Genomic DNA, 72,089 nt, shown 5'->3' with positions numbered 1-72,089 from the left:
AGGTTGAATAAGTCCTCATGATTTACCTACCCCATTCTACAATGTGTGGAGTCACCCTAGAGAAACCGCTAAAAAAAGTTACCATTGGATAAGAAATTATCTATGCTTCCAAGGCTAGGATTTCATTGGGATAACAAACCCAACAACGCTAGCCGTTTAGATGGGTCACCCTGAGCATTTCTGATTTATCTTGATGACCAGTGGAAAATTTTATACGATCAGATCCTGTCTGAAGATGGAGATGACACGCTGGGTAGGTGGTTGTGACGTTGACTGAATGAAGACCTCTGGATTGGATCGAAGACTCTTGACTGGTGCACTAAGGTCCCTACACCACTCAAACAGGCCAACAGAATGTCAGAACCAAGGAAGGGGTCCCTTGTGAAGGCCCTCCGATGCTCAAATCAATGTGTTGCCCAGACGAGAAGTAGAATAGTAGTAATGAACAACAGGATGTGCGCTTAGTGTAATGAAGTGTGCGTACCTTACCATTGGACAGAACTCTCTATTTATATATCATCTCTATAACCTCCGCAATCATGAGATGACAGAGAATATTAGGTGTCAGAAGTTATTGGGCAATGAAGTATATGCATCCTGGAAGGTGTATAGCCAGTCCGAGGAATCTTCTGCCACTCATGTTCATCCTTTTTATAACTGACACCACTAATGAGGCGGTTGAAGGAATATGCGGTCATAATGTGTCGGCTGAGAGAAGTATAATTGCCTCTGAGAAAGGTTCCCTGAACTTGTATCATTTTAAAAGAATATTTTCTGACAGATTGTTGTTATTCTCTGATAAGTTGTTAGGATTCTCTAACAATGTTGCTCCCTGAGCATATCTCGGGCAGGCGTTGACCTGCCCGAGTGAGTAATGAAGGGAACTTTGAGTTTTATAAGGTTGGTCTGCTCTCTGCACTACTATGATATACATGTATGGTAATGTTGGAGATCTGAGTGAGATACCGCCCTATCCTTAGGGTCGCTCGAATATAGGCTACGAGTTTGGATATCTAAGTGAAATACTATCTAATTCTTAGGGTCGCTTGAATATATATGCTAGGAGTCTAGATATCTGAGTGAAATACTGTCTGATTATTAGGGTCGCTCGAATATATGCTGGGAGTTTGGATGTCTAAGTGAAATACCATCCGATTCTTAGGGTCACTCGAATTTATGCTGAGAGTCAGGAGATCTGAGTTGGGCATGATGCACAAGTTCACATTTTTGGCCCAAGAAAATAAAGATTTGAAGAAGAGCCTATCTGAGGTAGACACACCCGACAGTTCTTCCCGCTTGAGCCAAGCAAGCCAGGATCAACTAGAACGGTTGAGCCAAGTAGAAAAAGAACTCCAAGAGATTCGGGCGAAGAACTAAACTGACGTCGAGTGGCTAGAAAGTCAAACCTACCCTAAAAACCTCAAAAGATAGGCCACGCTAAGAGATTGCTCGCCGAGCCAATATACTGGCTGAGCTTGACGAGAAGACTGTCAAAATCCAGTGTTTGGCCACCCTGGAAGACTTAAAGGCCAGCCACGTTGTGGACCTTGCGGTATAAATTCAATTGGTGGTCGAACAGCAACAGAGGGTGGACGCCTAAGAAACCGAGCTAGAGACGCTCTGAGTGAACTTAGAGGCTGATCGAGCTACTATAAATGCCAGCAAATTGGAAGTAGCATGTCTTTTGATCAAGCTAACAGCCGCTCAGGCATAGCTAACCTCTTATCAGGACAGGGAGAAGGACCGGTTTGAAGCGAGGAAGAAAATCCTCTTGGCGTCAGAAGACTTCAACATGCCAATTGTCAATTCCATCGTCAATGCTCTTAGTTTTGGAGCCAATAATGCAATCAAGCAACTACAAGAAAAAGGCTACTTGACGTCAACTACTCTTGCCAATTTCTTGGACCGTCAGAGGCTTATCAAAGAATGCTCACCCAATTTTTTTTCCTATTTTAAAGTAGTCTCCCTATCACCTCTGGTGAATAATATAACTCCTGTAATTTAGTTTTGGAACTATCACTCTTTCATATTTCAAAATTATATTTGGTTGTTTTGTTTGTTTAGTTGTGACTATTTATCTCCTTGCGCCTTGTTGTTTTAAAAAAAAACCTAAAGTGTCCACCTATCTTTCACTGGGCCAAGCACCTTTTCCCGATCGGGTGTGTGATAACTAGTATTTTTATCTATTATTTTGACTTTTATACTTAGCATTTTTACCTTCTTGCATGCTTAATGTTGTGTTTATATCATGATTTATGAATAGGGACCTATTTTAGACTTAATTATAATTTTTCCTTAGTCATGACATGATTTCTTATATTTTGAATTTGGTTTTGTAGGAAATCTAAAGAGCCATGAATCTGAGTTGAGTTTGATCAAGCTCAGCTTGATTTGAAGGGAAAAGGAAGAGATTACATTTAGAGCATCTAGGTCGTTGATTGAAAACTCAAGACATCCAAGGGTTCATTTAAAGCTTCAATTCAATTTGGATAAGAGAGGAGCCCAATTTTAAAAACCCAATTCAATCATCAAGTTCACTCTTAAAGCCCAATTCTAAAATCCCAATTTCACTTTTCTTATTGGATTTGGATTCCTCTCCTTAACAGACACAGAAACCCATTAAATCCACATTCCTCTTTCTTTTTCTCTCAAGCAGAGACGAATAGATCCTCTTCTTCTACATTTCCTGAAGTGGATAGGTTTTAATGAGGCAGCGTAAATGGGCTTCCTCCTCTTTCTTTCTTTCCCCCATAGTCAATGGCTCTTCCCTTGCTATAGGTGACCGACCATCCTGATCCACCTCATCTTCTTGATTCCAAGTAGCGATGACGGCAACAACACGAAGGCGCAAGTGATTTGACCAACTTCCCTTACAGCAGGAAGGGTTTCTCGATTGTGACCTCCTGCTTCAACTGCAGCCAGCTTCTTCCTACTAGGGTTTGGCGGCAAAAGGCGGTGGCGGCATATAATTTTTGCCTTCCATCAGGGGTTCTTGATTGGAAGATTTGTCTCATCCTCATTGTGAAGCGGTAATGAAAGTCCAGAAGCCAGTGAGCTACTATTCAGGTTCGAGGTTCGTCGTCGGGTCTGACAGGGTTCTCGTTGGAGTGTGAAGTGGATGTGTGGATTGGTTTAGTGAACTTAGTTTAATTTGTTCATTGTTGATGTTTGCTTGTGTTGAAGTTCTTTTTATTGAATGCTTGTATTGAATATGATTTTTCCATGTTTGAATTGTTCGTGCTATGTTTAATTAGTTTCATGCCATAACATATTAGATGAATTGCTTCAACCAATAGTTAGTTTTAATTTGATGTATTTAGTTTGTTTAATTCTTACTTTGTCTTGTTCTTTTCAATTGAATTTATGTTCTAGTTTTGATTGGAATGGAATTAGGATAGATTGGTTAGGTTTAGACACATGCTAGTTTCATTGATGCTTTACTTCATGTTGTCATTTTAATTTCTACAATTGTGGTTAAGTTAGACTTAGCTTTCATTGCCCATTGTATTTATTTTGTTGGAGTACGTTTCATTTGATGCTTTATCATTTCATTCCTTCGTTTAATTGTGTGTTGATGGTTAATCCATGGCGTAAAGTGACAATCGTTATATGGATTAGTTATTTGGTATAGTTGATTTCATTCCATCATTAGATTAATTTTATGCTTGCTTTGCTTCTAATTTGTGGGTTTGATCAAAATCGAAACCCCCGTTTCTATATTGAAAACCTCGAAAATAGAAATATGCAATCTTAAGATTATCATCTATAGTTGCTTTCGTTGGAAAGCGACCTAAGTCCAATTCTATCTTGCGTTGTGTAGTTAGAGGGCTCAAATTTAAAAATTCTTTTGATGTCGTTTTCACGATGATTATCAATGTCGATAAAAATACTTGAATAAGGACAATCTCTCGTATGTGTATAATAGGACCATCTTGTTAGATAGACCAAGACCAACGGTCTCTAAGACTTAGTTTGGACTTTAAATCGGTCGATTCCTTAGCGATAGAAGGGTGGAAGGGTAGAAACTTGCCCTGCACTTAGAGGCGATAATCGTTAAGGGTCTTAAGTTAGCCGCTTAGTGACTGAAACAAATCTGCCTTAATATGGCGCCCACTTTTGTGATGATGATCGATTGTCCCATCCGTGCATGTTGTTCTCTTCTTGTGGTGATGGTGTGCATAGCGTTACTTTTCTAACATGTCGGCTCACCTTTCTAGGATTACGTTATCTGGTCCTCTGATCCGATGGCCATAATAACTAACCCAATTTTATTTTCCGATGGGGACCCATGTTAAAGGGGGGTATTTCACGAAATTTCCTTAGAGAACCTTTAGAAAAATCTAAACCCTTACGTGTTTTATCATCTTCTTCCTCCTGAGAGTTCCTGAACTTACAATTTTCCGTGACCTTGTCTCTCCTCCATTCTCTCCTCCTTACTCTCTCTGGTGAATCCTTTCTTAGCCTCCGGTGGCTACTTCTGGTCCAGCTTATACTCCACTAATTTCCCGTTACTTAGTATAGACTCGATGATATTCGATTACAGTGTGACATTCCTCCTATTTGCATATCATAGTACTAAGCTACGTATTTCTTCTTCCTTCTTCCATTCTGTAGCTTTTCTTTGAGGCCGAATGTAGGTGGCCCCTCACAATTCTCTCTCCTTCTTTTTCTCACCGGGGTGAGCTAGTACTAGCGTTCCTCTTGACAACTTCTTCTCAATTATAATACGTGTAATATCTTGGGATGTCCATTGTTTCCCACCTATTTGAGTTCTCTCTCCCCATTTGTTCCTACTTCTTTCGTCTCCAACTTAGTGAGTGAAGTTGTTTCCTTTGTATAATCAACTCGGGTCTTTTGAGAAATTCTTGAAATGCAAGTGATGATTGGAGAAGCAACTATTTTTCATCACCTTCAACTCGGGTGTCCTGGCCTGCAGCAGCAAATAGAGCCTCCACCTACACCCAACCAGGTGACCTCGTGAGAACCATCCTGAAGCAGACCATGCTCGAAATTAATTGAACAGTTTGATATTCGTTGTGCTTCAAGAGGAGAACATTATATATATTGGATTGAATCGACTAAATTTAAGAAATGGTCCTCTCCTTTAGTAAGACTTGTATTTCTTTCCTTCCTACTTGAGCCTCAAATAATATTTTCCTATAGTTGTATTTATAGAAGTATTATGAATGCAATGGGGAGCGATCTCTAGAGCCTTCCTCTTTGGCGGAGCTCGAGTAAATAAAGACACCCTAAATCGACTAGGCGAGGAGATTTAGGAGAAGTCAACAATTTGGTGAGTTACCTTAATTCCCAACCTTCCTCAAATGGCGAGTAGCTCCATCAGGTCTAGCAAATCTGATGTCTCACTTTCGTAAAAGGCGTCACTCGAGTGCTACGGTCGCTATCGGCGACGCACCCGGATGACCACCCTCACGGGCTTCTGGCATCCAGCCGTTCGAGAAATGAGCGATCGCGGCCCACTCTCAGCATACCTTCTATTCTCGGCCGCGGTGTTTCCCTATGCAGCTATAATTGTGTATTCATCAGGTCGTTGGATCTGCGGAACGGCAGGCTACCACCATGAGTGATTGGTGCTATTTCTTCCAAAAAATGAACCTTTCTAACAACCCTTCTCAATGTTGTTTGTTTTTGGTTCTATGCCTTAGGGATTAAAATACAAACCATCCTGGTGGTTAGCCTGAGAGGGACAATAAAATCCCAGCAAGGAGTAGTCCCAGGAATTGACTTCTACCTCAATCCAGAAGGAGACATTCATTACAGAGGTAGAACTCAGCGAAATTTGTTGTGATGTCGAGCAAAGTTGAGAGAGTCTCAGCTGGGGAGTCTCACTAAGAATGCAAAGAAATTTAGAAACTACATTGGTGGTGAGTCTAAGGTTAGTGCGAATGTGTAAAAACTAAATGACTATTGAACAACTTGAGAGCGGGGCCGTCTTTGGTATAAAGAACCGAGCTTTCCCTTGCTTCAGATCTATCAAAGCGACAGAAATATCTTCGGAGATAGCAAATCTTGCACCCAACAGAAAAACATAACTTGGACACCCAGGCTGGTGAATCCCTACAAAATTTGAACTAGACACTTCAGTCTAAAGTTGTTGTTTTAAAGAGTTGAGGATGACCATTTCAAGGTTAGGCGAAAAGCTATCAAATTCAAGAATTTGGTGAGATCTTTGGGAATTGAATTCACGAACACTTTCGATCCACAGGGGCTGAAGGGTGATTCTTTTCTTGCATGAGGTGGCTATCTCTCTCCGAACCTCCTAGAAGATTTTATGAATGAATAAACACTATTAGAGAACTCCTAAATAGTTTTTCAAGTAAGTTGATTAAATGTAAAGGCATGCTTATATGTTGTGCTGGCCAACTGTGCAAAACTTATATTTTAAATAAGATTGGAATGATAAATTGACTCAAGTCGCTAATTAAATCCTCTTGTCTTCTACGTGTAGTCTTTGTGCATCAATAGCTCCTCGTGTAAGAATGCACATTTCCTGAATGAAAGATGTTTTCCTAAGTGAGGCATTCCCAAGTATAGAACCATCATCTTGTAACCATAATGAGGAAGTCCCGATGAAAATCCCCAATCTAAACCAAACCTTTTAACATTGCCCATGCTTATGATCTTATTAATTGAATTGTGGATATTATGGGAAAATAAAAAATTTATCCTTTATATTACATAATTCATCCAAATGAAATTAACTTTAAGTAGAATAAAATTTTCTTTATCCTATGATATCTGATTTATCGAGAATGAAATTGACCGAGCAAGTATGAATAAGAAATGGGTTGCTTTACTTATAAGCTTGAGTGATCATTACGAGGTTAAGAAGAGTATAAGGGCACAAAAGCATGTCATTGCTTGTAGCCTTGATGCCGCGAGGAGTCTATGACATAGTGTGACAACATGATCGCCCATAACCTATCACGGGTGTGCGAGTCTCAGACTTTATAGTGACGAGGTATCACTCACTTATAATCGGCAGGTGCAGGGAGTCACGAAACTTTTATAAGTCACGAGAGCATACATGTATAACTTCGACCTCGTGCTGAAATCTGAACTTTATAAGTATGAGGCATGCTAAACATAACGACCTAGTCGTAGAGATGCGAAACTTTTATAAACAGCATGCTGTTATAACTTGGGCTTTGGTGCATGGAGTTGATGTGCATAAATTATATATGTTAGTATAATGCATTGATGACCATAAATACAAGTATAAATTAATCGGGTATAATAAAGCGGCGTGTGAAATATACATGACTATGAAACATACTAAATTGAATGGGACCTAATCACTTGATGAAATCTTAGGATGATTGTTGGTCATACTAGCAGCCATCGAGCCGGTCTGTGAGGCGATCGACATGAGGATATTATAATATATTGAGCGAAGTTTTATGGCGGCCGACGAGCTGACTTACTCAACATACTTAAAACGAAAGCGAACAATCACCGCGGGAGGAACATGTTTAACAATAAAGAGAGATTCGACTTCTGCGTTTACTAATTGTCATCACCAGTCGATCCTTACAAGGTTGAATTCAAGTAAAGAAAATCATTCAAAAGTCGGTGAAATAGGTCGGGAGGCTGTTATCGATGGAGTTTGCGGCGATTTGAGGAAGTTAGGCGGGGATCGCGAGATAAGAGATGCACCTCTACGTGATTGTTGCACCAGCCCTTCAGCTCCAGTGAAGGCTGCTAGGATCGACTTCACGATGAAACATTGAACTCAGTAGATTTAATCATGATAGTATTTATCCTTGAGCGAGTGTCTTCGTATGTAGGCGACCAAGTGTTCCCGAGAAGTTTTCGATTCGGCTTCTTTGGTGGAGATCTACAGTTTACCTGGTTGAGTATTCAAAGAAGTTATCTCTCGTCATCCTTCAGCTGCGAGCTTTAAGTTTTTAATAGCGATTCATGTCGACCTTTAACTTCTGACTCAGTGGCCGGTTTCTCCAAATTGGAGTTAATTTTTGTTGAATCGTAGATGATTTGAGCGTAATACAAAAGACTTTCAATTTGGACTTCAAGTTCATTTACTTGGAGCGGAAAATGTGGCGGAAGATAACTGGTAACTTGCTATTTGACTTGTCATTCTCGGATCTCGGCTTCTTGTTCTCGTTGTATAATTATACATTGCTTGAGATAAGCCCGTACCTATCCATCGCTAGAAATATAATAAGGTTATGACATAATTCTTGATGAATAAAAAGTAGGCGTTAATAAAAGCATATTTGATTCTCTTTATGGGGCTTTGATCAATTATTTGGTGGTAAGTTCTTCCAAAAATGGGCAGAACTTTCTCCCGAGCATTGAAAGAACCTCTGTTTAATATGGGGAGGGCCGAGGAATGGAAGAACCGTGGAGAAAGTAGGAATGAAGGAGGGCAAAAACTAAATAAGAAGAGGTGAGGTAGGATCGAGTTCGGGAATAGACAATGGAAAATTGAAAGAAACATCACCGGGGACTTTAGTCTTTGGAAGAGGTGAAGGTGAGAGAAGGATAGAGCTCGGCGGTAGGTTCGTCGGAGGAAGGTCGTGAAGACAAAATATACGAGACAAGTTCATCGGCGGAAGGATCGTCTCTCTCTTTTGGGAGGGGCCTAATAAGTTTCTTGGTGTTTCTTGACAACAACTAGTGATGATTTCGTTGCCGGAGATGTGAGTTCAATGATAGGAAGGGGCAGGCGGTAAGTGCTTGACATCCACCTAGTAAAGCAACAACGAACGAAAACAACGAGAGTTCTGCGGGGAGACCTTGAGAACCTCGGGGAACCACACAGTGAAACTAACCGGAGAGTCGGATCTTCAGCGGGTGGCGAACAGCGACCCAGTAGCTCTTGCTCTTTCTTGCTTGAGTGCATCATACTTCGAGCCTTGATTCTTCATCGATTAAAAAGCGGGTCAAAGTTGTCCACTACAAAGATAGAAAAATGATTTAGTTAATAAAATCAATAAAGGCGAATTTTACCTAAAGAGACTTGTGCTTGAGTTTGATGGGGCTTGGGCGAATAAGTATGGGGTCAGGCCCTCGACCCACTTGGGGATAAGTGAGCATAGCAACTTTACAATAAATAGGAAAAGAATGATGAAGATGAAACTCCTGACGTCGGGCAAGGGAGGAGGATGCAAGCATGAGACCAAGGAATAGTCCTGGAAACTTTATGAAGGAAAAGCAGATTTAAGCTTTAAGAGGCAGTATCTCAAAGGACCATTTTAGTTAGGGTTAAACGAGAAAACACGAGTTAGAACACTTGGGGTGAAAACAGAAGAAATTTTGAGAAATAGGAGAGATATCTAACAACGAAATAACATGTAAGCACCTCACGAGATAACGAAGGCGTTAGGTCTGTTGCTGAGGAATATCAAATCTTGGCTTGCTTGATTGGAAGGAGATAGAAACCTTAAACCTCCTATCGGCCCAGTCATGAAAAGTCACACAATTAGCGGGGGATGATGAGAGGATGATCATCTGGTTTGGATAGATGTTATACTCTTGGGGATTTCATATTGGATGAGCCTCGCATTTTTATCAAAGAAGACATTTGGACATGCCAGGCAATCGTTTCCTCGGCCATAGACAAAAGTAAAGGCTAACAGAACAATAAGTTACTTACTAGAAGCAAGAAAGAGATCGCCGAGCTTATTTAGAGCACGAGGTTTTGATCGAGGCGGCATCCAAAGAAAGGGCCAGGCAAGAAAGGAAGGAATGAAGTTGAAAAGAAAGCGAAGGGTTTAGGGTTTGAAAAACACATGGCGTCGTTAGATCAAAACATTTTTATCTCAATGAGCGTTGAGGATTAAAGGAAAAGGACAAAATACTTACATGGCGTAAGCAGAGAGAGAGAGATTATGTGTCACATAATCCATAAAGAAACATTTATGTTGAATGACGGACGGATCATCGCGGGGTTAGTAATACCTGGGTGCTCACCTTCCTACATTCTCTTACAGGTGAAGACCAATCACAAACAGGTCCAAGAGAAGGCTTGGTTTCTTAGCGTAATAAAGGAAGAGGTTGGGTTGACTAAATCCGAGTTAAGGATGAAAAATAATGAGGTTATTTAGACATAAAGCCTGACCAATTAATGTTATTGCGTAAATAGCATTGAGCGAAATAATTTTACTTACAATATTGAGGCTGTCCGTATTCTTAGGAATTAAAGGGATTGATGAGGTCACTAGATTCAATACAAAAGATTATTTTTGCATTTGGGAATCTAATCGGATACATAACGTTGTTTCCTCAAAACATTTAAGCCTCTCGAAAAGTTAACAAAGTTACAAACTTGGCTCTGGGATGCTTAGAAAATTTGATCCACTAGAGTCAAACTTGTCATGGGCGAAGTGGAAATATTTTGCAAGCACGAGAGAGTTGCTCTGAGCGTAGTGATAATATTTTACTGAGACGAAGAAAACTATGAAGCGAGGGTGGTCTGAGGCAAGGGGAAGGAATTAGGAACCATTAGGACCATGGTGCAAATGTGTTGAAAAGTCTCTCCCACAGCATAAAGACCCTAGGCTTCTGCTTCAGGCGGTAATCCTAGCCCAGGGCAACATGACTCTGGCGTTAATGGCGACATCCATGATTATTTTGTTGATTCCTCAAGCCGTAGAGGAATTCCTCCAAAGCTCGTTGAGTCTCCAGGTAGTTAAGCCGGTTGGAGATCCTAAATCGAAGCGTCATTTTTGGGATAGTTTCTCGAACCTAGAGATTAGCAGAGAGTAAAACTTGGATTAAGCTCATACAGATCCGCCTTGTCTAAAAGAATCACCCCGAAGAGGGGATCAAGGCATACTGTAGCGGAAGAGTTATCAAGGAAGGAAAAGAACTTATGTGGGTGATGATGAAGAGAGGTTGTAGCCCTATTTAAAGGATCAAGGGACGAGTCATTGTACTAATTTGCGGGATCATTGTACTCGAGTTCACAAGATAATTTATCTGTAAAATTTGTAGGTCACTTGATGCACAGCAGGAGTCACGGTGAAAACTCATCAGACTGTGTCTAGTCGTTCTACCTCCTTAGGCTAGACTTAAAGGGAGCTAAATGATATGGGTTGGGTTTCTGGGTCGATAAGGAGGGAAGGAGATAATGATGGAAGATATATCGATGTTGGCCGGGATGTACCTGAAGGGTGGTGATAGATGGGACATGTTCGAAGGATGAGAGACCAATATCGGTGGGATATACCTCGAGGTGGTAATGTCGACCGTTATATACCTTAAGGTGAGTATTATCGGTAGGCGTATACTTGAAGGAGGGTAGGCGATGTCGATGGGATATGCACCAGAAGAAGGTGAGGCGAATATCAACCAAGATATACCTCAAGGAGGGTGGGCCAATGTCCGGGCCGGGGATATGTTTCGGAGGAAGACCGATGCTCGGCGGATATCTTACTCAAGGAGGTAGGCTAATATCAACAGCATATATACTCGAAGGAGGTAGGTCGATATCGATGGGAGGATATACCTCAAGGAGTGACAAATATCAACGAGATATACCTCAAGGTGAAGCCATGTCGGCGGACAACGCCGGAAGGAAGGCCAATATCGATCGGGATATACTCGGTGAGTAGACGATGTCGAGTAGGACATGCTTCCGAGGAAGAAGACTAGCCATTTGGGATATACTTCGAGGGAGCGGACCCGCTCGATCAAGATACTTCCGGGAGTTGGCTAAGATAAATTAAGGATATACTTGAATGAGTAGACGATGTCAGTGGGATATGAGAAGGAAGTAATGTCAGTGGGATATGTTAAATGGCGATGCTCGATGAGATATGCAACCCGAGGAGGAAGGCTAATATCGGCGGGTTGAATAATACGCGAAAGATGTGATGGCAGAAGAAAAGTACATACTTGATGAAATATGGCTGATCTTTGATGGGATAATAAGCATAGAGAACCTTGGCGGTCATTGCCCAAGGAGCCTGGCAGAGGTAATAATAGTGTGAAACCAAAGTTAAAAGCTCCATTGTGTGTGTGGAGTAGGAACATTGTTGTTATATTAGCTATCTATGATATAGAAAAAATAGGAGGCGGTGAGATAGTAGAAACACTTTAGGGACTTGTGAAGCAGGATGAAGTAAATATTTCAAATAAAGTAGTTAATGAGATATTTTATTATATGAATTATGTAGCAATTGTACTGTTTGGAAAATGTTTAGACTATTTTGCAGTGCTAGACGACAAATAATTTATCAAAATTAAAAATTCGCCAAAAGTCATTTACCACAAGTATCATTCGCCATCTCACAACAAACTCTAACAAAGCTGAATTCTACTTGGCGACTCACGGAGGTTATGAAGTGGTATAAAAGGAGTCCTCGTGTAAAAATGAAAGTTCACATCTATTGCGCACACTCATAACCCTAATTTCCAACTCATTCATCTTCTTCTTCTTCCTTCTTCCACAGAGATCGCGGCTTGGCGTTTGGAGGCCTAACCGAGGATTCCACCACGGTCTTAGGTCGTGGTGAGTGTTGGTTGGTCTTTGGTGCCTTGAGGAAACCTTGGAAGCTCGGATCAGGTTTTCTTCTGATAGATTTCTTTCTCGCCATTGAGACGCTTTATGAAGTACAACGTTCTCTCTCCCCAATCCATGGGTTTCTCGGTTAGCATTCGATTCGGTATTATTCTTCGTAATGATGGTTTTCCTTACGCTCTAGATTTTATCAAGCTTCTCAAAGCGGGATCGATCGGGTATTCCATTGCTAGGCTCTTCTTCAAGACTTCAACCTTATAAATACTTACACTTGAACTTATATTATAAGACTACACTTGGACTTATACTTCAAACCTTCTACTACACTTACTTACATTGTCAAGCCTTCACACTTGGACTTTGCCTTGTTGTACACATCCTACATACTCACAAAGCATATCAAATACAATAATAACCCTAACTTAAACTTTTTTTCCAAACATAAAATCTGGGGTTACATGATTGCTTCAACATATTACAATCTAAATCATAAATACAATCTTAGTGAAATGAAAGAGAAGAGGCTTAGGCTTGATTGATTTTCTTCCATGATATCTTGTCCTTCACCTTCACCCCTAAACTGACATAGTTCTCACTTGGATCTCCTCCCAAGCCTCTTGGAACCTCAATTGGTTCTGATTGGATTCCTTCAAATCGATGTAGAGAGCTTAAATGAGCAGGCGGAAGCCCGACATGGAGCCGTCTTTGCTGAGCGCAGTAGCAGTGTCGAGAACATTATTGCTTGAGGCCCGGCGAGAAGCGGACATGCCATTAAGGCATAGGCACACAATGCTCACTTGGTGGTGATTATTTTTACCCCTTCCCGCTACTGGAAGCTTGACCGCTTGCGTGTTTCTCGAAAAAGGAGCATGGTAGTGCCATTGGGCCTGGTGCCCCGTCATTCAACCTCGGGCTTTCTTTAGCGATCTTTACAATCCTTGTTTTCACTTGTTCCACTCCTAACATAGGAAATACACAAACAATACCATAAACTAAAATAAATCAAATGAAACATAAAGATATGAAATCATTAGTTAGTACCTGAAAATTTGTCAAAAATACATAAAATAATTAAAATCTATATAAAATAGAAGAGCGCATCAACTGTGCACTTGATTTAATGTTCATATAAACCCCAACTTTCAATGTTATTTCATCAGTTGACTACAATGTTCCTAGCAATCAATTGTTTCTAAATTGCCGTATGGGGTTTAGTTATGAAGTCCCTAAATGTCCGAATATGCAAACCCTAACGACTTCAATTTACTCACATCAATCAACCCTTGTAAAATACGACGAAATATTAATTCATCATGGGTTAAATAAGAGAGATAACCTTAATGACATTTTCAAAATTTTAGAAAATTTTTGAGAATTTTTTGGAGGTGGGTAGCAGTATGAGTTCTGAGGATCGATATTGGGCGGAAGCTGTTTAGACTACCCATTGAATGAGAGTTTATTTTTATTTCTTCTTTTCTTTTTCCTTTCCTCACATTTCTCACCGGCGCCATCCCTATTTCTTCCTCTTCTTTACCTTCTCTCATGTCTTCTTCTCTTGTCTTCCCAAAATAGTCGTCGTAAGCGCCTCCTCTCCCCACGTTCCTTGACCAAGGCACAGAGCCCTAGCGTCCTTTCCCGCCCTCTACCCCATATTGCCTCAAATTAAGTAGAGATTCCAGTCATTATATCTCCTCATGCTTGATCGGCATCCGATCATTACCCGCTTACTTAGGAGCGGTGACAGCCTGCGTTCTGGCGTACCCTGGCCGCGATGCTTAGGTGCACTAGTTTTCTTTCTACTTGTGAGCCATGAGTGTGAGTGCCACTCGATCTTATCTTCGGTCATGGATAGAAGCGAGCATCCGGTTGATCTCTGGCGGTGCCTGCTTGCGCACTGCTGTCAGAGGCTGGCCGGTCAATACGCCCGTAGCGGCTGGCCTCGTTATCCTCTTCTCTTGATTTTCTCAGGGTATGCCTAATCCTTTGGTTCTGCGACCACTTGTCGCCATGCATAGCACGAAATTTATATCTCGTGCCCTAGCCTTAGTCCTTTAGTTGAACTCTCTGCTTCAGCGCTAACCTAGGGTTTCCGACAATGGGCTGATACAACAGATTTGGTTTTGACCAGCCACTGTTGCTTGCTATCATCACCGGCGATTGAGGAGGAAGAGCTAATGGAAGCTATTTTGCTGTTGGATTGTGATAGTGAATAGATTTCTTGATTGCTTTCTGATCTCCTTTTGATCCGGGCATTGAGGAGGTTTCCAGCCAGAGTAGTGGTGTTTCTAGGTATTCCCAGCAGTTGCGATCTTCGGCCGCGAGTCAACAGTGGTGGCTTGAGTTGAGGTAAGAGGTGGAGGAATTTATCCTTGCTGTAGGTTACACCTAAAATTGAAATTAGGAAGATTAGAAATGATAGACCCAAGTGGTTGTCTTGATAGTTAAGGTTAATGGAGCTGACCCTAATTAACTTGTGAGTTATACTGAACTAGGGATTAAATAATGGATTTCATCTAAGCTTTGAGTTAGACTCGATTATGTAGCTAATTGAGATATAATGGAAGGATTAGGGATCTTGGTAAATAAGAATTTGATTTAGCTATTTGATATTTGCGGCAGTAGCTAAATTAAAGGTGTTATTACATGACTTTGATTTGCGACGAGCTACTTTACGTGGGGTTTCTTTTGACATGCACTATATTGGAGGCGGGTACCTTGACTTATCTCTTTTGACAATATCATGTTGATATGCGTAGTAAGTTATAGCATCTAGTAATAATTATGTTTATCTTTGCTTTGGTATGTCACTACATGATACCTGTTGCATGCTTTTATCTGTTCTGCATTTATGCTTTATACCCTCTTGTTTATTGCCATGATTATTTATGCTCATAGAGGTAGTGGCATACCATGCCTTATGATACACCGGACTAGACATTTACCATATCTGACATGTGTACCTAGATCTGTTTATTTGATCCATTTATTTTTTGTACATGTTTTATGGAGGTAGATATAGTCAGGATTTGCATGCTTAGTCTTATGCGCCATCTTGCATGATTGCATGCTGTGCGATTGGTAGCCCCATTATTGTTGAGCTCATCGCCAATTTTCATGAATCTGCACACACAACCACTCATGGGTTAGTGATTTTTATTCAGGTAGGGTGTGTGGCAGTTTGCTCTGTCAGTGCTTCGCTGGTCCACTCATGGGTAGCGTGACGTAGTGTGGTAGCATGTCAGGGATCCTCCTCTGAACTATCTCAAGGAGATGAGAGTATTGAACTCCCCTACTTATGATTTGGGATAGGAGGATAGGTGTACTCCGACAGCATCCTGTCCACTCGATTACTCATCAGGAGTAGTGATGACAGAGTGCACAGTTGTCATAGCCCTACCCACTCAGTCTCACCATCATATGTGAGATAGCTGACTAGCGTTAGGGGTGACCAGGACATGTCATTGGCATCATATGCATGATTGCATTTATTGCTTGTGTTTGCTGCATTTTATTTGTTGCATATTGGATGGATGCATATGTTTGACATGCATACAGGGACATGTTACTTTTGGTCTGACGACCTTATTATTCTGATAGGAGGTCCTGGTGAGTACAGCTTCTCCTTTTCTTACAGTTTTACATTTTTCATTACTCCAGGAGACTATACACATATTTATTACTATTAGTTATTTCTTATTATGCATGTCAACCCGATACCCACTGAGTTGTTGAACTCACCCCGTTGATTATATCTATTTCTGGTTGAGGCCGTTAGGAGGTTCCAGTTGCCAGTCCTTACTTAATGTCGTGATGATTTTCTGCTTACAGACTTGGTTCCTTGTTTTGTGTTGATTTACTTGTTATGTATTTTTCTATATACTTGTGATGTGTGATTGTACTCGAGAATTTTTATCGAGTTTTGGTCTATTGCACTTATTTTTTCATTGCGTTGGTTTCTCTGTTGTGGTTTTAAGTTTTCCATCGTTGTAGTGGAATAGGTTTTAGTTAATAAAAACTACGTGGTTGTGTCAGCTAGAGGCTTAAATATATAAACTACGTGATTTGCTTGTTTACTTTTATTGTTATTGTTCCAGCAGTGTTGGTCGAGGTATATGTGGCCCTGAGGGCATGTAGTATGGTTTCATATTGTCACCCGTACATGGGAGATGCTGCCGAAATTTCTTTTGGCAAGTACTACCTGGGGCGTGACACCACTAATTCCTATCAATCAACTAATGTGTAAAACCTCAAACATTCATGGTTTGGCTCGAGCAATCGACTACTATATGCCTAATAGTTGATTGCTACCAATACCCCAAACATGGTTAAGGGTCTTGCCTTCTCTTCTCTTGTACAATAGTTGATTCATACATGAATATCAGTCAATTGTTACTATGATTCTTATCCATTCTAATGGATGTGTCACACCTAACTTCTTTTATCTACGTCCCTTATTTACCTCATGATAGAGGAATCTCTTGTTCCCTAGACTTCCATGCCTAGAGTCGTCTCATCTCTAAATCTTCATCTGCCCCACATATGATCTCTTAGTCTATTTGGGCTTTCCTTTTGCCAAGAATCCAGTCTCTAATCTTCTTGGATTTCACTACCTCACATCCAATCATCAGACCTCTAGCCTTCTTGGACTTCACTGCCTTGCATCTAGTCATCAAACCTGCTAGGATTTCCTCTATCAAGTAGGCTTTTGCTGCACATTTGACAATAATATAAGACTCCATGGGTTTGCATTAACTTAAATGTTGTCCAACATGAAAATCATATATATCTACACATATGGGGCATGATTGCACCAACAATTTTATTGTAATAGCTTCTAGCAATTGACTAATGGTGGTTAGATGGCTATAATGGAATGGTTAGTTCATTATGAAAATTATTTAAGATGATGAAAGCCAACTAATAGAGGGATATATTCAACTGAATAACAATTAGAGTTGCCCAATAGCAATCAGTAGTAAGCAAATGATTAGTCATTCAAGAGAAATCAACTTATGAAGAAAAAATGAAATGTTTCTAGAGATTTCTTGAGATCTTAGGCTAAGGAGATAAATATAGATGTTGGAGTTAAGAAGGTGAAAGGTTGTCTCTTCCACTTCATCTTCCTCTTTAATTAGTGATGTTACCATCGCTTGCCTTTTGTATAAGAAGTACAAAAGGCATCCAAGGCAATTGGGGAAAAAGGTTGGGAAGAAGAGAACATCAAGAGCAATGAGAGGGATTTGGTTTGTGAACAGTGAAGATCTTTTTGATTCGTTCATGATCGTTCTTCTGACGATAAGTTCTTCTCTAGTTCCTTCTCTACGATCACAGTAAGTTTTTTCATTTCGTACAAATTATTTGTTACTATCAGCAATGGTATCAAAGCCTGCAAGCATCGACGACCGCATCACGATGGTTTTTCCCCTAAGTCATGATTTCGGCAGTAGCCGGGAAATCGCGATAGTGTCATGATTTTGTTAGTTAGAGCCCTAGAGCCAATCATTTAATGATTGTATGAACTCATGTATATCATATTCATGTATATATATTAAGGCATTTGGTTTTTGGTTATTATGCTTATTTGTATTAGTGCCAGATAAAATAAGTATAGTAACGTCCTAGAGTAGAAAGGTTCTTACCTATATCAATCGATTGGTTGAATCGATAGTGAGATGATATAGGGAACACTACTCTAAATCATTCCTAGTCGAGTATTAACATTCAGGGACAATGTTAATACAATAAGACTAGCATGTAGGTCAGCTCGATGACTTGATCTCACAAGTCATGGATATAGAGATATCAAGCTGACACATGAGTATGCATTAGAGAATGTATACTGAATGACCCGCCATGAGAAAGTATCATGGATCGTTATATGAGTGTCATATACTTTCTCATGTGGCTATTAGTATGACTATTAGTCCTTTGACCTGAAGTCACCATGGATCCCTACATAAGGAGTTATGTACTTTGGTTTCCTCAAACGTCACCCGTAACTGGGTGGACTATAAAGGCGATTACTGGGTATGTAATAAATTATGCAGAGGGATGTGAGTGATGTAGATGGGATCTATCCCTCCCATATGACGGGAGCGACATCAATATTCTTGATAGAGTTAGACCACGAAGTGCATGGCCATGCCCAAATGAGTCAACATGAGATGTTGAGCTCATTTGATCGAGTGTGTCTACTTGGAGTTCAAGATTTAGATTGATTAGAGGATGACACGGTCTATGTCTCACATTGATCAATCTAGATGTCAAGGATAGAAGGACATTTGACATATTTTGTGAGGAGTCACAATTGGTAGTCACAAGGTGATGTCGGATCTCGACATTCTTGTAACTTGGGTAGTAATGATGTGTTGCTAGATACCGCTCATTACTTATGCTCCTAAATGGGTTTAGGGCATTGCCAACGTTACAAGAACCTATAGGGTCACACTAACGACAATTAGATGGAGATTTGGTTCATATGATGAACCAAGAGGATTAGATTCATTTGATGAATCATATTGGATTAAGAGTAATCCAAATTGGGCTAATTGAGTTGGACTCAAGTTGATTCATGTATTCAATGAGTCTAATTTAGATTATGACTCATTAAATCACCTTAATTTAATGAATTAGATTCATTATATTAAGTTGGCTTGAATCATATGGTTGGATTAGATCAACCATGAGAGAGATTTGATCAAGTTTGACTTGATTTGAGAGGAAGAGAAAAAGTCATGTTTGACTTGACTTTTTGCCACATCACTAGTGAGTTGGCAAGATGTGGACCAATAGGATTGCTCCACATCATCAATGTGTGCCACCTCATGGAGGTTACAAGCCTCCATAGCATTTAATGTGGCCGGCCCACATTAAATGAAGAGGTTACACTTGTTGCCATGTCATTTAGTGAGGTGGTAAGATGTGGACCAATAGTGTTGATCCACATCATCCTAGAGTGCCACCTCATGGGGGTTACAACTCTTAATGGTCTCCACATTAATTGGAATTAATGTGGGGGTTACACCTCCTAGAGTGGCCGGCCACTTGATGGCTAAGGGGTTTTTGAATTTCCTCTCATTGATTCATTCACTCTTCTTCTCCCTTGGGTGCTCTCTCTTCTCCTTCTCCCATTCCTTGGCCGAACACTTCATTGGTGCTAGCACACCTTGTGTTTTGGTCATCTCCTTCTACTTGTGTCCGTGTGGATACATATAGAGGTTGTCTACTTTGACAACTAGAGATCCGGCGACATCTTGGACAAGCGGGAACGCAAAGGGCTTCGCTACAAGGGTAATGATCTTAACTTTAGTGTAGATCTAAAGTTTTTACAAACTCGTACAAGAAAAGGTTTTTCGATAATTTTGTTTACGAATCTTTGCACGAGATCCATGGCTTTGGGTGACTCGGGGTTTCCGCGACGCGAAAAAGCGGTTTTCGCGGCCCGAAGAACCCAACAGATTTTTGCCTGGCTGTTGGGAACTTGCATACACTGGAAGATAGGGCGCCATGGTAGAGTTGAGCCATGGTGGTGCCCCTTTGTCTCCATCGTCGGGACTATCGCAGGCTAGTGACCGAGCTAAAGGCTGAAAATTATGTTCGTCGCGATAGAGATGGTTGCAGAAGTATCTCACAATTTTGCCCTCCTCGATGGCCAGCTACCACGTTGGATGGCTAGGGATCGACTTCTATGGCTAGAAATGTCGACACCACGTTGGGAGGCCAACAATCAACTATCATGGTCAATGACCGCATGTTCGTTGCGGTGAAAGAAAAAAAATAAAAAGGAAATCGCGACAAAGACGAAGGGATGAGAAAAAGTTTGATTTTAATAAATCAAACGAAACTTAGATACTTGAGAAAATGTTTGATTTAAATAAATCAAATGAAAAAAAGACAAACCGTAACTTAAGTTTTTTTTCTTCTCTATCTTGAACCGATCTAGTTTAAATCAAATTGGTTTGAACTAGTTTGGTCCAATTAAATCCAAGTCAAGTTCAAATTATTGGTTGGTTTAACCAGACCAAGTTGGTCCTTTAAGAACCTAATCTGCTTCAAATTATTGATTGGTTTACCAGATTAGTTTGATTCAATGAAATCGGATTGAATCTAATTGGTCTAAGTTTAAATTAAATGGGCTTAGGTTAAACAATAACAAAAAGATATCTCAATTAAATCAGTTCTAATGAGGACAAGGAACTAAGCTAATGCTTAGAATCAGGATTCTCAATTGACTAGTCTAGTGTGTCAGCCAACTGGAGCTCCTCAATTAAAGAATTTTTTTTTCTTATTTACTTATGGATTGTCTGTGTTTGTTCTATGCATATGTGTAAATTGAATTGAACCAATTTTATAGTGACATTATTATTTTCAATTACAAATGCAGAGAATGATATACACAATAACTCATCATGATGTGCGATAGAATAAGCTAAGGGAGGCAATTGAGGATATAGAATATGACTCGGAATACGGAGTCAAAGGATATATTAGATGACTCGATCGATTATTCTAGAAACTTAAGCAGGAAGAATTTCTAATCTTAGATAATTACAAGATCTGCGCATTGATTCAATCATTATTTGAGTATCCCATGATAGTAGCACACCATATATGGTGGGTCTCTGAAGGGCGTACCTTATATATGGAGTTGTATGTAGAGCTGCTTCATCATGTGAAAAAATAGAATTTTGAAGAGTTTAAGGAGGATCCTAAAGAGTTTGAGGAGAATTTAGAAGAGGATCCAAATATGGACCAAATAGAGAATCCTGGAATTGGCCTACCTGAGATTGCTCGAACCAACTTCAGGATGAAAGGGATAGTGTTGACCACTGCACTAGTATGTGTCCTAGTGGGAGTGATGTTAGCTTATCTAACTTATTGGAGTTTTGTTATTCTTACTATCATTATATACGAATAGTATTAGCTCATTTATTTTATGAAAATAATATAGTAGAAACTATTGTTATGTATGAACAATGTTATATTTTATGTAAAAAAGGATGTTATGTGTTAACAGTCTTAAAAGAATGATTAATTCATTTAAATGATGAGTCCATTTCATGATTTGTTCACTTAATGATTAGTTCATTTGATAGGATGTATGTAATATAACTAATCAATCTTGATTAGATTGGAATATATGAATGATGAGTGGAAACATAGTTACCATTTAATTTTGTAAACCAATCTAATTTATATTGAGTCAATCATTAGTTACATGCATATGAATTACACTGAATACTAAATAATTAGTTTATTTATAGTAGATTATGGTTACTAAAAATATCATAGTTGAGCTCAATAAGGGAGAGAAGATTAATGGGGATAACTACAAAATCTGACACCTCAAGATATAATATGTTCTTGAGGAACAAGAAGTTATAGAGATTGTTCATCAGTTTATAGAAGAATCTACAGATGGTTCTACATCATAGCATAAATGAGACATAGATGCCTCTAAGGCATGGAAGAAAAATGATTCCACTGCTAAGGGTATATTGATTAGTTTAATGGTGGATGACTTGCTCTTTGAGTATGAGTCATTTCTATCGGCTCATGATGTCTAGGTAGCCCTTAGAGAGAAGTATAGTAGAGTAAGTCTAAGCAAGCTTCATCAACTAATTAACAATTAAGTTTGACAATTTTAAAAAAGCATCCAAATGTATCCATGGTCCAACATCAAAGGGAAATAGCTAATATGATTTGGGATCTAAAGATTGTTAGTCATGAGTTGACTGATGAACAACATATTTAGAAAGTTATTCATTCCCTTCCTGGTTCTTGGAAAATGATGAAATAGAATCTGGCTTACAATGAAAGTATTAAGACTTTCACTGATGTTTCATGTCATGTTGAATTGGAAGCAGAGAGAATAGAATCCCTCAAGGATTTCTAGACAAGATTTTGTAGTTGAAGGTTGTATTGAAGCATCTGGATCCAAGAATAAGAAAAGATGATTCTCAAAAGGAAAGAAAAAGGGAAAAGAAGCTAGTGTTGTTGCTGGACGAGGCCTAATCAAGAAGAAATGAAAAAAAAAAGTATGGAAAGAAACCTAAAAGTAAGCTAACTTGCTATAACTATGGCAAGAAGGCCCACTTGCTCGGGAATATACTGAGCCAAAAAAGGTAAATTCATGTTTATCTTCTTTTCATGAGGATTATGTTGCTAGTTTAGTGTTATTTGCTGATTCTTATCCTTTGTCGATTATAGATTTAAGACCAATGAACCATGTAGCTCAATCACGAGCCACATACGTGGAGTACCGTCAGGTACTAGCTAGAAACAAATAGATATATACGGGAAACAATACAAGGATTGAAGTTAAGGAGTTGGCAAACTCAACCTACGTGGTGGGCATACCTTGTTTCTACATGATGTCATGTATGCTCTTGAGATTCGACGAAATCTGGTTTACATTACCAGTCTTTTTGATTTGGGTTAATGTGTAAACTTTTACCGTTGTTGTGTGGAACTAACTATTAACTATGTATTAATAGGATATGATTATGTATCAAATAGATTCATGGTTCTTGATTTAGAACCAGATATTAATTATAGAAATAATGGTTATTTTTCAAACATTACTCTTACTAGTTGATGTTGATATAAATGATGAAGTTTGACATGTTATATTAGGACATATAGGACAAGAACGAATGAATAAATTAACTAAAGAGGGTCTACTCGACACTCATGCTAAAGTTAACTATTCTATATGTGAGTATTGTTTTGTTAGAAAAGCAACTAGGAAACCATTTGGTAAGGATATTAGAGCTAAATCACCATTGCAATTAATTCATTTGAATATTTATGGTCCAATGAATGTGAAAGCTAGACATGGAAGTTCTATTTCATTACATTTATTGACGACTTCATACATTTTGGTCATTTGTATTTGAATTCTCGTAAATCTGAAGCATTAGATTGCTTCAATAGTTATTTGAATGAAGTTAAGAATCAATTAGAATGTAAGATTAAAACCTTACGCACTAACTGTGGAGGTAAATATTTATCTAATCAATTCAAGACAATATGTAATGAAACTAACTATCCCTGAAACTCCACAATAAAATAGAGTTGCTAAAAGAAGAAATCAAACTCTTCTAGATATGGTTAGGTCTATAATGGCTCAAGCTAATTTGTCGATCTCCAATTGAGGAGATACATTATTAGCAGCAACCTATATATTTAACCGAGTGTCTTCTAAATCTATTCCATCTACTCCATATGAACATTGGACAGGCAAAAAACTAGAATTGAGTAATTTGATACCTTGAGGGGCAGTTGCCTACATTTATGATAAAACTCACAAATATAGAAAATTATGACCTCGAGGTAAGAAGTTTATCTTTATAAGGTATTCTAATATTGTGTGTTAGGTAAGGATATTAGAGCTAAATCACCATTGCAATTAATCCGTTTGGATATTTATGGTCCAATGAATGTGAAAGCTAGACATGGAAGTTCTATTTCATTACATTTATTGACGACTTTATACATTTTGGTCATTTGTATTTGAATTCTCGTAAATCTGAAGCATTAGATTGCTTCAATAGTTATTTGAATGAAGTTAAGAATCAATTAGAATGTAAGATTAAAACCTTACACACTAACTGTGGAGGTAAATATTTATCTAATCAATTTAAGACAATATGTAATGAAACTAACTATCCATGAAACTCCACAATAAAATGGAGTTGCTAAAAGAATAAATCAAACTCTTCTAGATATGGTTAGGTATATGATGGCTCAAGCTAATTTGCCGATATCCAATTGAGGAGATACATTATTAGCTGCAACCTATATACTTAACCGAGTGCCTTCTAAATCTATTCCATCTACTCCATATGAACATTGGACAGGCAAAAAACTAGAATTGAGTAATTTGATACCTTGAGGGGCATTGCCTACGTTCATGATAAAACTCACAAATATAGAAAATTATGACCTAGAGGTAAGAAGTGTATCTTTATAAGGTATTATGATACTTTTAAGGGTGCGTTTGGTTGGGGGTTATCTTTGATGACCTTGGTTATCCATCCAAGGTTATCAACGAAAACCCTGTTTGGTTTAGGTAATCGGAAAACTAAAGTTTTTTTTTATTCCGGGGTTAATGAAATTTTTTTACCCAAAATACCTTCGAATAAGAGAAAAATGTGATAAAAAAAAGGAAAATATAAATAAAAAAATAAAAAATATAAAAAATAAAATAAAAAACTTTTTAAAAAATTTAAAATATAGAAAAAGCATTAAAAATTTAAAAAAAATAAAAAAATGGTAAAAACATAAAAATAGAAAAAAATAAAAAATAAAAAATAAAAAAACGTAAAAATAATAAAAAAATGTAAAAAAACTAAAAAAAATCGAGAAAACATAAAAAAAGAATTAAAAACATAAAAAAATAGGGAAAAAAAATGTAAAAAAATTTTTAAAAAATTTAAAAAATACGTATAAAAATAAAGAAAAACATGAAAAAAATAAAAAAGCGTAGAATTTAAATAATAATAATAATAATAATAGCAATAATAATATATGGTTAGTTTTGTAAATAAGGGTAATATAGTAAAATATTAAACTAGCTTATTCATTAAAACTTTCAAACAAACATGTTTTTGTTGCATTACCTAGGTTGAACCAAACAACATTTAATTATATTTTATTCCCCATAACTTTGGTTATGTGATTACTTGGTAATCACATAACCAAGGTTATACATGATAATTTGAACCAAATGCATCCTAAGGGTTATGTCTTCATTGGTGAGCAACAAGATAGATCTATCTCTGAAATAGAGTCAGGAGATGCTACTTTTCTCAAAACTGGATTCCCAACCAGAGGTGAAGTTGATAAGACCATTCCTTTATTTGCAATAAAGGAGGAGGATAATGTTCTTTTATCAATGAATGTCTCTATCACAAGAGATGCCTGAATCTAGTCAACCTAATGAGAGTGATTTTTTGATGAATGATTTAGTTTCTCAATAGTTTAACATTCGAAGAAGTAGTCATCAGATTATTCCTTAAAGAAAGTTTGATATTGAGAATGAGACATTAATGATTATCCCAATTGATGATGAGGAACCTCTAATGGTTGACGAAGCTTTGAGATGCTCGGTTAGAGAAGAATGGAATTTTGCAATGGATAAGAAAATGGAGTTTATGAGAAAGAATCAAGTTTGAAATTTAGTCGATCTTCCTTTGAGCCGAGGACTATTAGTAATAAGTGGATTCTCAAAATCAAGAGAAAACTAGATGGATCGATTAATCGATACAAAGTTCGACTAGTTGCAAAAGGATATACTCAAATGGAGGATATTAATTTTGAAGAGACATTCTTCTCAGTTGTAAAGTTTATGTCAATACGTGACATCCTATCCATTATAGTACATTTTGGCATGCAATTACATCATATGGATGTAAAAATGACTTTCCTTAATGGTAATCTTGATGAGAAAACCTATATGGTATAGTCAGAAAGTTATATTGCTGAAGGCCAAGAGAATAGAGTATGTAGATTTAAAAAGTCTATATATGGGTTAAAGCTAATGTCAAGACAATAAAACATAAGATTTAATAAAGTCATTTTGTCTTATAATTTTGAAATGATCAATGAGGATCATTGTGTTTACCTAAGAAAGGAAAAAAAAAGTTTGTCATCTTATCATTATATGTTGATGATATGCTAATAGCTGAAAGTGACATAAAATGTGTGATAGAAGTCAAATTATGGCATTCATCACAATTTGACATAATAAATATAAGATAAGCTGAGTACATCTTAGAAGTAAAGATCATTAGAGATCGATCAAAAAGGCTTTTGGGTTTATCTCAAAGGACTCATATCACTAAGATGCTACAACACTTCAACATATTAGATTACAACATTGAACAAATACCTGTAGTGAGAAATACTATTTTGAGTAAAAGTATGTATCCCAAGACTTTTGAAGAAATAGTCAAAATGAAGAAAAAAATCATATGTCAGTGTCATTAGTAGTTTAATGTACACTATGTTGTGTACTCATCCTGATATAAGTTATATTGTTGGCTTAGTTAGTCATTTCCAATCAAACCCAGGATCGAGCCACTGGAAAGCGGTGAAGAGGATATTCAGATATCTCAAAGGGATAGTCGATTATTGTCTTTGTTTTCAAGGATCAAATATGAGCCTGAAGGGGTACACAGATGCAGATTGGATAGGAGACCTTGATGATAGAAAATCCACATCTAGCTATACCTTCTTGCTGAATGGTAGCGTCATCTCATGGAACTACAAAAAACATGCTTGTGTCATTATCGACAATGGAAGCTGAGTATATGGCTTATGCAGTGGCTATGCAAGAAGCTATCTGGTTGAGAAGGTTCCTAAAGCATTTAAAAATTACTGAGAATAGTGGAAGTGTTGTTACAGTGTACTGTGATAGTTAAGCTGCTAATATCACAGTAATGGCAAGCACATAGAAATTAAGTATAATTTTGTAAGGAATATTGTAGACAAGAAAAAGATAATTCTTGAGTATATCCCTTACACGTGTTATGCTTGTAAATCTTTTTACTAAGCCATTAACTTTGATCATTTCAAGGATATGTGAAGTCTTTGGGACTTCAAAGAATGTAACATATTATAAAGACAATTAGTATATCAAAATATCATGATCTATTCAGTGTAAATATAAGTCTTTGTTGCATTTATATAAATTCTCGATAAGCATGTTGGCAGGTTAAGATTAGTCCACTCATATAAACAATCATTTCTATTTGTTTAGTATAAATAGAGGTAAGACTATTACTTATAGGACAGTTTATGTAGTCGTGAATAGAGACATACCCATAAGTTAGAATCACCTTGATAATTATGTCAAGATGAGATCATTTATGTATGATCAGAGTAAATGAACCCACCATTTACTGAATCTTCTTAAAGGCCAAATTGGAATTCATAAGTTGAATTCAGGATTATACATTAGGTATATTTAGATCAAAATCTATACGATGATAAATTCTGAGAAAAAATATGCACCCTTTTTAGTAAAGAGAAAAATATCGTAGCATGTGATTCATACTACATGTGTTATGGCGACAATAAGGGTAATAGGAGAATGGATCCCTACTTCTCTACTATGTGAGACCCTTGAGATTATAAGTTAATCTCAATATTATTCTAAGTGACTATTTAGTTGTATACTTGAAGTTATAATCAGTGACTGCTAGTCTAGCATGTATCCTTTGGCTATGGATGATTCAGTCTATGGAACATAACTAGGAAAAGTACTGATTTAAATAAATAGATTCTAGCTAAAAAAGAAAGATTAAAATTAATTTACATCTTTAGCATTTATTCACTGGTCAACCAGTTATATTTTTGTTGAGTACTTAAAATGTGATTGTGAATATTGTATTGATTGAATATGTTAAATATGCTATCGACATAATCGTCATTATGAAGGATTAGATATATTCATATTGATGTAAATAATTTAATCTAAGGTAAATATTGATATCTCAGATTTGTTCTACAGAGTAGCCAAGTTAAGTGTAATAACTTTCTCGGTAGTAATTGCTCAGTGTGTTTGTTGTCGTACGAACCATTTTCCCTGAAGCATGAATTGAATGTTCTTATATGGTCTTTGTGACTAGAACTTTATGGATTGACTTGGACGAGTGGGAGATGTTGAAGTTAAGAAGGTGAAATGGCATCTCTTCTCCTTCATCTTCCTCTTTAATTAGTGATGTTACCGTCGCTTGCCTTTTGTATAAGAAGGTGTGCAAGGCAATTGGGGCAAGAGGTTGGGAAGAAGAACATCAAGAGCAACGAGAGGGATTTGGTTTGTGAACGGTGAAGATCTTTTCGATTCATTCGTGATCACTCTTCCGACGGCAAGTTCTTCTCTGATTCCTTCTCTATGTTCACTGTAAGTCTTTTCGTTTCGTACAAATTGTTTCTTACTGTCAACAATAGGAACAATGAGCTACGAAGGAGAACTTTTCTACAAGGACTACTTCGGCTAAACTCTTTACTAAATCTCTCTCTATCACTTGTATTTTTTTCCCCACTTTTGTACTTGAATCTTATAAGGGGTTCCTCCACCTTTGGAAGAGTTTTGAGAAGGAGAAAATTAGTAGATTTCGTGGAGTGACCTGTCAAAGATCATATGACATGGAAACAACCTCGAGCTGCTAAACCTAAAAAGCCAAGTTTACATCTCTCTCTTTTCTAAATGGTTGGAGTGGTAGACAGTAGCAGTTAGCGATGAGCAACTAACTGGTGATTCAAGAGGTGTCCAATTTCAGAAAGAGATGGAGGCAAAGGTTGCAGTTATGATGAGTTGGAAGGACCTTCTGGCAGAGCTGTGCTACGAATTCTTTATCTCGTTGACAACACAGCTCCATGCAAATTGAGGTTGTAGCTTCATGCATTGGTATTGGCTGGAGAGAAGCCATCGAATTCTCTAATCTCTCATTATCATGCTGTAGTCATGAGCTTTAGTTTTTTTGCTACGTAGGTTTTTGTTATCTTTGTAACTCTTTTGAAGAGTTCATTGGGTTATTAAATATGACTATGGATAATATTGTATGCCTGAGTCATTTTTGTTGAATTATGAAGTAGGCTTGTTGATTTTTCATTGGTAAAGTTTGGTGATCATGTTATAGGAAGGGTGAACTTTTACCAACAATTATATTTTGGTATTGTTTTATACAAAATATCAACAGAACACAAATATGATTAGAATTACTCCCTGTTGTTTCAAACCAAGGAGTTCACAACTGAAACTTATGCCGCAAAAACTCATTATAATAATGGGCATTCTCTTGTGTAAAACATGTGACGCCACCTGTGTATAGGAACAACTTAGAAAGTCTTGTAGTAGAAAGCAAAACTTGTGTTAAGATGGTTAACTGGGAATAAATGAGTCACAACAAATTTCTTAACTATTTAAAATTATTTTGGATATTATCATAAGTGAGGGATTATCTTGCTTCTGTTTCTGAGGATTTCATCCTCTCTAATAGGATGGATCTTCAAAGTATACAGATGGATGGTTTTGTTTATTAGTTTTACACTAAACCTTCGTATTGTTCATAGTATAGTTTCAGAAGTTTATTGTATTCCTGCGTGTTCATTTAAGAGTGGGTTTTTATACTGCAGGTGTATAAACAACATGAAAATGAATGATCGAAATGAAGCTACAGAGGGAGAGTGAATATCGCTCATTAAAATCTTTTTCTTTTATCGAAACAAATAAATCAAAGTAAAGCAATGTAAAAAAGAAAGAGTAATAAGAATGACTCGATCAGATGGTTAATTAGTTTGGAGTCTATGTCGACTCCTACTCCAAAATTCACGATCCTTGATCGCACCTTTGGATAATTCATTATAATTTTTCTTTATAAAATCTTCATAAAAAAATAATTCATACAATGCAAATAGAAGATAGTAGTAGTACACTACTGTCTTCTTGGAATTTAAGCAACGCAAGCTAATAAAAAATATACTGACAAAGAATAAGATGCGAAGCTCGTCAACACTTCTTGATGGAGCAACTTGCTTATGGAGATGCAGCGCAGAATAGCAGGAGAATGAACAAAGAACTAATTCAGAACAGATGACAGAGTTACTTCGGCTCAAACCTCGAGCACCCCTTTTATAAGTCTCATTCGGTCGACCAAAAAGCCGACGATCGACTAATCCTCCTATGGTCGACTGAACCCTGTACTTTCCTTCTTCGATGAGATATGATTGTTGCACATTTATGAGTATTAATTAATCGGTCGACTGAATAGTGTAGTTTTTTTGTTCGCCAATATTCACCATTAATTCTTCATTAATGCATGTATCATTCGGTCGACCGATCCCTGTGTTTGGTCGACCAATCAGCCTTGCTTCCATATTTTCTTTAGCGCAATCTTATCTTTGTTCTGTATCAACCTGGTTCAGTAAACCAATCCACGGGTTCGGTCGATCAATCAGACCGGTTTCTGCAAAACAGAGTTAAACATATATTTCCTACAAAACAAACATTAGGATAGTAATATATAATACATGAGTAGTATTTGACAGTAAAATTGTTTTGATCTCAACTTGGAAACTTTACCGATTTCTTCAGTTGAATCAACGACCTAAAGTTGTTCCTTTCCGGAACACGACCTCACCATCGCTCCTCTCCAATTGCTTACCTCAACCTACCTGTCAAATATTGGTCCTCCAGACCCTTTTAGACTTTCTCTGCTCAGTGTATGATCGTCTGATCTACTAAGACTTTTCCTGCAATACTACATTAGCCAACAATAATAATAGTAATGCAAAACACTATGGTAAAACTAAACTTAGATTTATCAAGATTCGCTGGTCCGGTCGACCGCGCGATCAACCTTGCTTGAAGTTCACTCCTCCAAGACTTCTCGTTACCTAAGGTTGCCTCCCCTAAGGATTTTATCCATCTGACTTCACTTACCAGAACCTAGAGTTACCTCCCTCTAGGATTTTCTCCACTTGACTTCACTCACCAGGACCTAAGGTTACCTCCGCCTAAGGTTTTCTCCGCCTGGCTTTACTCACTAAGACTCAACATCAGATCAGTCCGCTAGGGATTCGATATCGGGTCCTCCAAACCTATCGAATCTTGTTACATAGTTTCCATGATCTGCCGAGATTTCTCTTACCTAATCGCGACTAGGGCTTCCCTTACCTAATCGTAGTTAGAACTAGTCACTCGGTTGACTTCTCACCCTTGCCTAGTCGGTACTAGAATTTTTCTTGATCAAACTCCATTAAATATATTTGTAGGACATTAAAATCTTGAAGATCAATTGCACCAATAGAATATTATTGTGCAGTCGCTTGTACCCAAGTTGCCACAGGTTCATGTTTCGACTCTTCGACAAAATTATGTTCCACAACTGAAGGACAAAGCAGCTAAAACAGTTGCTAATTACTGCCACGATTTAAGGGAATTAGACCTTAGCAAAAGCCTAAGGTTGATTGACAGGCCTTTGTGTTGGGTTTTTCGGGCCGCAAAAACTACTTTTTGAGTTGCGGAAACCCCGAAATTTCCATGCCACGGATCCGTGCAAAGAAATAAAATTTCGTAAAACCTTTCACGTACGAGTTTTCTAACCTAGATCTACTTTAGATCTACAAGATAAAAATTTACCCTTGATGCGAAGCCCTTCGCTTAATCCCGCTCATCCAAAGTTCGCCGGATCTCGAGAGTATCAAAATAGATACTCCTCTATGTGTATCCACACAAGCAAGAGATGGAGAAACCTAACACAAAGGTGTGCTAGCACCTTTGTAAGGTTCGGCCAAAGAGGAGGAGAGGGAGAGAAGAAACCTAGAGAGGAAGAAGAAGAAATGAATGAGAATGAATTCTCACCTTGTGTAACTCCCAAGTGGCCGGCCACTTTAGGCTTATAAACTCCCATGGAATATCAAGAGTCAAGTCTCTTGATCTCCTCCATCAGGTGGCATTTGGTCAAGTCAAACTTGACCAAATGAAGAAGCCTTGATGATGTGGCATTGGTCAAGTCAAAGTCAAGTCAAAACTTGACTCTTCATCTTCCTACTTAAGTCAAGTCAAACTTGACCACTTCTCTCCCTTGGTTGATCTAATCTAACCATTGGTTCAAGTCAATTTTAATTTAATGAATCTCTATTCATTGAATTAAATTAATTAAATAAGTCTAAGTCCAAATTAGACTCACTTAACACATGAACCAAATTGAGTCCAACTCAATTAGCTCAATTTGGATTACTCTTAATCCAATTTGGTTCATCACATGAATCTAATCCTTTAGGTACATCAAATGAACCTAATCTTCATCTAATTGCCCTTTGTGTGTCTATAGGTTCTTATAACGTTGGCAATACTCCTAAACTCATTTAGAAGCATAAGTAATGAACGGTATCTAGCAACGCATCATTACTACCCAAGTTATAAGAATGTTGAGATCCAACATCACCTTGTGACTACTAATTGTGACTCCTCACAATATATGACAAGTGTCCTTCTATCCTTGACATCTAGATTGATCAATGTGAGGCATAGACCGTGTCATCCTCTAATCAATCTAAATCTTGAATCCCAAGTAGACTCACTCAATCAAATGAGCTCAATATCTCATATTGACTCATTTGGGCATGACCATGCACTTCATGGTCTCACTCTATCAAGAATATTGATGTCACTCCCGTCATATAGGAGGGATAGATCCCATTTATATCACTCACATCCCTCCGCATAATTTGTTACATACCCAGTAATCGCCTTCATAGTCCACCCAGTTACGGGTGACGTTTGACGAAGCCAAAGTACGTAACTCCTTATGTAGGGAACCATAGTGACTTCAGGTCCAAGGACTAGTAGTCATATTAATAGCCACAAGAGAAAGTATATGACACTCATATAACGATCCATGATACTTTCTCATGACGGCTCATTCAGTATACATTCTCCAATGCATACCAATGTGTCAACTTGATATCTCCATATCCATGACTTGTGAGATCAAGTCATCGAGTTGACCTACATGCTACTCTCGTCGCATTAACATTGTCCCTGAATGTTAATAATCGACTAGGAATGATTAAGAGTAGTGTTCCCTATATCATCTCACTATCGATTCAACCAATCGATTGATATAGGTAAGAATCTTCTACTCAAGAACGCTATTATACTTAGTTATTTGGCATCAATACAAGTAAGTATAATAACAAAAAAACAAATGCCTTTATTTATATACAAGAATATGATACAACGAGTCCATACAACAATAATCAAATGATTGACTCTAGGGCTCTAACTAACACTTTGTATACTCCAGGCGATGGATATCAGTGCAGCTGATGTGTGAGAGCTGCAATTGACAAGGCTTTGAATTTGGATTGGTGCGAAAGTGTTGAGTGGGTGACAAAGGAGTAACCAGTTTAGCAACTGGATGCCCCGATCTAAGGGATTTGGACTAGTCTGTTTGTGTGCTCATGCTAGTACATCCTTATCATCAGTTTGCTAAATGAGGAATGATATTCGCCGCGACAGATTACCGCGAGAAATTGTCGCGACCGAGTTGGCAGTCCGCGTGGCCGTATCCACCTCAACCCTCTCTCTCTCCGCTTCGCGAATGCAGTCCGCGTTAAAATGTGTGATTTTTTTCGCGTGCCCTAACACTCTACCCTCTTCCCCCTTGCGAAGCTTCACAGCTTCGCAACTTTTGCTTCCCCTTCTCCTTCCCCTGCCATTCTCTCTTCTCCCTCTGCCACAGTCCTTATTTCTCCATTGTAGTTCTCAGATCTCCCTCCTTTGCCGTTTTCTCTTCTCCCTCCCCTGCCCTAATCCTCCTCCCAGCGAAATTAGTGTCGTGCCCTAACTTCTTCAAAAGCGTCGTCGCGTCTTCTCCTTCCACGACAGATTCCTCCTCCCAGCAAGCCTCATCTTCCTCCTCCTAGCATTTTCGAAGAGCAAGGAGCAGTGACTTTGAGTATTCTTTGAGGTAACATTTTCTTCTGCTCCTTCTTTTTGTTCTTCTTCAGTTAACATTTCTTGAATGGTTCTTGGTTATTTTCCCTTTAGCTAAGTTGTTGTGGTAGATGTATTGAGTACTCTTTGAGGTAACATTTTCTTTTGCTCCTCCTTTTTCTTCTGTTCTTCTGCTTCAGTTAACATTTTCTTCAATGGTTCTTGGTTATTTTCCCTTTAGCTAAGTTGTTGTGGTAGATGTATTCTATTTTAGTGTTTCTTAGGTATACTGATTTTCCCTCGTAGGAGCTTCTGTTGCTCTCTCTTTAATTTATATATTCTTTTACTTATGACATTTCTATTTCCATTGGAGCTGGCCAACATGATCAAGTCATATATATTTGATTCTCATATTGGAAAATTATTTAGCAGGAATGAAGTGACCCCTTTTTTGATTCTGTTCACTAGATATCTTTTGCCTGCCAATGTACGATGTCACATAATTTGTTTTCCCTCGAGTCGTTTAACACTATGTTTCAGTTTTAGGATATATTTCCTCTGTTTTGTGCAGACTTATTGTTCACTTTTCAGGATCCATTCTCTGTTTCTTTTCTGATTTATGTTATTAACTTTTCTCTTAATAAATGTAGGTGAAGAAAGAAAAATGGAAGAAGGAAAAATTGATTTGAATGAGATGAAGGATAACACCGACCATGTGGATCAAGACCCATCTCCATCTACTGTCGAAGAAGTCAAGCTACCTGAGATTGGAATGATATTTTCCTCTGAAGAAGAAGTTCGTACTTTTTATAATTCCTATGCTACCAATGTTGGTTTCGGTATTTCGAAATTAGGTGGTAGGAATGGAGATGATGGAAAACAAAAATATTTTTCTATTGGATGTGCCAAAAATCGTAAGAAGTTATCTCAAGCTAAAAATGTTTTGCACCCTCGAGCTTCTAGTAAGACAAATTGCAAAGCTAAAATTAATGTAGTTGTTCGAAATGATGGGAACTTTGTGATAACTAGTGTATACATTGAGCATAATCATATTTTGAGCCCTGGAAAGTCACGACATTTTAGATGTAATAAAGTATTGAATTCAGCTACAAAGAGAAAATTAGAATTAAATAATCAAGCTGGAATAACTTTAAGCAAAAGTTTTCACTCTTGTGTAGTTGAGGCTAGAGGTTATGAGAATTTATCATTTGATGAGAGAAAATGTAGAAATTATATTTCAGAAGCTAGAAGGTTGAGATTAGGGGAAGGAGATGCTGAAGCTTTGAGTAATTATTTTTGCCGAATGCAAAGTAGGAACCCAAACTTTTTTTATGTGCTGGATTTAGATGGTGAATCTTGAATAAAAAATATTTTTTGGGCAGATGCAAGATGTAGGGTTGCATATGATTACTTTTGTGATGTTGTGACTTTTGATACAACCTATTTGACTAATAGTTATGACATGCCTTTTGCTCCATTTGTTGGGGTGAATCATCATGGGCAATCTATCTTGTTGGGATGTGGATTAATATCAAGTGAAGACTCAGCAACATTCACATGGTTGTTCAACTCGTGGTTGACATGTATGCACGGATCTACTCCAAAGGCTATAATCACGGACCAATGTCATGCCATGGCAATCGCAATTGAAAAGATATTTTTGAATTCTCATCATCGTCTATGTCTTTGGCATATTATGAAAAAACTGCCAACGAAGTTAGGTGGTCATGTTCATTACAAAATGATAAAGAAACAATTGAAGACCATTGTTTATAACTCGCTCACAGTTGATGAGTGTGATGAAAACTGGTTAAAAATGATTGAGGAGTTTAAGTTAGAGAACAATGATTGGTTGAAATCTTTGTATAAGGAACGAAATAGATGGATACCTGTGTATGTTAAAGATCACTTTTGGGCTGGTATGTCTACAACTCAAAGAAGTGAAAGTATGAATGCATTTTTTGATGACTATGTTCATTCTAAAACATCTTTGAAGCAATTTGTTGAGTAGTATGATAGTGCGTTGAAGAAGAATATTGAGAATAAAAAAAATTAGATTTTGTTTCTTTTAATTCTATCATGCCAGTTATTCTTGGTCATCCGATTGAAAGACAATTCCAAAATGCCTACATTAACAATATATTTAAGTTGTTCGAAGATGAAATAAGAGGGTTGATGTTTTGTGATGCCTCTTTGTTGAGGGAAGAAGGGACAACTTTAATATTTGAAGTAGTAGAAAATATGTTGGGACAGAATGGACAACTTGGAAGAGAAGTTTCCTTTAGGGTAAATTATATCGAGTTAGATTGCCAACTAAAGTGTGTGTGTCGTTTGTTTGAGTTCCGAGGAATTTTATGTAGGCATATGATCAAAGTGTTGATGAGAATGAAGGTTATTGAAGTTCCAATGAGTTATATTATGGACAGATGGCGCAAAGATATTAAGCGTGGGTATCAAAGCATCAGTAACATATATAATGATTATGATTGTGGTGGAAAAAGACTTCGGTATAATACTCTCACCCCATTGATGCAAGAGGTTCAACAACTTGGAGCCAAAAGCGACGACATTTGTTCTATTTTGGTGGAAATCATGAAAGACACTAAGGAAAAACTTATTATTGCTATGGGGAATGGGCAATCAAGGGCTGAACAACTTGAAGAAGCATCTACATCCGGGACAAAAGCGATACACTCTCCATTGAAAGTAAGAACCAAAGGTCGTCCACCCACAAAGAGAAAACAATCTAAGGTTGAACAAATTGTGAAGAAATCATTTGCAAAGGCCCGAAAGAAGGTATGTGATGTTACTATTTTGTACAAGTATATTCATGTGGTTTTAGCTAGTTTAAAGTTTGTTTATAATCTATCTTGCAGCTATGAGTACTGGTTTTTTGGCTGACGATAGAATGAAAATTCAGGTTAGTTAATGAAAATGCTTGGTATCATTGTCTTTTTGATTTACAATTAAGGAAACAATTTTATTGGCTTTGCTTTTGTTTTCTATTTCCATGCCATCAGGTAGAAATTGCAAGTATAATGGTATAAGGCTTTGTTTTCCATTTCCATGCAATTTGTGGTTTATTCCAATGCAACTTTAAAGTATAGATATTGAAGCAGTGTAAGTATGTTGCAATCCAAGTTTCCTTTGTCTAAATCGTTCCTTTTAACATCTTCGTTCCTTTTAACATCTTATTTTGTTTTATTTATCATTTTTATTGGAGCAGATCATGCCTTCTCTAAAGACTTTTGAAAGAACATGGATCATTTTTTGCCTCTGTTACATTGGACGATATATCTGAAGTTGCGGCTTCTGAAGTTGCTGGTTTGGAAGAATATGGATTTTTGTTAAGTTGCTAGTTCTAAAGTTGAAATGGACTTTTGAAAGGAGATGAAATTTCTATTAGCACTATTAAATTGTGATTAGCAATGTTATTGAATTTGTGTATCCTATATTAGCTGGGAGTTTTGTAGACTTGTGTGAATCAAGAATCAATTGTTGATGACTGCAAGAAATATCTTATCAAAATCTTCTTGTTTTCCTTTATCAAATATGCTCTGCAAGGAGTGGCAGTGATTCTGATCCTTAGCTAACAAATGCAACTGATCAATGATATTTGTCTAATGAATAACTTCTGAAATGCAGCGATGAACATTTCATTTTCTGATTGGAATTATGAAAAAAAGGAACCTTTGATTTTTAGAATATCCAAGTTTAGAGCACTATTATTCTGAAATTGGGTCAATTGACTGCATCCACTAGAACTAGATTCAGAAAATAGAGATGAACTCCCTCCATGTAATTTTATTAGAAAATTTTCAAGAAATTTTTGTTCACCAAATCTGCCCAGAACTACATGTCCATTGGAACTTATGCCATCACTATATAGGAAACATGATGGTTCGTTCATCCCGTTTGGAAGCATAAAGCTGTCACACTGACCAGAATATCCATTAAGATGGTATCTACCAAGGTTAACACTTCTAAGTAATGAAGGATTCAACTGATTATTTCTTCCATTGACCATAAAAACATTTTGACAAGGATCTAAACTACCATGTCCAGCTTGAAGAGGAATGGACATGTAAACTCTTGGTAGTGGCTCATTGCCAGACAAAAGCCAAGTTTCCATGTTTGCTCCTCTTTCAGAATGTCCATCGTGACTCTGAACTCCTGGTAGTGGCTCATTGCCAGACAAAAGCCAAGAACTCAACATTTCAATTAAACATTTCAATTAAACAATATTTCTATTCGAATACTGTAATTAAACATTTAATTAAATATTCAAAAATTTCTCAAACAGTGTTTAACCATATAAACTAACAAACCAAGTTTACATCCAGAATTACAAATAACAAATTACATTAGAACACCAACATTACTTAACTCTAACTAACCAGATGAACTAACAACACAATCAGGATTAGGGCTAAGAGAATCAAGTTCACCATCACTGATATCCAAATGAATTTTGGTACATTGATTATTCCTCCACGAGAAACATTCTGTTCACTTTTAATTTTGCCAGATAAAGCAGTATTGGACGTCACCCACTTTTGCCATCCATGTTGCCCACATTTGTAATATTGTCTTCCGGGATTCTTGGTTGATCTAGAAACACAAACTATTGTTCTTTGTCCGCAGTCCCTACATGTTACATCTTGAAATCTTGTATTGTCAATGCTGCTATAACTTGATGATGCCATGAAGTACCTAATAATCAAATTTTCATTACTTAGATTAAAAAAAATCTGTCATTCTTCACAAAAATAAATCTATAAAAGGGCAAATCAATAATGTCTTTCGCGGACTGCCAATGGGGAGTTGGCCAAGTTAATAACATAAATTAGAAAAGAAACAGAGAATGGATCCTGAAAAGTGAACAATAAGTCTGCACAAAATTGAACTAGAATGCGAAATTGAGGATGCATATAGGATTCACAGAAATCAGGAAAGAAAGTCTCACCACAGAGGAAATATATCCTGAAACTGAAACATAGTGTTAAACGACTCGAGGGAAAACAAATTATGTGACATCGTACATTGGCAGGCAAAAGATATCTAGTAAACAGAATCAAAAAAGGGGTCACTTCATTCCTGCTAAATAATTTTCCAATATGAGAATCAAATATATATGACTTGATCATGTTGGCCATCTCCAACGGAAATAGAAATGTCATAAGTAAAAGAATATATAAATTAAAGAGAGAGCAACAGAAGCTCCTACGGGGGAAAATTAGTATACCTAAGAAACACTAAAATAGAATACATCTACCACAACAACTTAGCTAAAGGGAAAATAACCAAGAACCATTGAAGAAAATGTTAATTGAAGCAGAAGAACAGAAGAAAAAGGAGGAGCAAAAGAAAATGTTACCTCAAAGAGTACTCAATACATCTACCACAACAACTTAGCTAAAGGGAAAATAACCAAGAACCATTCAAGAAAATGTTAACTGAAGCAGAACAAAAAGAAGGAGGAGAAAAAGAAAATGTTACCTCAAAAAATACTCAAAGTCACTGCTCCTTGCTCTTCGAAAATTCTAGGAGGAGGAAGACGAGGCTTGCTGGGAGGAGGAATCTGTCGCAGAAGGAGAAGACGCGGCGGCGCTTTTGAAGAAGTTAGGGCACGACACTAATTTCGCTGGGAGGAGGATTAGGGCAGGGGAGGGAGAAGAGAAAACGGCAAAGGAGGGAGATCTGAGAACTACAATGGAGAAATAAGGACTGTGGCAGAGGGAGAAGAGAGAATGGCAAGGGAAGGAGAAGGGGAAGCAAAAGTTGCGAAGCTGCGAAGCTGCGAAGCTTCACAAGGGGGATCGCAGCTTCGCAAGGGGGAAGAGGGTAGAGCGTTAGGGCACGCGAAAAAAATCACACATTTTAACGCGGACTGCATTCGCGAAGTGAAGAGAGAGAGGGTTGAGGTGGATACGGCCACACGGACTGCCAACTCGGTCGCGACAATTTCTCGCGGTAATCTGTCGCGGCGAATATCATTCCTCTTGCTAAATATTGAAACCATACATCATCAAGGGGACCATGGAATCATATTGGAGTTCCATTTTCTGCTAGCTTTTGGTTGAAAGACTATCTGTTTTTACAGGATCAACAGTCCTAACCAATCTTTGTTTCGTCAGTGCAGATGAGAGAATGATTGCTCTAGCAAACTGTTGCCTGAGATCTCTGGACTTGCATTATCGTCAGAACATCACTGACAAAGCTACAGACTCTGGCAGAAAACAGCTAAAGGACAAAGTTACATACTCTGGCAGAAAACAGTGATTTGAGCAGACTTGGGTATCAGCAAAAGTAGCAGCAGCAGTAATGATGATGGACTAACGAACCACAACATAATCAATCTGTGCACAGCCTTTACCAGCCCCTGCAGTTTAAAGCTGTGACTGGTTCCCACTGCACACCTGCCTGAGGAATTCACTCATAATCAGTGGTTGTCTTGGCCCTGTGCATTGTGCTTGAGTTGTTTGTGCTCACCAGGTTGGAAGAACTGTATTAGCTGACCATGCTTACTGAATAGATTGGAAAGCTTGCTTAGTAACTTGTGTTTGAAGACATGTAGACTTTGGCAACTCTTGCATTTCTAGTTTGTGTTAGTAAATACTTGGGAATCTATATTTGATGCCAAGTATCTGTACAGTTTCCAGTTTATTATAATTTTGAATGTGCTAAATTTAATCTTTCAAGTTGGGCATAACATGTTCAAACACATTCAACCGTGTATTATAGACCATTCTTTATTATTCAAAAAAGTTGCCAATGCTCTCTCATAAAAAAAATGCACTAGTCAAAGCCTAGCTGAAATTTATCGAACCAGCTGGGAATGTGACACAAATCAAACAGACTTTAATAACCACTGTACATGAACCTATAACGATCAAGGAGAAGCTTTAGAACGATTACCAAGGGTAACATTAGAACCATACAACCAGAGGCTGAATACAAACAAACTATTAACAACAGCTGCTGGTAGATGCATCTTCTTGAGGGGGTTTTTGCTTGAAGATGTTGGTCTTTTTCACACTGGATGAACCCTCAGCGCAAAGGCTGGGGGTTTCCAAGATCTGCACAGATTAGGGGAAGCCAATTAGAGTGGCACTGCTAAACGAGGTATCTAATGCAGGTTAAATTTGAAATATCAAACTTTATTGAGAAGGGGAGAAATGGGAATGAATCTTGCAAAATCATTACAAGAAACCAAAAAAGTGCAGATGAGACCCAATTTTTTCATGAACAAGCTTGGAATTACTTTGCACCTTTAACACAAGCTCCTCAAAGCATTGCTCCACATTAACACGAGTTTTTGCACTACATTCGAGGAACAAACATCCATATTCCCTGGCAAAGTTAATTCCTTCTTTCTTAGTCACAACTCTCTCGTTTTCCTACAATAAGAAAGACATGATGTACAATGATCTATACCAAACAGTAGATTATTTTGTAGAAACTTTAATGAATACAAATAATCAAAAATATGCCACATTACCTTATCAACCTTGTTACCAACAAGCATTTTAATGCAATCTTGATTAGTCGAATAAAGGTCTATTTCCTTGGTCCATATATCTGAAAGATTTGTGAACGTGTCCCTTCTTGTCACATCATAAACTGTCATTTGAAAATGTGATGATTAGCAACTTGTCAAACTTAACATCTTAACATAAAAAAGCCTAATTTGTAATACTGATGCAAACCATATTGTTCATCTCCCAAATAAGTCTTTTGGGCTTAAACAAGACCAATTTAAGCAAATTGAAAAGAGGAACGCCTATAAGGAATAAAACAAAGAAAAGAATGAAATAAAGACTGCTTCATTTTTTGACTAACAAAATGACATGTCAACCCTCATCAAGTCAGAATTTTCCACTTTTTCCCCGAAAAAAAGGTTGTTGCATCTCAGGTTTCTTTCTCTGTGTTCAGCTACCAGCTCCGTCACTTATCCAACTATTAAATTGAGTTAATATCTGACAACTTGCTCTCATCACTTTGTCTCTCATAGTTCTCTTTGACAAAGGTGTCACATTTGAGCAACTAACAACATAAAGCTCACAACCAGAACAAAGCCCTCTCTTAATAGGAGGTAGGGTCAGCAAGCAGAAGAACAAAAGCATGTGTTTAATTAAACACATAGGATTTGATCCATGTGATGTGATCTGTCATATGAGGTTGTGTCAAAATCCCATGAATTTAATTAGTTTTCATTTACCATACAAGTATCAATTCTATCCAGAATCACATTTGGGTTTTTTTTTTTTTTTTGCTTATAGGATTCATTAGGAATATTCATTTCATGATCTATTCTTCTATGCTTTTCTTAAATTATTTATGGTTGTATATTTCATTTTGACTGTATTTAAATCAAATTGAAAAGGATATGGTAATATGAGTTATATTTTTAATAGTCATCCATATTCTATAAGTATCAATTATCTTAGTGTTCCATGTTGTTGATTCCTTAGGGTGCATTTCGTTAGGGGTTATCTTGATAACCTTGGTTATCCATCCAAGGTTATCAACGAAAACCCTGTTTGGTTTAGGTAATCAATGATTCCCGAATAATGTTCCATATCTGACACGTCAGCAAAAGGGGCATGCAACCCAAAATCGGAAAACCTTGGGAAACTGAAAATTTTCTTGATTCCGAGGTTAATGAATCTTTTTTTACCAAAAACACCCTCCGATAAGAGACAAACGTGAAAAAAAAAAAGAAAACATACCAGAAAAAAAAGAAAAACATAAATATATATATATATATATATAAATTTTTAAAAAAGAAAAAAGACATAAAAAATTAAAAAATGTAAAAAAATTATAAATTAAAAATTAAAAACATTAAAAAAAAGAAAAAAAAACACATAAAAATGTAAAAAAACATTAAAAAAAAAGTAAAAACAGTATAAAAAGGGAAAAAAATAAAAGAAAAAGAAAAACGTAAAAAAAACTGTAAAAAAATTTTTAAAAAAGTAAAAAGAAACGTAAAATTTTTTTTAAAAAATGTGAAAAAGAAAAAGTAAAAAAAATATTAAAAAAAAGAAAAACGCAAAGTTTCAAAATAAATAATAATAATAATAATAATAATATGTATGGTTGGTTTTGTGAGGGTAATACAATAAAATATTAAACTAGGTTATTCATCGATTCAAACAAATAAGTTTTTGTTGCACTACCTAGATTGAACCAAACAACATTTAGTTATGTTTTGTTATGTGATTACCTGATAATCACGTAATCAAGTTATACATGATAACTTAAACCAAACGCACCCTTAGAGTTATCAGAATAGAACAGGGAGATGACTAGAGCAGTCATCTGCCATGGTCATCTCAGGAACCCTCTTTTCTTTCTTCTTTCTTTCTTCTTTCTTTTTCTTTGTTTTTACACATTTTTTATATGTGGGCATGCGACGCATCTCCTAACTTCACCCCATGACCAGCATTTGAATCCATCTCCACTGGAGACCGTCATCCTCTACTCATTGCCTCCAAAGCCCTCAACTGATACCTTCCACCTTGCTTCCTTTTCTCCTTTCCCATGTATAGCACCTAATCATCGTCATCTTCAAACTCTCGATCTGTTAGGATCCAAGGTGGCAACCCTTTCTCCCTTTCCACATCTGGCTCTTAGCTCTCAATGTGTTGTCAAGTCCCTCTCGTGAGATCTATGCTACCACAGCATGTCCATGTTTGTTGATTGACTTCTCCACTTCTATCAGTGAGGCAAATAATTGAGACCTTTTTTTCATTTCTTCAGTTCTATGTCACTCATTTGTTCAATCGTATTTGGAGAAATTTACAACACACAGATGACAACCACTATCATCATCATATATAGAAAATGCTTCTCCATTGATTGTATATCATCATCATATGTCACGGTATTGTAACACGCAATGACCATATCATGACACAACGCCCACCTAAAGCACATTTCCCTCACTCAAGAGATCCTTAGGACAGAAAAACTATTTTCCAATCTCAATAAGTATTTTTCCTGCGATGCCAAGTTTTATTCCTTAGTTCATTTCTAAAGGGGGTATTTTGATAGATAAAAAGATTATGGTAATCAATGAATGGTTCGAGTCGCATACCCTTTAAGAAGCTGGAACCTTTCATAGTTTATCGACCTTCGATCATCATTCTATTAATGACTTTAGAAGTATCATGGCTCTCATAATATGATTTTTGAAGAAAGAGGCATTCTAATGGATTAGATCCGCCTTGGCAGCCTTTAGGGAGGTTAAAAAAAGGAAGACCCTCAACATTCTAAACCATTTGAGGTGTCTGGTGATGAGTAACGTATTGGGGGCACAAACCAAGAAGGGCACTGATTGGCTTCTTTAGGGAACAACTTAATGAGACACAATGTTATTCCACCCTCGGTAGAGTTTTACGTTAATATTCAAGCTTTAATACATTGACATTATTAGCTGCTACTCCACAGGTTTATTCTTCATTCGGACGATAAAGTGTTGTGGTTCATTAAGTCTCAAAAGATGTTAAGTGTTCCTCTGTGTGGACACTTTTGATCTAAAACATTGTCTTAGAGTGAACAACAAGCAAATTGATGCACTAAGTCATGTCGCCATATTACACACTACGAACAAAATTGTAGTAGGATTTAACTCTCTTAAAGACAAGTATGTCACTTGTTTCCTTTCAGGATGTCTAAAATAGGAACCATTGCAATTCAATTTTATTAGCGTCACTACAACACGATATTGCATGAATTGTATTGCAATGTCACACATTAGCCAACCAAGACAACTAGGCAAAACACCAAGATTGTACAGCTATACCCCATGGATAGACATTAATATGAACTTTGTATCAGGATTACCTTTAGACCAACCAAAGCCATGACTCAAATTTAGCATTTGTAAATCATTTTTAACAAATGGTGCATTTCATTCCATGCAATAAAACAAATGATGCAATACAAATAGTCAAATTGTTCCGTAGAGAAATTGTTCACTTGCATAGGCTAGCCACATCTATAGTGTCATATGAGAATGTGAAATTTGTCAACCATTTTTGGAAAACCTTATAGAAATTATTTAGAATCAAGTTAAATTTTCATCTGCAAATCAGTGGTTAGTATGAGGTAATTTACTCCAATTTAGAATATTTTTAAGGTGTTTAGTAGGTGAAAATTAGGGATGTAAACGAGTCGAACCGAACCGAACAGTATTAGGCTCGAGCTCGGCTCGTTTAAGTTATATTTGGGCTCGAGCTCGGCTCGAACTTTTATTACAAGGCTCGAGCTCGGCTCAATTTGGAATTATCAAGCTCGCGAACAGTTCGAGCTCGGGCTTGTTTTCGGGCTCATTTTAGAGCTCGTTTTAAAGCTCATTTTAAGGTTCATTGTAGAACTCGTTTTTTGGCTCGTTTTAGAACTCGTTTTTTTACTCGTTTTAAGGCTCGTTATTTGGCTTGTGAGCCTACAAACAAACATGTTCGCGAGCTCACGAGCCAAATATCCTTAAGCTCGAGCTCGGCTCGATAAAACTGTCGAGCTCGAAATCGAGCTCGAGCTTGGCTTGATAAGATAAACGAACGAACTCGAACGAGCTTTTTATCGAACCGAGCTCCGAATAACTCGCGAACCGTTTGGTTCATTTACATCTCTAGTGAAAATAGATATTTGGTATTTAACCTTGCAACCATTTACCCAATTTACTTTCAACAATTCGACAAATTGATCTCCCCATCGTAGTCAATTCAAAATCATAAATTAGTCAAAGCTTGTCAAACTATATGCCTATTCCTTACCTATCACTTCCCATTTTGAATGAGCTAACAATTTTACTAATCGCATCAGAAAGATTTATGCACAAAACTTACTTCATTAATAATTTTAGATAGCCTTTCATTTTGCACAAAACATGATGCAATCAATATACAAATTGCAATGAAGGAAAGACAATGTGAATGCAATCAAACCCTAAGTGAAGGTTTTAATGTTTGGCAAAGAGTTCAAGTTAGGAGATCTATTGTATTTGATACATGTATTGAGTCATGAAGGATTTGGTAAATATACACGTGGAGACAACTTAGCGCAATTGAGGTCGGTGGAAACCCAATGGCTCGAGGTAAGTATCGAAGAATGGTACGGAACATCCGAGGTACTACAAGATGAGAAGCATCGGACTGCAACTATGTTTGTGAAGACGGACTAGGTAGGTAGTGTGAGGGATGGCACATGGAACAAATCGAGGGCTCGAGTGCATTTGAGAGACGAGAAGCCTCAAAAGAGAGAGAGGGCTTTGGGGTAAAGGTGCTATAAGGTAAATTCTTAGTGAGTTGAAAGTTGAGAGGCATGTGCCACAAAGAGAGTAGATCTCGATTTAGGTGGATTAGAATGGTCCTAGTTGATGATCCAGTCGACTTAGAATGCATCAGCCAGCAAATAGAATGCTTATGTTTAGGCCTGAGTTGAGTCGGCTATTGAGTTGATCAATGACAGTGGTTGAGTTGACCCAGCAATGAACTCAATCAGATCAATGAATATAATATTTATGTTTGTGGCTAAGTGGACTGAGGAGATAACTCATTTGACTAAAGTTGCACCAAGATAGTTGAAAACATTCATTTATGAGAAAAAACTACATAATAATAGTTGAATGGCTTAATGGCTAGCTAATCAGCATTAGCATAGTTGAACGATCAAGTCTAGCTTAAAGCATTGGAGGCTTATAAAAGGGGAGCAATTGATGATGTTTCAAGCTAATGTTCATTGTCACATTCTTGTTGCTCTAAGTTCATTGCAAACCCTTCTTTTCCAAATTGTAAACCTCAATTGTAACACCTTGAAAAGCTTGTTGGAAAGCTTGTATGAGATTTCTCCACTACCAAAGGAAGTCTGAGAATGAGAAAATATAAAAGGTTTTCGGGACTGATTTGCTAAAGGATCATAGGTCATGGAGTAGAAACAAAGGTTTCCAATCACGTTAAATAGTGTTAGTCTGTTTTACTTTTGTTTTTTCAATTCCGGTACATATTGTCTGTGTGCTAACATCACAGGAAGAATAGCTATTCAACGCCCATGACCTCTAGATCACACGACAATAATTTTACCCATGACCTCTATGAGGAATAAAAGGCTATTAGTTTGGAAAAAAGTCATTTTAAAAAAATTGTCAAAGTTATACATAAGCAATTTAAACAAGTATAAAATAAGGTATAAAGAAGTTATGAACATAGTAAAGTTTTAAGTCAAAAGCTATAAATTGATAATCTAGAATCTGAGAACAAAGAGAAATATATTTACAAACTTTTAAACGCACAAAAGTTGAAAATCAAAAGCTTATTGGTGATGATAATGGAATCGAGAATAGATGGAAAACTTATTTTTACAAAATGTAATGAGCATTGTACATAACAATTAATTTTGGAGAGAAAATTATAAAAGATCTAAGAATCATATATTTGTTCAAAATATTAATCAAGTGAGATTAAAAGGCATTTGGTTAATAAGAATAATTGCTTTACCCTCGTGAATTCTCATAGAATAAATTTATTTGCAAAACCTTGAATATAAATTTGCTTGGAATTGTGATTCTCTATTCCTCCAAGAATAGTTATTCCGTACTCTATTTAAAGAATGGCTATTACTTATCTATTTCATTCTTCAAGAAATTCATGCTTCTCTAATTAACCTCAAAAATTATATATTATTGTTACATATCATAATTTTTAGTTTGCTTGAATTTTTAAGTGCAATTTTTTTTAAATTGTAGCCACTGAATAAGTTGAACCAAATCAAAATATTAACTTTACAGAGGTTAGACTGAGATTCTTCAAAGTCTATTATGTAGGTGTCATGGCCATGGTTGTGTGAGTTTAAATTAGGATGTTTGGGACTCAATGTAACTGGGTTTAGGACTGAACCAAAGTTGCTCTGGGTTTGATCTGATTTAATCATATTTTTCAATTCAATAGGAATTAAGGATACTTATTTAAACTCATCTCCTCTTCCTTCTCACCATAGATCAAACTCTCAAAGTTTCTCTCCTTCCTCTTCCACTTCCCAATCCTTCTTGTTACTTGCATCATAGTCAAATCCACCCAAGAGAGGGTGCAAAGCTGAAACTGATTAGTCACACCGTCTTCTTGACTGGCAACCATCTCTAGGGCTTCTATCGCCATAAATTGAGCTCACCACACCCTGACCCCACTGTATCACTTGCCTAGATCACGTCGGGGTGTCATGCATTGAAGTGGTAGGCCACAACAGAGCCTTCTCTATCATTGGTGCTAGTTCCCTCCTCGTCAATCTCTTGATTACACCAGCTCATATGTCAAGATCACGTGACATTGTCGATCAGTGATTTCAACTCGGGCCAACCCTAGGTAGTGGGTTTCCCTCTCTGCTCTCTTCCTCTTTTGGTCTCCTTATGCTTCAATGTTGTCCTCTTGAGTAAATCGATGATCGGATCTTGGGAGTAGTGAGTGGTGGTGGCTACCTTTGACAGTGGTGAATCAAGTTGAGTTGCTGATGTGTCCTTAATTTGGAGCAGGCCAAACTTTTTCCCTTCAATTTCCTTTGCTCATGAGCAACCGATACCTACAAATTAGGGATTCCCACCTGCTACTTCTTCCAGTTTGGAATTGAACTGATCAAGCTAGGTAAGGATTTTGGATCTTGCCCAAGTTGGCTGTGATCAAGGTTAACAATCGGAACTTAGAACTTGACCTCTCTTTTTGCTTTTGTGATTGATTCCAGCAATACATCTAGGATTGGTGTTAGCTTCATCTGGATTAGAACAGTGGTAAGAATAGTAAGGGTGGTGTCATGATTCCTTTTGCCTGTGATTCTCTACATTAATTGTTGCTAGTGATTCTGATATTGAGTTGGCATCTTGATGGTGGGTAATCCTATTTTTGAATAATCTGAAATTTTAGGAAGGGGAGTCCGATTTTTGTAAATAATCTGGGATTTTAGGATTGTTATCTATGGTTAGGAAGTTTTGCTTTAACCTGGGGATTGTATAATTGGATTAGGATCCAATTTAATGGTTTATGATAACGTTGAATTTTTAGGCTTACTATTGTTAGTGTAATCATGGATTCTTCTTAAGTTGTTCCGTGATCGTTGATGTAGAAGTTCATTTAGGACGAGCACCTTGATCTTGGTTAGCCTCTCTGATCATTTCTACAAATGTGGGTAAATTTAAAACATGATGTTCTAGCTACTCATCTGTTATATTTTTCTTTAAAATTGCTTCACCTTCTATGTCCACATTGATTATATTCCATTATTACATGCTTTCTTACATGTGTACTTCAACCTTGAATCCATCTTTAATACATGATTAAACTAGTGCAATTTATTAAATTTTGATTTAGGTCATTCAATCCTAAAGTAGCTTCAATTTGTAAACCTTAAAAGAGAATAAATGGCTATTATAAATGGCAAAACAAAGACTAACTCTGATCCAGGCCCCTAGCAAACCAGCCAGCATGTGTTACGTGTGGTTAGCTTTGCATGCATCACTATATTGCTTTTCCTATCACCAGTGTAATCTTCAACCCATGTGTATGACGCTACATGTACCCTATAGACCTCGCTTAGTGATTGACTTCTTTTGTAAACCTACTAGCATAAAATAAATATTCAAATGTGCTAAATAAGTGATACAAAGGTAAAACAAAGTAAGGCTAAATGCTAAATGAGAAAAATACCCTTATTATCCTTTTAAATCATAATGCACATAACTTCTATTTAGCCCATTCACAATTTTGCATGCTCTCTATATTTATTTAGCCTCCATATTTGTAGGAAGAGAAATACAAGAGATATTAGCCAATTTCAATCGAAGTTAGATTTGTGCTAAAAATTAGTTTGGTTGTTCAATGTTTTAAATTAGTTATATGTTCCCTTAATAGCATTTCTTTTTCACACTGTTGATGTGTCTCCTCATACGAGCCGATTCTTTCCTCATAGTGTATTGATACACTTCTTTTATATTTAACATTTTTCTACTTGGACCTGAAATTGAATATTCTAGTTTAACAAATTAGTAAAATACATATATAAGTTTGTTGGGATTACATAGTTAACTTTTGTGCATTACAGCATTCATATATAAGTTTGTTGGGATTACATAGTTATCTTTTGTGCATTACAGCATTCCATTGTACTTGCAATTGTAGCCTTCTAGCAAATTGTCACTAGGAGGGGTTACTCCTTGCCCATGGAGTCGTACCCTGAGTCTTGACAATTATGCATAAGCAAAGCAAAACAAACAAGCCAAATGAGTCAATGGGACTAATCGAGCAAGTCGATCACACCAAGCGAGTTGAGTGAACCAACCTAACCAGGCACGTTAAGTAAACCCAATAGGACAATTCATGAACTAACCAAGCACACTGAGTCATGCAAACCACACACACTAAGTGAGCCATGTGGAACAAGTGGACTAATTGACCTAAGCGAAATGAGCAGACAAAGTAGCTTGAGCATATCAGGTAGGCCGAATGAACCAAACAGGTTGAACAAACCACATAGCATAGTTGTTAAAATTAGAATCAAAAAGCCAAAGAGTCCAATTATTAGTTGAATCAAATTAGTAGGATTGACAAAATTAAAATCATAGGAAAAAAATAAAAAAGTGAGCAAGGTATAATAAAATTATATTATACTACAACAAATATTTTAAAATCTTAGAAAGAATATCTATGTCATTATACGTGTAATTATAATAATAGAACACATATCATTTATTAATATAAAATTAATGAAAAACAAAAATAGATTATAACCAATGATAAAATCCTATTTTCGAACATAAATTAACTAATAATAAAATAGGATATTAAATTTTTTAAATTTGTTATAACTTTATATCTAATGTTATAAGATTTAAGTCAAATTCTAACTACATTTGAATAAACTTTTAGTTGGAAGGACTAAGCAATTTATTATATATCTAATGGTGACTCTCAAGTTGTGGCAATTTAAGAGGGGTAACCAAGGCTCACTTCTTCCCATGTGAGTTTTCTAAGAATCTTGCTCTGATTAAAGGGAAGGCTAATTTAGTTCTTAAAGTCATTTCAATAGGACTAAATTTAACTCGACTTCATCTATTTTCATCTCAATTTGATGGATTCTATCAATTTTTTTAAAATAATCTAAGTTCACTTCAAACTCAATTTTAACACAATTCAAATTACAACTCAAAATCAATAAAGTCATCTCCACAATTATAGAATTTCCATATTTAAAAATTTAGAATGGGTGAAATGCTAAGAAAATTAAAACTATTTTTTGAAAATATATTTCAAAACTTATAAATATATTTTTCTTAAAAAGATTTTCAAAATTCTGATTGATGATTGATTGGGTGTATGATATATTATTATTGATCACCACCTAAGTCTTTAGATTTTAAAGTTAACCATGACCCTTAGACATATATAGGCATGTTTTCATTATGGGTAACAAGGATATTCAAAAGAGTGTCTGGTTAAGGGGAGGACACTATATTGAAATATATATTTTTTAAATAGATTCAAAATAAAATCCTTTTGAAAAATCCTTTTTTTCTTCAAAAAGAATTTTGAAAAGTTTTGACTTCAAAATATTCTCCTTTAAACGTAGTTCAAGCATTCTCTTTTAGAAACATATTCTTCAAAATCATACTTTTGGAAGCATTTTGCAAAATCATAGTTTGAAATATACTTTAAAAAATTCTTTGAAAAGGATGCTTGATAAAAAAAATTTGCAAATCTTTTTGAAAATTATTTTTCCTTGACAAATATTTTTTAAAATCACTCTTACAAAATTACTTTAAAAAAATATTTTGGAAGCATCTTGTTTTTGAAAAAATATTGACTCTTGAAATATCTATTTTAAAAATATTCTTAAAAGATTTTACTTAGTAAATTATTTGAAAATTCCTTGAAAACATTTTTGAAATTAGCTTAGAAATATTTTTTCAAAAGTATCTTGAAAATATTTGAAAATGATATTGCAAAATGTTTGAAAATTTCTTCAAAAGAATTTTTTTTGAAATTATGAACAACTGTTTTTCAAAATATATTTTATTCATGTTCATTTTAAAATCCATATCTTTTAGAAGTTTCAAATTCACACTTTTCAAGCTATTTTGTTTCTAAAGTTCATTACTTGTTGTTCATGTTTTCCTTATTTTTGATATGTATCAAAAGAGGAGACATAGTGAATACAAAGGGAGTTGTTTAACTCAAGGGGAGAGTTAAATACTTGTTTACTTATTTTTGCATATATTAACTTAACTGTGAACCTTAATTGTCAAACATAAAAAATGGGGAGATTGTTGGTGTCGAACATGAGTTTTGACGTTGTCAAAGGTTCAAGTTAAGTCTTGTTATGATCTAACAAGTTGACTGAGTGTGCAGGCTGTTTACTCAACATGGAGAAAGTCTTAGCAGATTGTGGAAGCCAGGCAGAAAGTCCAAGTGGGTCGAGAGGACCCGACACTTGATAAGGAAGTTCAGTAGGTCTAGAGGATTGTAGATCGAGGGAAAGTCATGGTGAGCCAATCTGATGCTAAGCGAAAAAGCTCAAACAGGTCTGGAGGATCAATGTTTGGCAGGTAGGTTGAGGTAAGCAACTGGAGGGAGCGACAGTGAGGTCGTGTTCCGAAAAGGAACAAACCTAGATCAAGATAGTTACTGTCTATTACTACTCATGCATCTTATTACTGTGCTAACCTTTGTTTTGCAGGGAATTGCCTAACTCTGTTTTGCAGGGAACGACTTGATCGGTCGACCAAACACAGAGATCAGTCGACTAAACACAGCTAACTCAAACTAGAGACTAGTTCAGACCAAAGCAGAGCAGAGTCTGGTCGATCAATCGAACTAGAGGATCGGTCGACCGAACCTCAATGATATGGCACAGATCAGATCGATCAGAAGCAAAGATGGAAGCCTGGATAATCGATCGACAGAACCAAGGGATCGGTCGACTGAACAATCATTACATTAAAGGCGCATTAATGAAGAATCTCGACGGACGGGGAAAGTTCACTGTTCGGTCAACCGAACAAGGTGATCGATCGACCGAACTATTAAATGTCATCAATGCCTGAAGATCATATCTCAACGAAGAAGGAAGGGAGTGAGTTCAGTCGACCGAACCCAAGGGGCGATCGACTGAATGATAACGATTCTTATAAAAGTGGAGCTCGAGGTCCGAGGCTGAGTATCTGTTTCCTGTTGATTCGTGCTACTACTACATCTACATAAGCAAGCTACTGCTCCCAGAAGTACCGACAAGCTGCATCTTTATTCTTCTGTCGGTATAATTTTTATTAGCTTGCATTATACTTATTTTCTAGTAAGATTGTAGGTTGTTACTATCTTACATCTTTTATTGTATGAATTGCTTCTTTCCGAAGGTTTCGGAAAGAAGGATTATAGTGAATTGTCCAATGATGCAATCAAGGATTGCAGGTCTGAGTAGGAGTCGACCTAAGCTCCGAACCAAGTAACTGAAACGTGTATTTCATTTTCCGCTACACTGCTCTTGTTTTTTTACTTTACGAAAAGAAAGAATTTTTAACGTGCGATCTTCACCCCCCCCCCCCCCCCTTCTATCACTTTCTATCGATCCTTCACCATCTATATTCTCTTCCATAGGCTAAATCAAAGAATATTTATATTTTATTCCTTGTTTGTTCTAATCATACATTAAAATCTCGTGCGCATTTCGTTCCGCTCATGAATCGACACACGTCGTACGCTGACCGGTGACGCATCCGGACACATCGCGCAGGCCGAAATATAGTGAGGTCGATGACGATTTTAATTTAATTAAATAACTTATGTTAATAGCTTTAATTAACTCCAATTGAGATAATTTAGATAGGCTTAATTAACGCCTAATAAAATTATTCCATTAATTTAATAGATACATATTTAAAATATATATATTTTTTATTTTTAACTATTTAGATTAAATTTTTTATTTTTAGTTAATATATTTTATATTTAAAAAATATTGAAACTATGTCGGCATGGCATGATACAGTACCTATCATTCTGATCTAAAATTGAAATCTCGGCTCAAGATTTTAACCTATGGTTCTAATTTCTGCAATAGTTATTTTATTAATTTTTAAACCAAATGCACCATTAAAGCAAAAAAAAAAGGTAGCTAAAAGTCTAGATACGAATAATAATTTTATTGAAGTTTGGAAGCATTTAGGAGATCAAAGTGTAATTTATTAAAAATAAAATTATTAAATAGAATTTTGAGAATCAAGATGTCCAAAAATAAAAGAAAAGTTATTCTTTACCTATAAATAAGAATAAGATTGATAAGTAATTTTGTTATAATTATAGAGTTTAATTTAATAAATCATGTTATGAAACTCTAGGAATGATTTATTAATTGAAGAGTAAGAGATAATAACAATTTCAAAAAATCAATTTGGTATCATGATTAGACAAGTTTGGAAGATCATATGTTATTTTCTTATAAGAAAAATGTATAAAAAGTCAATAATAGTCTTCAAACAACTATCGTACAAATGTAGAAAAAGTCAATAATAGTCTTCAAAAAAACTACAATGGTGAGTGATGATATAGTGGTGAGCTTCAGAGAAAACTTGAATATCTAGAATAATTATATTGATATGATAAAGTATATGTATCATAATGGTATTTCAACTATTAGAGCTACTAGGAAGGTGACAAATAATTTTCTATATTTTTAAGTTTACATTAACAATCAACTCTAAGCCTCAATGTTTTTATATTAGTATTAAATGCACAAACTAATCATATTTAACATAAGCTCCCTTAGTGTATTTTTTGTAAATGCTATTATGTTACTTGATAAGTGTGATTAAACTAAATTTGAAGGTTGAATTGTGAACAAATGCATTAGAAAAAGAAAGCTTTTGAGATAAGAAGAGGAAAAACTTGTAATGTCAATAACAAGAAAAAAATGATGGAATAGTTAAGATGGATAATCATCAAATCCCCATTAGTCTTGGTGTCTTGAAAAATATAAGGATATAATTAAAACGATAATTAAAAGGATATAGAAAAGATGTTAAATAAGAGCAGGTTTTAGAGACTTGTGTGATCATCCCACTTAGGTTGAAAGAAAATGTTATAAGAATGTAGTATGATTCACTATACTTTATGGATCAGAGTGTGAGTGCTAGGTTATTAAGAAGGACAACATACTAGATGTATTAAACAAAAAAAAAATACTAGGATGTGTGAAATTAAAAGTCAAATATATATATATTCAAGAGCAATCCTTGGTATTAATCCAATAGATAATAAAATGAGAAAAATAGATTCGCATAAAATGGACTAATTCAAAGATGACCAATATGTTCTCTAGCAAGGTTGAATCTATTAAAGTGAAAGATACAACAGGGGTAGATAGAGAACCAAGAAAATACTAGTCAATATAATAAAAATAATTTAATTAATTTGAATGCTACTAGTAAAATTTTGTTGTATAGCGCACAATGAAGGGATAAAATCATGTAACTCACCCTAAATGCTTGGCACAAATACAAATTGGTCGGTCGAAAGGAAGAATGTATTTTTCTTTCTTTTTCAGTTTCATCTCTCTCTTATGAGCTGTAACTTTAGATATCTTACACTTTACCATTGAAAACAATGGCATAAGGTGTAAAGCTAGAATAATTGTTAAAAGGTCATAGTTGTTAGTAGCAAGTGCCATGGATGCATTCCCACTTTCACAATTTACTCATTACAAAAAGAAATCCATAGAAATTATGTGCAGAAGAATCCTAAGACTTTCTAAAAAGCCCAGAAATTGTGCAGAAGAAAATATGTCAGATCAAATTGATCACTTAGTAGATTCTTTAACAGCAAACAATATTAAAGAATATAACAAGAAAAATAGAATATATAATTGCTAATACAGATTAAGAAGTACCCATGATGATTCCTTGTGCTCCTCTGTAATATGAACTTGTTAAGGTTCTGAATCTTTCCTGCCCAGCTATGCAAGAGATGGCTTTTAAGTTCCAAGTCATAACTCACAACATATTTAAAAAAGAAATATTCTACATTAAAAAGTAAGAAATTCATATCATATGACGCTTTCAAATACCTAAGCCTTGTTCCCCTTATACACCAGTGATAATTGGAAAACAAAAATGATCTTCTAAATAATAACAAGAAAAACTTCACTATTTTCTTGCTCTGCAGAGAAAATAAAACACTTTTCATTAAAATTCAGGCTGATGTTTGAATTTGGTTCTCTAAGTTTTACCTTTATTAGGTGTGTAGAAAAAAGTTTAAGATTAATTGACAATAAACTAGAGAAGTCATACAATTGATTGCCTCAGAACTCAGTTAGGGAACAAAGGAATCCATGTTAGGAACAGAGCAGTTAAGTTGTAATTAGGTTGAAAAGAATTCACTTGAAGTGAACTCAATTCAGCCATGATAGGTGGCATGGAGTGAAATGTCGTTTCCTGTCGGGCAGCACGGACGGTATTTACCATTCTGCCGCACGGGCAAAACCGGCACCTCACGCGCTGAAGTTTCACGTGGCGCGGACGGCTACAAGGAATCGCGAGGGGAGTCCGACGACGCCGGATGTCCAATAATTAAGAATTTATATATACATCTTATTTTAAAATTATACACAATAAACATATTTATCTAATAATTACTATATATAAATAAAAAAAATACAATAACTATATCGGCATGGCACGATACGATCCCGAAACCATATCGTTCCGGTCTAAGACCGAAACCTCGACACGGGTCGAGATTTTAAACATGATAGGCGGTACCAATTGATGTGGGGTTCAATTTACCCAAGTTGTGGAGGTTTGGCTGAGTTGATCTAGCTTGCTTTTCTGATGAAGAGATGGATCTAAGAGAAAAGCTATGGGCTGGTGGTAGAAGTCCGAATTGGGGGGTTCGAGTAGCCGTGGGTCAAGTGAAGAAAAGGCTTGAAAAAGGACAAGATGGAGACAAAGAGTCCTTTATTGAAGTTAGTTCTCTAGCTACCCTAAGCTTTCCTTTAAGTTCCTAAATGATTGACATTGCCCCTCTTTATAGGCTTTGGGAGCGAGCACCTAATAAATGATGCCCTGGTATGCATCACACTAGTAAATTATCCAGCTATTATACATTACATCAACTCCTCCCATCTTGAATGTCTCACTCTTTTGATCAATTCTTCACTCATCCAAATACTTAACTGAATGGCATATACACGTGTGTCTTTTAGTGGTGGCAGAATTAGTGAGGTTTTTACCCACATTAAATAGTTAAGTCCTGAACAACCACTGACTTTGTGCAATCTACATCATACTTAACTTACTATCATGGTATTAGACTATAGTATTAATGATGAAGTGCAATCAATTGTTGCAGGAAAGCATGAATCCAGCTTTCTGCATAACATAAAAGTTCTTAGTGGCTTCTTCACTTTTGAAATCATGATTTTTCAAGAAGCCTACTAGTCATCTCAACACCATGTGTTACTTTGGCCATAGTAAAATCCCACTCACCTTCATCACTTCATGTTGCAAATGATTTTGAATTAAGTATTTTATGGTAAAGGACTTATTCAATACTAGTTGGTATTTCAATGTGAATTTTATTGGTAATAGAAAGTCAATTAAGGAGTTTCTCAAAATCAAAAGAATTATTTTTTTTTCTCAAGGAAGTGTTAATGCTAAATGCCAAACTGATATCAATTGAACATACCAGAGGAAAATTAGAAATGATTGTCATGGCACCAACAGTGAGTAGTTTTACCTGTATCCCAGACTGCAAGCTTCAACCTTTTACCCCCGATGTTGACAATCTTTACTTTAAAGTCAACACCTAAATAATATAGACAGAAGGATTCTTAAGTGCAAATTCAACTAAGAAAATAAATCAAAAAATTCATGCAAAAGATAGCTGAGCAAATTCCTGATTCAAGCAAAGAGCAAGTATAAAATTTGAAATACAATTCCTTAAAATTCATCAAAGTGAAGACAGACCATAAAGATGGAAGAAAAATTGTCTAGAAAACTGAGATATTTTGTTCAAAATATCTCTGTGTTTTCCAACTCTATTCACATAAAACTTTTGTCAACTCCAACAAGCAAACAACATTAGCAGTCCTAGAATTGATAATGAATAACCTCAAGAAAGAGAGGAATTGCTGTAAAGTGATGTCACATAGTCTCTATATCTATCGACAAACAATGAATGCAACAGCAAAACGTCAATGCAACGATAATAAATTTCATTCCATTCCAGCATAAAAAGCTAAAAAGACTTAATTTCCTATTAATTATCAAAGAGGGAGAAAGCAACAGAGGCAAGAACTGAAAGCGCACCAATTGTAGGGGAAAGATCTTCGAAGGAGTCCGAAGTGAATCTGAGAAGAAGACTGCTCTTACCAACGCCGGAATCACCAATAAGCAACAGCTTAAACAAATAATCGAACTCCGGCTGGCTCGGAGACGCCGAATCCATCGAAGTGAATGATTCCAAAAACCCTAACAAACAAGATTACAACCCAAAAAAAAGGCGTTAGAGAATAGGGAGAAATTAGGATCAAATGAGACATCAATCCACTGCAAGAAAAGCTGTATCCAAACCTTAAAAGAACGGAATCTGGTGGAGGAACTCGATATCTCGGGCTTCGCTCGGGAAACGCAGGCGATTGGAGAGAAAAAGGTCGAATAGAATAGACGGGAAAATCTCAGGAATTCTCTCTCCATGCCAAAATTTATAAATATTTTTTTACGCGCAGCTAACAATTTCATTTTACCAAATCGTGCCCTTGTCAACTTGAAATTCTAATCATACCCCTGTCTAAATAAAATAAGTCTTGATGGTCCATATAAATATCACAATTGTTTAATATTTTAGCTGTTATTTAGTTTTGCATTTTAAAATTTATGAGAAATGATTATTTCTATGAGTTTTTATTATAAAGGTAGTTCTCAAATTGTACAATAATCTTTCAAATAATACTAAGAAATATTATTAGAAATTTTAGATTACTCTACATACTCAAGAGTTATTCAATATAGTTACGCTTGAATCTTAGACATGTCAATTTGAAAATATTCTCAATTGCTAGTTGAGGAATCGACTGGAAGAGTGAATAACAACTTATCTATAAATTTAAATTTCTATGATTGTCAATGCCTATGGTGTAATCGTGACCTATTTTCATCATATTTTGATGTTTAAATTATTGGACAATCTAATCGGAGATAGAGGAATAGTAGTCTGAATTGAAATTATAAATCAAATCAAATTTGTCTATTGAATTGACTTGAGATGATAATCTCAGACTGTCAAGAAGGAAAGAAAGAGTTACTTGGGATAGCTGAGTTAGATGGAAAATTTGGTTGTCTTGTATGCTAGAGTGCAAAGTCCCGATTTAAGACTCCCGAGTATAGAGTTTCGACTGGAACTTCTCGACTTGAGAATCCCGACTTGAGAGTCCTGATTGTAGGCTCTCAACTTGAAAATCTCGAGTGGAGGCTCCCGACTTGAAAGTCCCAAGTGTAGAAAAGAAGATGTCGAGACCTGCTTTCAAACAGTTTTCATAAACAGATTCTTCCTCCTCCGGCTGTGCTTTAAGATTATGATGGATGTCCATTTCCTCCGATACAATGATAGAACCACGTACACAACCAAGCATTGGTTGTTTGTAGTGAACTGAGAAAGTATCCGATTATTATCACGGGCAAATCATCGAGCGGAAATGCTCGAAGAATTCAATGACCGAATTAAAGTCATTTACTACTTATTAATCTGTCCAACTCAAATGGCTGGAGGCTACAGATTTTTTATTAATTTTTTATTAATGCATTTGTTACATTTGAGCAATAAGCAAAATATTCAGGTGATAAAATATTGGTTCATTTGCTTGGATAAATTTTACTTCGACCGATCCGACATTCTTGGTCCGGCATTCGGCACGCGCAGATCATACTCGCACATGAGTCAACTTAGTTCAGTGCAATCTGGACCCTAGATTTGCACCCCCTACATACCACACATAAGAGATCCTCCGTGCATTTATTCACATATCAATGTATGTGCAATAATATAAATCAACTATAATACCTTGAAACTTCCAATGTAAGACTAAACTCATACACAAGGAATCCTCCTTCCTCCTTTTCCATTCATGATATATCCAACACGAACAATATTTAAATTACGCAATAATGTTGATCTCAAATATGTGTCAAGTGTGCAAGTACGAATAATTTTGTTATAATTATAGGTGCAATAATGGAAGTCCAAATGAGTAATTAGCATAATAACATCTTGATAGGTTGAAATCAATTAAATACTAGTCATAACATATTGAGATCAATTGGATGTTAAACAGTACAAATCCCAACATCACAAAGTCCAAGGCAATGGAGAACCTTTGAATGTAAGTTCGTGTGAGAAGAATTGAGCTCACGCACATGTACTTGGGGTATACATGAGACTAGACTTAGGAGCAAACTCAATCTTAGTAATAGTTGTAGTTAAAATATTAGTCGACTAGTACTTGAGTGTACTAAGTAGGCAACTTAGGGGTAAATAGAAACGAGTAAAAGATTTGTTCATTCAGTTCAAAAAAAAAACGTGTTAATAATTTATTTAATTGACTAATACTTTACTTAGTTGATTGCTTATACCACAAATTCTAAATCACAAAGTAAATGTGTTATTCTATTTTAGTTGAACAACTAATCAATTTACTATTACTATGAATCATGCATCAATGACTCAATATTAGAAGATTCTTTTTTAAGGGATCAATTAATTAGTTAGTTGATTGTGATTAATCTAGTCAACTGAACCAATATTGTAAAAGTCGTAGGGAGACATTGATCTACATCATGAAATATGCAATAGTTGAATATCTATAAAATCATGTACAAGCAAAGCTGGAGTAATCAATTAATGATAAGATTGATCAAGACTTGTGTTTTGAGGTTTGAGTGATATATTTGATGCTTAAATAATAAATTAGTTTGGATGGGCCAAGTAGGTTAAGACTGGTCGATACTTGATAATGGAAAAGTCTAAATGAGTCAAAATTGACTAAGAATTTAACAATCAGAAAACTCAAACAAGGAATTGATAATTGAGAAGTCTAACAAGTGTTGACAATGATGAAAGTCCAATAGATGTTGACAATGAAAAGTTCAACAAGGAAGTTTGGAGATGAAGAAGTCCAACAAGAGTGTTGGGAGATGGAGAAGTCTAGCATGTGTTGACAATAAAAATTTACACATATTAAGGTAGATTGGATGTTTGGTAAATGATGGAAGTCTACTATATTGGGATTAGATGATTGAGTTAAAGAGGGATGAATAGTGATTTAAACCTACAAGAATGATTTAAACTATTGTTATCATTAAACTAGCAAGGTCAAATGTGATTAGCATAACATAAATAAAAACCAACACGATCACACTTACCAAATCACTAGCATGTATGATTAATGTGGTTCAGTAATCCCCTGTGCTTTTACTTTAGGGCTTATAATCCATACACAGATCACTTTGAAAATACTACTAGTTTTTATCATTCTTGGTTAACTACTAGAGGTGGAGAAACCTCTTATAAATTCAAAGATTATACAAGTGGATTACAAAAGGAATGGTGTAGGAATTACAAGGTTTCTAATAAAGTTTGACTAGCTCTAGTAATCTAACCTTAAAGCCGCCTTAAATCCGCCTTAAATCCCTCCTTTTATAATCTTCAAAACTTTGTCGTAAGCTATCAGTCACCCAACAATCGAATAGTCATTACTATATAACTACTAATGGACAACAATAATTCCTTTTTTTCTTTCCAAGTGGGCAAGTAGTCGACTAGTTATTTAGCATTAGTCAACTAATGTCACTAATAGATTGTCTAATCGACTCCACCACAAATAAAATCATTAAGGTTGCTAGCTCCTTTTTTTCATTTTGCTTTCTAGCTCCTTGAAGCTAGTTGATTATCAATTGATGCCTATCATTAGTTGACTAGTCAATCCCTAACCTTAGTCCATTTTGAGTATTGGGTTTTCCAATCACCAGTCAATTATTGTTCATCCCTAGTCGATTATTTCCCCTAATTATTACTACCTCTAAGGTCGAGTCATCTATGTTTAATTCTACCCTCGTCACTCAACACTCATAACTCATTAGAGTCTTACCATTGCAAGTTGATTCTACCCCTTAGTCATCTACTGTTAGGTCAAATATTCCTCACCTAAACCCTTAACTGTTAGTGTAGGGAGTACCATATGGTTGGACCTAAATTTTGATAATGGCAAAGGACTCTAAGTTAAATATTATTATTATTCTAATAATATTGGCTGAGTGTGTATGTAAGTCCTAGTTGAGACTAGGTAAAGAAGTCTTAGTGGACACTAGGCAAGTGGAAAGTCCTAGCTGCGACTAGGAAACAAAGTCCTAGTCCAAGCGACTGGGCAAAGTCTTGGTAGGTCGAGAATATTGAGCGAAATCCTAAGGTCACGGACACTAGGTGAAAGTCTTGGGAGTCACGGACATCAGGTAAAAGATTAGACAAGTCGGGGATCGAACGTCTAGCAGAAAGTCCCAAGGTCTCGGATGCTGAGCAAAAGTCCAAACGGTCTGAAGGACTGATTTGGCAAGAAGTACTTTCTCCTAAGAGGAGTAAGTGAGGATGGGTTCTCTGTAGAGGGAATAGTAGGCGTTGGTCCGACCTAGAATTTCAACAAAACTCAAAGTCAGGATCAGACAATTCGAAGACTGTCAAAAATTACATTACTTTACATATTATTTGTACTTATACTAACCTTGTGATGTAGAAAGTTGGTGGCTAGAAAGCTGGGCTCCAAGCACTCAGAGCTTATCTGGGTGCTCGGAGATGCTCTAGGTGCTCGGGTAAGTTGCGACAAGGGAGCGCTCAGGTGGGTGCCTAGCGAGGCACCAATGGTCTGGCGCCCGAAGTTGCTCCAAGCGCCCCGGACCAGCAAAATTTTATCATTGACCATGGTGGCACACTATGACTGGCCGACCCACATTAGCGGTCCAAGCGCCCAGAGGGGCTCCAGGAACTCGAACATGGATAAATTTCTCAGATGAAGTTTTGATGAGAGCTTGTCATGTCAGCACACTTCAAGCGTCCGGGAGGGGATCCAGGTGCCCGGATGGGCTATAAAAGAAGGGTTTGACTAGTAGCTTCAACACAACATTCTGAACAACTTTCACTCCTGCGCACTGCTCTAAAAAGTCCCTACAATGCTTGAACGCTGCACCAACTACGACTATGCATGTATATTCCATTTCAAAGTCACCGGTAACTTTAATTTTCACTCTTATATGTTGGAACTTTCGAGTCGCAAAAACCGCTTTTTGCGTTGCCAAAAACCTCGAAGTTCTTGCCACTGATCCGTGCGAAGATAAAATTTACATATACATAGTTTTCTCCTAGATCTGCACTAGATCTACATGGTAGAGATTATACCTTTATAGCAAAACCCTTCGCTTATCCCGCTCGTTCAAAAGTTGTCGGGTCTCGTAGAGTGTCAAGTGAACACTCCTCTACAAGTATCCACACGGACAAAAGGTGGAGATAAACCACTTAGAGTGTGCTAGCTCTCTCAAGGGGTTTCAGCAATGGAGGAGAGGGAGAGAAGAAGAAGAAGAAAGGAAGAAGATGATGCCTTGAATGAGCACACAAAATGCATTCATGCACCCACAATGTGGTCGACCACTTTTAGAGGCTTTTAAACCTCCATGTAATACCAAGAGTCATGACTCTTGGTCTCCCTCATGAGGTGGTACACACTTGATGTAGGCTTGATGATGTGGACCATCATTATTGGCCGACCCCATGCCAAGTCACAATGAGGTGGCATTTGGTCAAGCCAAACTTGACCCTTCATCTTCCCTCTCAAGTCAAGTCAAACTTGACCTCTTATCTCCCATAGTTGATCAAATTCAACCTTTGATTCAAGTCAACTTAATTTAATGAATCTCTATTCATTGATTTAAATTGACTCAATGAATCATAATCTAAATTAGACTCATTGGACACATGAATCAAATTGAGTCCAACTCAATTAGTCTAATTTGGATTACTCTTAATCCAATTTGGTTCATCACATGAACCTAATCTTCTTAGTCCATCATATGAACTTATTCTCCATCTAATTGCCCTTTGTGTGTGACCCTATAGGTTCTTGTAACGTTGGCAATGCTCCTAAACTCATTTAGAAACATAAGTAATGAGTGGTATCTAGCAACACATCATTACTACCCAAGTTACAAGAATGTTGAGATCCAACATCACCTTTGTGACTACTAATTGTGACTCTCACAATATGTGACAATGTCCTTCTATCCTTGACATCTAGATTGATCAATTGAGGCATAGACCATGTCATCCTCTAATCAATCTATATCTTGAACTCCAAGTAGACTCACTCTATTCAAATGAGCTCAATTTCTCATATTGACTCATTTGGGCATGACCATGTACTTAGTGGTCTCAGTCTATCAAGAATCATGATGTCACTCCCATCATATAGGAGGGATAGATCTCATCTACATCACTCACATCCCTCCGCATAATTTGTTACATACCCAGTAATCACCTTTATAGTCCACCCAGTTACGGGTGACGTTTGACGAAGCCAAAGTATGTAACTCCTTATGTAGGGAACCATGGTGACTTCGGATCCAAGAACTGATAGTCATACTAATAGTCACATGAGAAAGTATATGACACTCATATAACGATCCATGATACTTTCTCATGGCGGGTCATTCAGTATATATTCTCCAATGCATACCCATGTGTCAACTTGATATTTCTATATCCATGACTTGTGAGATCAAGTCATCGAGTTGACCTACATGCTAGTCTCATCGCATTAACATTGTCCCTGAATGTTAATACTTAACTAGGAATAATTAAGAGTAGTGTTCTCTATATCATCTCACTATCAATTCAACCAATCGATTGATATAGATAAGAACCTTCTACTTAAGGATGCTATTATACTTAGTTATTTGGCGCCAATACAAGCAAGTATAATAACCATAAAGAAATGCCTTTATAAGTATATAGGAATATGATACATCGAGTCCATACAACAATCATCACATGATTGGCTCTAGGGCTTTCACTAACAATCTCCCACTAGCACTAGTGCCAATCAGTGTAGGCTCTAACACCCAATGACCTAGTGTGACCATCATGCTTTCTCTATGCCAAAGCCTTGGTCAAGGGATCAGCGACATTAGTCTCTGTGAACTCTTCCAGCTCACAACACCACCATTCAAGCAAAACACGAACCTAGACTGCGATCTATAATCATCCTGGTCAGTTTGGAAGCTGACATCACTGTAACCCTTTACAGCTAGCTCGCCATCGCCTCCAAATATCAAGAAATATTCTTTAGTCCTTCTCAAGTACTTAAGAATATTCTTGACCGCTATCTAGTGACGCTTACCTGGATCTGACTGGTATCTGCTCGTCATGCTCAAATCATACGAAACATCAGGATGAGTACATAGCATGACGTACATGATAGATCCTATGGCTGAAGCATAAGGGATCTTATCCATGCGGTCTCACTCCTCTCTAGAAGAGAGACTTTGAGTCTTTGAAAGACTCACACCATGTGGCATCGACAGAAATCCTTTCTTGGAATTCTGCATGGCAAACCGTAGTAATACCGTGTCAATATATGTACTTTGACTTAGGCCAAGCAATCTCTTAGATCTATCTCTATAGATCTTTATGCCTAGAATACAAGCTGCTTCACCTAAGTCCTTCATTGAGAAATAATTCCCCAACCAAGTCTTTACAGACTACAGCAAAGGAATGTCATTTCCAATGATTAGTATGTCATCCACATACAATACAAGGAAGACAACTGTGTTCCCAACAACCTTCTTGTAGACACAGGGTTCATCTTCATTCTTGATGAAATTAAACTGTTTGATCGCATCATCGAATTGAAGATTCCAGCTCCGAGAAGCTTGCTTTAGTCCATAAATGGATTTATACAGCTTGCATACTCTGCCAGTATGCAGTGGATCTACAAAACCCTCAAGTTGTGTCATGTACACATCCTCGAGCAAGTTTCCATTCAGAAACGCGGTTTTGATATCCATCTGCCAGATCTCATAATTGTGGTATGCTGCAATAGCAAACATGATCCAAATGGACTTAAACATCGCTACTGGATAAAAAGTTTCATCATAGTCAATATCATAAATTTGCTTGAAACCTCTAGCTACCAAATGACCCTTATAGGTAATAAGTTCATCCATGTCAGTCTTTCTCTTAAAGACCCACTTACACCCAATGGGTTTGACGCCTTCAGGTGGATTAACCAAAGTCCATACTTGGTTGGTGTACATGGATTCCATCTCGGATCTCATGACCTCTAGTCATGACTCAAAATCTGGGCTCATCACAGCTTCCTGATAGGAGGTAGGCTCATTCTCAACGAGCATAACGTCATCATGGTCAGACAAGAGAAATGAGTATCTCTCAGGCTGATGACGTACCCTATCAGACCTGCGAAGAGGTAGGTCTACTTGAACTGATTGTTGTTCCTCAACTCCTTGTGGAACAATCTCATCATCCACAACATTTTGTGGTTCCAGTTCAACTTCCATCAGGGCTTCAATGCTATGGTCCATATCTTGAACTTCTTCAAAATCGAACGTACTCCCACTAGTTTTTCTAGAAACAAAGTCCTTTTTTAGAAATACCTCAGTCTTAGCCACAAACACTTTGTGCTGACTGGGAATGTAGAAGTAATATCCCTTCATTTCCTTGGGATATCCAATAAAATAGCACTTATCGGATTTGGGTCCCAGTTTGTCTGAGACTTGACGTCGAACGTAAGGCTCACAGCCCCAAATCCTCATAAAAGGCATATGGGTATCTTTCCCAGTCCATATCTTGTATGGTGTCTTTATCACAACTTTGGATGGAATACAGTTAAATGTGAAGACTGCTGTGTCTAGAGCATATCCCCAAAAAGATATAGGAAAATCTGTGTGACTCATCATAGACCGTACTATATCTAATAAGGTACGATTCCTCTTTTTGGATACACCATTCTACTATGGTATTCCAGGAGGAGTGAGTTGGGATAGAATCTCACACTCAGCTAGATAGTCACGGAACTCATGGCTAAGGTATTCACCATCTCGATCTGATCGAAGTATCTTAATACTCTTGCCTAGTTGGTTTTGTACTTCATTCTTGAATTTTTTGAACTTTTCAAAGGATTGTGACTTATGTGTCATCAGATACACATAACCATATCTACTGAAGTCATCAGTAAATGTAATGAAGTACCTATAACCACCTCTGGCAGCGACATTGAAATGGCCACATACATCACTATGTATAAGTCTTAACAAGTCAGTTGCTCTTTCGCTGTGTCCACTAAAATCTTGCCCAATAGGCATGACTCGCATGTCTCATATGATTTGAAATCAAATGAGTCCAGCAAACCATCTTTATGGAGCTTGGATAAGCGATTCTCATTTATATGACCTAAGCGACAATGCCAGAGATAGGTTCGGTTCATATCATTTGACTTGAACTTTTGGTACTTATGTTATAGATAAGATTCTCTAAGTCTAGAATGTAGAGTCCGTTCATCAGAGGTGCACTACAATAGAATATATCGTTTAAATAAACGGAACAACATTTGTTCTTTATTATAAATGAAAAGTCTTTCTTGTCTAAACAAGAAACTAAAATGATGTTCTTTGTAAGAGCAGGCATATAATAACATTCATCTAATTCTAGTACAAGCCTAGAGGGCAGAGATAGAAAGTAAGTTCCTATAGCAACAGCAGCAACCCGTGCTCCATTGCCTGCTCGTAGGTCCACCTCGCCCTTCGTCAATGTCTTGCTATTTTTCAGCGCCTGCACATTAGTACAAATGTGAGAAGCACATCCGGTATCTAATACCCATGATGTAGAAATAGATAGATTGACTTCTATAACATATATACCTGAAGTAGAAGTCTCACTTCTCTTCTTCTTAATATCTTCCAGGTATCCTTTGCAGTTCCTCTTCCAGTGTCCGGTCTGACCGCAGTGGAAGCAGGTAACATCCTTGGCAACCCCTCCTTTCGGTTTCATTATCTTGCCTTTGTCCTTGGCTTGGGACTTTCCTTTACCTTTAGGCTTGCCCTTGCCTTTATGCTTTTACACCATCAAAATGGAGTTGGGCTTTACCTTCTTAAGGTTGAGCTCAACAGTTCTCAACATGCTTAGCAGCTCAGGTAGTGGCTTGTCAATTTCGTTCATGTTATAATTTATGATAAATTGACTGTAGCTCTCTGGCAAGGATTGGAAGATCAAGTCAGTGGCCAGTTCTTGGCCAAGTGGGAATCCCAACCTCTATAGGTTCTCTATGTACCCAATCATCTTGGGTACATATGGACCTACGGGAGTCCCATCTTGCATCTTGCACTGAAACAGTGCCTTGGAGACCTCGAATCTTTCGTGCCTCGCTTGTCTTTGATATAGTTGATGAAGATGTTCAACCATATCATAAGCAGACATCAACTCGTGTTGCTTCTGAAGCTTAGAGTTCATGGTCGCGAGCATGTGGCATGATACATCTAATGCATCATCTTGATACTTCTTATAAGCATCTCAGTCGGCTCGCGTGGCAGTGGCAGGAGGTGCCTCCGGAATGAGCTTCTCCAGGATGTACAATTTTCTTTCTTGTGTGAGAACAATTCTCAGATTTCTGTACCAGTCCAGGAAATTAGCTCCACTGAGCTTGTCCTTGTCAAGGACAGAACGCAGGGAGAAGGTATTCATGTTTGTCGACATGACAATCTACAACAGAAATAATGCAGAAAGTAAATATATTCAATTTATCATTTAATTAGGCCTTTAACTAAATGATGCTCCCACTGAATTATAGGACTTTTGTAGAATCAAGTCATAGATGTGGTCATACCAAACTACTAGATTCATATCAATTAGTTATAATTCTCGTGGGACAAGATTCACATCATACTATGACTTGAGTTAACTTTGGCTAAATTGCCCAAGACTTAGTATGATTGGTAGATAACGAATTATCAATTACATCTCTATGCAACTCTTGTTTATAGGATCAAGATCCTCATTTATACTAGAACTTGGGTTAGCTTTGGCTAAATCGCCCAAGATTTAGTATAAATGTAATTTGTATCCTATCTTCCTACCATTGGAAAATGCCTATAGTTATACTCGATCAAATAGAGTTAACTAGTTATACTCAATCTAATTGAGTTTGTACTCATCCAAGCTTTGATAGGCAGGACCAAGATTGTCCCTCCACACCCTACCAAGATAATATGCGTTGCTCTTCTTTGGCAGATTCAACAACAACAAATGATCGAGGTAGTGATGGGTATCAAAACATGATAGACATTTCGAGTTGACTTGATTAAGATCTAATCTAATCGTTAATGTGTATCATATATGCATCAAGGCACTAATTACCCTACAATAGCATGCATCACATACACACAAAGAATATATCAATATTCAAAGATAATGTGACATGGTTATGACCCTACTACGATCCTCTCTAGCCAAAGAGAAGATCGAATGGTCAACCTAGGGATAACACCTTCTCTATGGTCTTCATTTGACCACCTTGTGTTGTCGGCTTCCTTCTTGTAACTCCATCTTCAATTGTACATTACAAAAGTGAAACTCGAGTTACATTCAAGTCTAAAACTATTTTACAATAGGAATATTAAAAGAAAGAGGGCACGACACACAGGTCGTGTAACAAAATACAACACTCATAACCAAATGACGGCTCGCAGGTCGTATTATGAATTACAACACATAATTTCCAATCATATTGGGTCGTTTGGGCCATAACCATGAACACATCACACACGTATTCAAAATATGCATTTTTCATAAATTTTCATAAATTTACTACTACTCTAACAACCCTTTATGAGTCGCAACTTCGCGACGGTCTAGTTTGTTGATTTTTCGGCCGAGGTCAAGTAACAACTCCCCTTGCGGGGTTAGGGGCAGCACCCCTATTCACAAAATTAATTTTGTGAGTGTTACATAGACCTTACAGTACCTAACATCATTTAGATCACCGATTTAAAAGTACCTAAAATGCATGTATATTCCATTTCAAAGTCACCGATAGCTTTAATTTTCACTCTTATAATCTACTATATGTTCTTATACTAAATTTGTAAACCTTATTTTGAATAATTAGTAATTACATATCAAAAGCACTCAATAAGTGTAGGCCTTAGAGTAGGAGTCGTTATAGACTCTGAACCAAGTAAACTTGGTTGTGTTAGCATTTTATTTTCTTTTACTTTCTATTTCTATTGTATTTTACTTTGAGTTTGAAATGAACATAAAAAGTCACGAGCGCTCTTCACCCCCTCCCCCCTCTTGCGTAATGATTCTACAGTAACTCCTACCTAATTCCAATGTCTATCGTCCTCATTGTCTTGATGCTCCTCATTCTATAGTCCTTCTATTTGCCTTATGCAACTTTCTTTGATCTTATAGACCTCAAGTCATCGAGCTACCAATCTAGTCAGGGCAGACCAATGCTCTTGGGCTACTCCAACATCACCTTAGTGCTTCTTGTCCTATGCTCCCTCACATGTCTTATACCATCCTTCTCTAATCTCAAGACCTTCAAGCCAATAAGTGTGTCACCTTGGGCACGCCAAACCATCATCCAACACTCAATCTCATCGAGCACTAAGCTCTCTAAGGTGCAAGTGTGCTCCTATCACCCATACACACTCAAATACACATACTAAAATACATAAGGTAATGTCTAACTATAACTCTTTATTTAAACATCAAAAACTTAACATCACACTAATCACTTAAGGCATTATTGCACTAATAATCTTCTCCTTTTGATGTTCAAAATTTTTGATTAAATTAGGAAAACCAAAGAATCATAAAATCTTCATGCATATCCCATGAAATGCAAAACTATGTACTGAGGCATACATCTAGGATTCCCCTTCACTTAAAAAGAAGTGTCACATGGAAACCATGTCTGTTAGAGCAATCGGTGTGATCCTAAGTTTTGATGTTTGAGAAAAAATTTAAGTTAAATTATTGTTGTATTTGATATGCACTTGTAAGTGTGCATGATGCAAATACAACAAGGAAAAGTCTAAGTGTGGAGGCTTGGTGGTGTAAGTTCAAAAGTGTAGTCTTGGAAACATAAGTCCAAGTATAACTTAACAAGGTTGAAGTCCCAAAGCAAGGAGCTCTTGGCAATGAAAGACACGACAATAAAGGACAAGGTTGAAGGAAGCTCTTGAAGGTAAGATGTGAAGGATGGGGAAGCATCCGAGGGACGTAAGGTTGATGGAGGAGGCTAGAAGACAAGGTCAAGGTTGTGTGAGTGAGGATGAGTGCATGCGAGATTGTACTCGGGGTAAAACCCTAAGTTTAGAGTTTACTGATGTGCGTAGATTATATACACCTTTTATGTATGTTTGGATGCACATTCACATACTTTGCACATGCTTTGTCTACATATTTTCGTACTTCCAACTTTCCTTTTAGCATATTTATTCTTTTTGTTCGGAGATCTACTTTTGTGTATTTTCTGTACACAGGGGTCGAATTTGGTGAAGGATTCATGTTCGAGGCCAAATCTGCAAGCGAAGCTAGAGAGGAAGACACCATTCCTTAACCTCACACGACCCTGCCATGGGGGGTTGCCCAGACTGTGTGGAGAGTCTAGGCCGTGTGGCTGCAGCAGAGGTGGAAGTTGCCATGGCCGTGTGAACCTCACACGGCCGTGCTAAGATTTGAAGCTAGAAAGACCATGGTCGTGTACACTACACGGCCATGCAAGCCATCCAGAGCTGAAGCCTTACACGGTCGTGTAGATCTACACGATCGTGCAAGATTTCTGAAGACCAAGAAGACTCTGGCCGTGTGCACCACACGGCCATGCGAGGTTTCCAGAGGTAGAGGCAGTGCAGGCCGTGTAGATCCACACGGTCGTGCAAGGGAAGCAGAAGCAGTGTGCGCCACGGTCGTGTATCACACATATCCGCGTAAGGAAGGCAGAGAAGGGAGTGGCCTTGGCCGTGTGAACCTCACATGGTCG

General features: G+C 36.9%; 1 protein-coding gene and 1 pseudogene across 2 annotated transcripts; one reads left to right on the top strand and one right to left on the bottom strand.

Moving 5' to 3' along the window:
• The first annotated feature begins 11,480 nt into the window (after positions 1-11,480).
• LOC122013974 lies at positions 11,481-40,490 on the top strand (annotated as a pseudogene).
• Positions 40,491-40,695: 205 nt separating this feature from the next.
• Positions 40,696-58,711, bottom strand: LOC122017090 (ras-related protein RABC1-like). Of its 2 annotated transcripts, XM_042574587.1 has the most exons (7): positions 58,567-58,711; positions 58,303-58,464; positions 57,731-57,799; positions 55,884-55,949; positions 41,461-41,582; positions 41,231-41,359; positions 40,696-41,038 (listed from the first exon to the last, which is right to left on the bottom strand). In XM_042574587.1, the coding sequence occupies exons 2-7, from the start codon at positions 58,439-58,441 to the stop codon at positions 40,928-40,930; spliced, it is 636 nt and encodes a 211-aa protein (XP_042430521.1). In that variant the 5' UTR covers positions 58,442-58,464; positions 58,567-58,711; the 3' UTR covers positions 40,696-40,927. The 2 variants fall into 2 exon arrangements, with proteins under 2 accessions (XP_042430521.1, XP_042430522.1); XM_042574588.1 differs by lacking the exon at positions 55,884-55,949.
• Positions 58,712-72,089: the final 13,378 nt, after the last annotated feature.

Source organism: Zingiber officinale, chromosome 8B (assembly GCF_018446385.1).
Source record: "Zingiber officinale cultivar Zhangliang chromosome 8B, Zo_v1.1, whole genome shotgun sequence".
Lineage (NCBI taxonomy): Eukaryota > Viridiplantae > Streptophyta > Magnoliopsida > Zingiberales > Zingiberaceae > Zingiber > Zingiber officinale.
Note: the sequence above shows the minus strand (reverse complement) of the source record. Positions and strands in the feature narration are given on the sequence as shown.

Coding starts and splice junctions, on each gene's coding strand:
- LOC122017090 (XM_042574587.1), bottom strand. CDS start 58,441: ATGGATTCGGCGTCTCCGAGCCAGCCGGAGTTCGATTATTTGTTTAAG. Junction 41,360..41,460: donor TTGGTAACAAGGTTGATAAG/GTAATGTGGCAT, acceptor TTCTTATTGTAG/GAAAACGAGAGAGTTGTGAC. Junction 41,039..41,230: donor TTGAGGAGCTTGTGTTAAAG/GTGCAAAGTAAT, acceptor TAATCTGTGCAG/ATCTTGGAAACCCCCAGCCT.